This window comes from Sceloporus occidentalis, unplaced genomic scaffold, assembly GCF_023333645.1.
Source record: "Sceloporus occidentalis isolate IW3139 unplaced genomic scaffold, rSceOcc1.0.p SCAF_1, whole genome shotgun sequence".
NCBI lineage: Eukaryota > Metazoa > Chordata > Lepidosauria > Squamata > Phrynosomatidae > Sceloporus > Sceloporus occidentalis.
The window spans coordinates 223,148,597-223,220,685 of NW_028316981.1; the positions used below are offsets into that span (position 1 = coordinate 223,148,597).

General features: G+C 42.4%; 1 protein-coding gene across 1 annotated transcript; it reads left to right on the forward strand.

Moving 5' to 3' along the window:
* Positions 1–17,159: 17,159 nt before the first annotated feature.
* Positions 17,160–46,726, forward strand: GABARAPL1 (GABA type A receptor associated protein like 1). Its single transcript, XM_089489161.1, has 4 exons — positions 17,160–17,447; positions 36,183–36,261; positions 38,961–39,079; positions 44,264–46,726. The coding sequence occupies exons 1-4, from the start codon at positions 17,358–17,360 to the stop codon at positions 44,327–44,329; spliced, it is 354 nt and encodes a 117-aa protein (XP_089345287.1). The 5' UTR covers positions 17,160–17,357; the 3' UTR covers positions 44,330–46,726.
* Positions 46,727–72,089: the final 25,363 nt, after the last annotated feature.

A 72,089-nucleotide genomic window follows, 5' to 3' on the forward strand; every position in this document is an offset into this window, starting at 1 on the left:
AGTGGTTTGAGTCTAATATAGTGGTTTGAGTATTGGACTGTGGTATAGTGGTTCAGTATAGTGGTTTGAGCCTTGTAGAGTGGTTTGAGTGTTGGACTGTGGTATAGTGGTTTAGTATAGTGGTTTGAGCCTGGTAGAGTGGTTTGAGGGTTGGACTGTGACTCTAGAGACCAGGATTTGAATCCCTGCTGAACCATGTAACCTCCTGGGAGACCTTGGGCAAGTTACACATGTCTTCTTGAATTTCAGGGTGTTGGATTAGATGACCCTTGTGGTCTCTTCCAACTCTACAATTCTATAATTCTGTGATCTTGGAAATGTAATCCAAGGCTAAAAACATTTATGTTTCATATGTACCTATATACACGTAGCCTGAAATAAAACTTATACAACATTTTAAAATAATTTTGTGAATGAAAGAAACTTTGTGTACATTGAACCATCAGAAAGCAAAGGTGCCAGTATGGGGCGAAACAGACCACCCTGAAGGAGTGGCCTGCTACCGCCCCTTTGAGTGCTGGATCAGGGCTGTGGCAACATCATGCCATGGCCCCAATCTGGCATTTTTCTGGGCCAATTGTTGTTGTTGTTGTTAATATTATTATTAACCTTTATTTATAAAGCGCTGTAGATTTACACAGCGCTGTACATACAATCTTTTTAATTTGACGGTTCCCTGCCCTCAGGCTTACAATCTAAAAAGACATGACACAAAAGGAGAAGGGAAAGGTGGTGGGGAAAGGGATGAGGTCCAGCAGTTCCTCTCTACCTCCAAGGCCTGGACCAAGGCAGATGGACTGGAGGGAGGGCTTGGCTTCATAATGGATGGTTAATCTTCTTCCAGGGAGGCCTGTTGGAGCTAGCCTGCCACTCTAGTAGGATAATACATATAAAGTACATAGCAATACAGGAAATGGTTCGATAAAACAGGCACCAAAAGAACATCAAATAGCAAGTGACAATTATGCAATGCCTGGGAACGCTTCTCTGAACAGGATGGTCTTCAACTCCGTTTTGAAGCTGGTTAAAGAAGTGATGGCTCTTGCTCGCGGGGGAAGAAGGTTCCAGGAGTAAGGGGCAGCGAGTGAAAAGGGGCGAATCTGAGATGGGGCAGAGGAAATCCTGGGCTGGGACAGCTGACCCTGACTACCAGAACGGAGGGCCCTAGTGGGAAGGTGAGGAGAAAGAAGGTCTGATAAGTAAGGAGGGGCCAGCCCATGGAGGGCTTTAAACGTCGACAGCAGGAGCTTATACTGAATACTGAATTGCACTGCATCTCACTTGTCCTGCAGAAAACCTTGACTCCTCTGGACACATCTCTGGATTGAATTGACTGATTTACTGTTCTTGTAAAATAATCCCCTACTTGGACACTTGCTGGCTGGAGCATAGGAAAATAGGAGAACACTGTTGCTCTTTGGCAGAGAATTCTAGGCCTCCCACCAGAGTACAGATCCCAGGATTATATAGGATGAAGTCTTCTGCAGTCCAATTTTGATGTAAAGACAATGGCGGGATACAAACCACCGCCTTGTGGCGGTCTGCCGCCGCCGCCGGTTAGTTCGCGGGGGAGCCGGAGCCTCCACACGGCGCGGCTCCCGTGCAGACTGAAAAAGAAGCTCCAAAATGGAGCTTCTTTTAGAGTCGCGTTTGTGACGTAGCGAGGCGCCAGGGGCGCACTCACTACATCACAAAGGACGCGACGTGTACGGACGCTCAGCATCCGATACGCAAAGATGGCACCGGCCATGTAGAAGGGCCGGCGCCATCTTGTATGGACAGAGTCCGTATTAGGCCCAGGGGCGTCTAGAAGAGACGCCCCTTTTTTAAAATGGGACGTCCTCCGGACGTCCCAAATGCCGGTTTGTAACCGGCCCATGTGTCACAGTGCTAGGTCTGAATCTATCCCAAAGCAGAGATAATTGCCATTGGCACGATTGACTAAGATGGGCAAGGCACCTTGGCCATGGTCTGCTATATGGTTATTCAGGAACCAAGCAAAGTCTGGTTTGTGATCTTTATCTTAAGAGAATACCCACGTTGTCCCATCTTGGACAGACTGAAATGCTTTATCTGGAGAAGTTCGTGCACAATCAAGAACATTTGTATTGGTTAATCTTTATATTTAAGCTCTTGTTTGTTAAACCCCATCCATCTTATTATTGGTTAAGGCATCAACACCTTCTCTACAATCAGATGGATCAACAGAGTTGTGTTTCACCTGAACACTGATGTCCAGTGCACCTCAAATCTCCATGTTCAGATGTTTCATAGGATATTAAAGAGCATAGGAGACAAAAATGGAACCTAGTGGGATGTGACAGGCCAAAGGGCCAAGGTCTAAATAGCTCCATATTTTGAAATTGACTTTGCAAGAATGATTAAAATCATCTCTAAACAGTGCCTTTGCTGAATTTTGACAGGTATAAATGTAAATGACAGTAAACTCCACTGAGAAGTCCAAAGGACCAACAGGAATGTATCCTTGGAGTTGCCTTGAATCCCATTTTAGAAGAAAGGCAGGGCATAAGTTGAACAAACAAACAAACAAACAAACAAACAAACAGTCCTATCATGTTCCTGATGTAGGTGGTCTATCAGAATGATCAAAGTAATTTCCATCCTAAATGCAGACCTAAAAGCACTTTGAAACAAATCCAGATAATCCATTTTACTGAAGAATCTGTGAACCTAGAATAACAGTAGAGGCTTGGCCAAAAGTAACTTGCCTAAAAAGGGAATGTATGGTGCAAGATTTCTTTCTTTTCTTTTATGTATTAACTCTCTGACAAGCACCAAAGGCAGCTTACAATTTCAAATGGCAGTTTCTCAGTTGCCATTCCTGTACCATTCCTATCAATAAAGGTGTTTGTCACCCTTCTTTTATTTAATCTCTATATTAATGATATAATTTTTTCTCTATTAGATGCAATGTTTTTCTCCCATTATTTGAAGGATAAAGATACGTATCCCCATCTTATTATATACTAATGATGCCATCCTTCTTTCCTGTGCACAGGTGGACTTGCATAGGCTTTTGAGGGCTCTAGGAGAACATTACGAAAAAGAATTTCTAGAGGTTAATGATTAAAAAAAACTAAAACCATGGTGTTTGGAAGGAGAAGGCAGAAATATCAATGGCAAGTTAGTCATTATAAATACCTAGGTTAACATTTAAGGACTCTGTATGCTGGTCAATGCACTTGTAGCCGCAGCTGATATAACAGCTAATGCTATTTTTCAGTACACAGCACATTCTGCTGGTTGCTATGCCTTGAGCTCTAGAACAGCAAACAATTGCCCCAGTTGTTATATAGAGCTGCAGTGTGGATCCTCTCGGATGTGTCAGTTTTTGACTCAATACAACATAAATTTCTAACAAGAGTTCTGGGCACCCCCAAATCTTTTTATAATGATTTCACCATTTATCCCAGAAGACTGCCCTCTTATTTAGCCTTTTCTTTTCCTTAAGGCCCATACTGCCTTAAGACCCTTTTAACTATGTGCAGATTAAATACTTTGCACCTAATGTTAAAGGGTGATATGATGGCATACCAAACTCCAATAGACAGTGTGCATATGGCTGTGTCATTTTTTTAATGGAATGTTCTTCATATTTCAACTTGGGAGCTTAATACCTTGACTTGATTGGTCAATTGCAATCTGCATCTAAGCAAGTGCATCCCTAACACTGAAAATCCAATGTGATGGAGAGGTTTATTTCACCAACATTTCAATTCAGAATGTAAAACATAAACAAAGCGATGTCACTCAGGTTGGCATCACCCAGTGAGGTAACTCATGGTGCTGACCTCCTCGCATGCCACACCATTGAGAATCCTTAGGAATGCTTTTTGTACTAATGCTACTCATAAATCAGTTTGGAGAAGGAGAATGCAGAAGGCAGATGGCAGAAAGCCCTGGCGATGCAGTGGTTATATGCTGGTGCTGCAGCCATAACGTTGTGAGTTCGACCCCAGGGCTCCAAGATTGACTCGGTCTTCGATCCTTTCATTGGTCAGTAAAATGAGTACCAAGTTTGTTTGGGCCAGTTTGCTTACAAATTGTAAACTGCTTAGAGAGTGCTGAGTTCACTATGAAGTGGTATAGAAATGTAAATGCTATTATTGTTTCTATTGCTATAAACCATAATTCCCATATATCACTGGAATGGCAATTGTTGTGGTATAAACAATTAACAAAATTAAAATGATATCTTAAAATGGCAGTATCATATACACAGCCTAAATGTGTAAATAGTTCCATGTGGTTAAAGTCAAAATTTGGTAAGAAGAGATGTTTTTAAAGAAACCTTTAAAAGAATAAATTAAAAAAATTATATTAAAATAAAATAAGCCTGGGGGGGTCTCTCCTCCCCCCCCCCATGGAGCCTCTCCCCACTCACTCACTCATTCAATCCATCTCTTCAGACTTTTAAAGGGACATAGGCAAATGGCACAGCCCAATGCTGCCCAAAACCAGAGGAGAAGTGGTGTCAGCCCCATTTAGGGTGTCACCTGGTGCAGCCTTGTGATGATATTGCATAAACTACCAGGCAGACATGATCAAGATTTCTAATATATAAGCCCTAATATATAAGCTAGTTGGCACAGAAAGCCATGTTGTCCCAGAATCCATGCAACAGCAGGTAATAGCAGTGTGCTTAACAGATCAGCGAAAAAGGCAAAGGAGACAAGAAGTAGTTTTTTTATCAATAAATTTATTTTTTCTTTTATTAGCTCTTCTTTCTGTTTATGTTGGATTTAGTATTTTTATTATCTTTAGCATGACTTTTTAAAATGGATTTAAATGTGCCAACTAACCTGGCAAGTGACTCCTGCTCAGTGCCCAGGGGAAGGCGAAAAACCTCCAGGATCTCAGGCCAATCCGCCCTGGAGGAAAATTCCTTCCCGACTCCAAAAGTGGCAGTCAGCGCTAGCCTGGGCATGCCATGAGCAAGAGCCATGCGCATGCGCCCCACTGCTATTCCCTCTTCCCTCCTTCCGTTTCTCCCATTGTTGTACTGTAGCGCAAAGGCCAGCCCTGCAGGCTCTCTTGTTCTCTTCCACAGAAAGAAACAACTTAAATGCATGAAGAACATTCCTTATTCATAAACTTGTGTTTGCTGATGCTATTTCTTCTTTCTCAGCTAGGGACTGAGCTGATTTCCTGAACAAACATGAGCACTGACTCCTTGAAGATCCAGATAATTTCTTCATAACCAGCCATTAGTAAGGAAGGATCCTTTACATTTTTTTAATCTTTTGGGCTGTTTCTTCACCAGTCATGGCTGATTCTGCTTTCCTTTCTTTGTGATCCATTTGGAGTTTTATCTTCTGCATTCATCACTATCTGACATTTTTACTCCATTTCTCAAATTGCTAAGGAGTTCCAGATTAACATTAAAAGTAACATGCATGCTCCTTTCTTTTGAAAAAACATATGCCATTGAGTTTAGGGCATTTCTAAAGTGACTTTCCCTCTTGCTTAACACAGTATGCTATAACCTACACATTTAGTAAGCAGACTAAGAGATGGATTGCCTAGAGGAATTAATTCCTTACCACTCATCTGTCTCCAGTTTGTCTCGCTTCGGATGGCCTCTGTAATCAAAATAAACGTACTGTTAAATTCCTAAATATACTTTCCCCAGTTTGTTTCAATATAAAGCTGGATTGATTTTTCTGGATTCTATTCAACTTCTCTTTTCCGCTCAGACTAGAAGCAGAGTAACTCATACTGAATGCAGAATGAATGGAGTACATTTCACTTTAATTTCCCAAATTCCTTTCAAATTTGCAAAAGAAATCAGAAGTCAACCAAGGACTTACCTTTTAAGTATCTACTATGATGCTTGTGTTGTTTTTTGCACTGAAGTTGGTGGCCTTCTTGGCCCATCATTAAATATGAATTTTAAAGATTTTCTAGCCAGTTCCTACAGAGAAGGTTATGTGCAAAGTTCCTTTAATTTTCAATATGCCTTTCTAACCTGCTGAAAGGGGGAAAATCTAAATAACATTATTGAAAAGAGCAAGGAGAAAAACCTCCAGGAAAAGTAAGGAAAACTTTGGTTTTGGCGATCAAACAATGCTTTTTAATTTATTCTCTTTGAAGAAGCAGCAATATGAGAAGTAATATTTCTTACCTCATGAGACTTTTTGTTATGATTTGCTTTCTTGATCTTGCCAAATGATTAATGTAATGATTCTTGTCACCCATCTTCAAGGAATGGGTCAACTGCAGATCTCTTCACAAGGTTAATCCCTTTCAAATCTGCAAAGAGGTCACTAAAGAAGTATCAGAAAAATGTTGGAAACCATCTGAGGACCTACCTTGACATTGCTGATGTTTACCTGTGACATTTTCACACTTCTTTCTTCTTGAATCATTACAACTGTTATTCTTTACATCACATGAGATTTTTTTCCCCTTATTATTCATTGTTTACTTTTTAAAATCTTGTTAAAATCCAACTCATTTTCAACTCACTTGCTTTAAGGAACTTAACTTGTAAAAAAAAATTCAAAGCTGGAAAGAAGTTCACATATGATCAAACAAATGTTAAACGTCAAAGTTTGAAGAGAACATGTAGCTGAAAAAGAACAATGACCAATTATCTGCTTTCTTTCTACTAAATGACTTATTGAATGGATGTTAATTTTTTTTAAAATGACAACCTAACCTTTACTTTTCCAGGCTACTCCTAAAGTAATATTGCTTCAATTTGTCTCCTTCTTTCCTGCACCAAAGTGTTAGCTTGCTGAACGGGGAAATAATAGTTTAACTGCTGCAGTCAGTACTGACAAAATATGGTTGAGAGAGCCAGACAAAGAAATAAAATGACAGACCTTAGCGATTGGAAGTAATAAAGAGTTTACCTCAGCTCCTGTTTCCTTTCTTCCAGTCTTCCTGAAAATGTACAACTGTGATAGTTAGTAAACCAGGCAAAGTAAGGAATAGATTTTGGTCACCATGAAATCTGTCAACTGCTGGGTTGCTTTCTTCCACTCACTGTCACAATGTACAAAATGGATCAATTTACCCCTACCAAAATGGATTGATTGAGAGTTCTTTTAAAACGGGAAACTTCCCTTTCAAGTGTGCAAAAAGATTATATACAAAATTAAGAAATAAACCTTTAACTGTATTTAACCATCTTAGATATTTTTGAGAATATGATTTTTCCCCTTTCAGAAACGTACCCCTTACAGGTTTACCATCATGTTGATGAAGTTCAGCTGAGAGGCTTTTCACTTTGCTCTTCTTGAAGCATGTCTTGTTCTTTACCTTATATCAGAATTTTATTACATGTTTGCTGGGTTTTGAAGCTGGCCAGAGGCTTGAAATCTAGGCAAAGTTGGGGATAGATTTTGGGAACTAGAAATACCGAAATACCTCATGTCATCTGCTGAACTGCTATGTTCCCATCTCTTTTCAGACTGTCCATCTCACTGTTCTAGAATGGAAGGCTGTTTCTTACCTTTCAATTGCCAACCTTACCATATATTTTGTGTGTAGAGGGGATGGAGTACTAATTATTTACTGGTATTCCATATATCCGTCACATAATTTATCCCAAGTTCTTTGCTTGGTGTGAGTGGCAGGGCCATCCAAACTTAGGCCACACTTTTCTATCCTTTTCTCTAAAATGAAGTAAATAAATGAGAAATATGGGAAGCTTGCCTAGAAAGCTGAAGTTTTGAAGTCTTAGCAGGAAAATACGCTTTTTGCTATATGTTTTTAGATTACATATTATTATACCATGTACCTTATTTATCTTTTCTTCTTTCCCATGTTGTACATTCAGTTTTTTCTTCCATCAGAGGAACTAAACTATGAAATTCCTCTCCCTCTCTGACCCCTGAGTTTGACCCACCACTAAAAGAATCATTAGCGCATCATAGTAGAACCATCACAGGTTGCATCACAATCAGATCCAAGTGAGGTGAATAAGTGAGGGGGAGGAAACTGGGTTTCATTATAATCTTCACACTGAAGTGGTGTAGGGTTGCCATAATTGTCCACTATTACCAGGGACAACATGTGGAACAAATTCGAGACCAAACTGTAGGACAACTGCAGGACAAAACTCAGCCCAAAATGTAGGCCATTTAAGAAAAATGAAGAACCTTAAATGGCCTACATTTTGGGCTGAGTTTTGTCCTGCAGTTGTCCTACAGTTTGGTCTTGAATTTGTCCTACATTTTGTCCCTGGATAATTATGGCAACCCGGGGCAAACTAGGTTCCCTCATATTCACCACATCCACATAGCAGGGAGTGAGGTGGGGGTATGGAGGACAATGCATCATTAGGAAAGGCAGTATGCCAAAACCTAATAGGATCTTTCCAGCCTGTTAATATAAACCAAATTTACACTGGTCTAGTTTTGAGAGTGTTTCTTTCATAAGCGAGTGGATTGTTTGAGTGGGTTGAATTTTTTTACTTTGGACAAGGACTGAGGACATTATAACACAAGCCACACTCTCACACTAATTGCAACATACAAGTTGCAGAGCAGCCAGTATCTCATGTCTTTGCAAATGCGTGAGGAGGGCTGCCACCACCATCAAACTCTCTTCCTGACTCCCCCATAATAGCATTTCACTGCCTCCCTCCCTACCCAGCATGCCTGGTTATTTTATTTTTATTTTAATTGTTTCATGCAGTTCCAGAGCTCTGCTACTACAATTGAAGTTTAATTAAAAATACAGCAAATAAATAAAGGCAGTCAGCCTCCTTGGGAATAGTGAAGCAGAGGGAGTGGAAGGGACCCTGAACCCACATGACTGCCAATATCACAACTGTCCTGGCACTGAGTACATCTCATTTTGTACCCAGGGACTAGTGTGACTGGGAGATCATTGACAGATTTCCCTGTCAATGAAAAGAGATTCACTCACTGCGTTTCAGGAATATAGCAGCTATGGGTCAGAGGCATCGTGTGATAAGTAAAATCAAAGCCACTATTTTCCTGGCTGTAATCATGATTTAGAAGCCCCATGTAATAATCTTGTTAGTCTTTAACAATCAAACCAGATGTATGTGCAATCATACATGGGGGAGCATACTCCAATCCTCTCTTCTCTCTCTTCTACTCATGACTAGTCCTTTTTCAGCTGGTTTCTGTAGTGCAAATCGGACAGTGAAGTAAGGAAACCAATAGAAAGGGTTTAAAGAAGGGACATGCATCAGGATAAGTTGGTGAGGGTTTGGCTTCCCTCCCACTTGCCCTCCTCTTTGTAGCAGATGTTAACATGCATCCTCCCTGTACAGAATGGGTGCAGTTGTAAATATATACATGTTTGGTTTAAAGAGCTAGACCAAGAGCTTTTTCCGCCAGAGAGGAATGACAGAAAAGTGTCTCCTCTCCTTCCAGACACAAAAGTCAACTAGACTGGCAGTTGGACCTTATCTTCTCAGTGGTGATGATACTATCTACCACACCTGGAGTAAACAGGTTAGCAAAACTGTACTCGTTGTCTGTACAGCTTTCCTTTTGACACCCTTTAGCCTCCCTCCAGTCTTCTCCCACATGAAACAACCATCTCTGAATAATAGTAGGTAGGGCTGCCCTTACTGTATCCATACTGTACCATTCTACCAGTATGAAATCTGTTCAAATGAGATGGCTCCACCCTTCAATATCCTGACGTCTGTCGTTTGGTGAGGTACTTGGACATCTTTTGTGAAGTTCAAGGCTGTCATTGCTGTATACAGTTTTCCAGGAATCTGCTGCTCCTAATAATGAAGGTCCCAGGAGCCAGAGGCTGAAGTAGTAGGGGTTTCTGCTCCCCAGCAGGAAGTGACAGTGGCTGAAGGTGCTGAAGGACACCCCTGTCCTTTGCTGAGTGATGAACAAACACCAATCTCAGTGGCTGTTAAGTGGGAGACTGATTAATTCGGCACCGGGTGTTGTTGAGGGTGCTGCCCATAATTCTCCCAGTGTCTATGGCCTTGTTCCCACTGTGGTTTAAACTGGATCAAGATTTTAAATGATCCGGTTCAAACCACCATGGTTCCCACTCAGTTCGAATCACTGAAGTGATTTGAAAAGGGGGAGGGCATAGTTTTTACCCATTTTTACCCATTTAACCCCCATGAAAAAGACACTGGTAAAATGGGTTGTTTTTTGAGCTGAATTGATTTATTTGGGAAATAAATCAATTCAGCCCAGTGGGAACCATGCGGATTCGAATCTGAACCCCGGCGCAAGTGAGAACCATCATGGTAGATTTGAATCCATTTGGCTGTGACAGCTGGGGGCAGCTGCAAGGGCCCCAGCCATGTCCCCTGTCACTGGCCTCCCTGGCCTCTCCTTACCTGGGCCACCAGCTTCTCCTTGGCCTTGTGCATCCCCTGTCGGCTTCCCTGTGCACTTCTTCTGCTCGGCGACCTGCTTCCCAAGCTTCCCGGCTCGATGACCTTCTTCCTCCATTTTTGGTCTCCCCTCAGCCAAGGAAGCTGGGAAAGAGGCCTCAGGGAAGCCAGGGACACCATCCTCCATTTCTACATTCTCTCCAGCAGGGATTCCCAAAGATCCTCCATCCTCACCATGATTAAGTTTCCAAAACCCACTGCAAAAATCATAATCCAGTTTGAGATGCTAGGGAATTCAGGGAGCTGCAATTTTGTGATACATTTAGAGAACTCTGGTGCCACAAAAAACTACAATCCCCAGGATTCCCTAGCACTGAGCCAGGGCAGTTAAAGCAACCCTAAACTGAATAATTTCCGCAGTGTGTTTAGGAGCTAAGAGGCACGCATTTATATTTATGAGTATTTTGAGCTTTTCTTTGGTCATGTCCTCCATTTTTCTGAAAGATCCTGTATTTTGCAGGGCCTTGTCCTCTTCTGGGGTTATGACATATGGTATATGGTCACCCAGAGCAAGGGGAAGGAGTCAGGAACAACTCTGAGAAAAAGAAATAATGCTATTCTAACATCAGCCCCTCAAAACTCTCAAGGTCACCCTGAGCTGGGAGGCCATGGGGTCACTTCAGGTAGTCCACCTTTTGGGGGGGGGGGTGTATGTCTGTGTATACAGTCAGCCCTCCATATCACTGGATTTTTTTTTAATCTACTGATTTGAGTATCCATGGTTTGAAAATATTTTTGAAATATAAAAATTCTCAAAAGCAAACCTTATTTTTACCATTTTATGCAAGGGACACCACCTTACTGCACCATTATATTTAATGGGATTTGGGTATCCACGGATTTTGGTATCCATGGGAGGTCCTGGAACCAAACCCAAGTGGATACCAAGGGCCCACTGCATATATACTATATTCCATATATTGCTAAAGCCCATTTCTTCCTAAAGGCAAGGGATACCCATCCCTTCCCTCACTTCTTTTATCCTTCGCACAAAAACAACCTTCTGGAGTACGTTATGCATGGGGTAGTGGTTTACATGCTGGACTGTGACTCTGGAGACCAGGATTCGATTCTACACTCAGCCATATAAACCCACTGGGCAAATCACACTCTCTCAGCCTCATGGGAAGGCTAAGGCAAACCTCCCCTGAACAAATCTTGTCAAGGAAGTCCCATGATAGGTTTGCCTTAGGCGGGTTACAGACCCTCCCCTTTCCCCGGTGTATCGGGGCCTCAGTTGCTAGAATGGCAGCTGCTGAGGCCCCGATCCGCCGCTTTTCAGGCTGCGGGGAAGCGGCAAAAGGCCCCTTCCCCGCAGCCTGGAAAGGGGTGTCCTTGGGGCTTCAAGCCCCAAGGACACCCCGTGGCGGCGGGGAGGAGGAGCCTTTCTCCCTTGCTTCGCTGGGTGCAGCCGTCTGAAGGCTGCGCCCAGTGACGCAAAGCGGTGCCGCAAACCAGGAAGGAGCTCCGAAACGGAGCTCCTTCCTGGTCCGCGCAAAGGGCGCACTAAGCACCCTGGCGTGGACCAACGACGTCACGTCCACGCCGCCCCGTATAGAGGCGGCGCGGTCGTGATGTCATCATGGCGGCCCCCATGCGGAAGGTGAGCCGCCATTTTGTACAGACTCAGTCTGTACTATGGTTAGGGGGGTGCGGAAGCACCGCACCTTCCTAACCCTAGTACGGACTGACTCCGTACTTTAATGGCAGTCTGTAACCTGCCTTAGGGTCACCATAAGTCAGAAACAACCACAACAACCTCCCTCTTGCAAAGCACTATCCTTGAATAATAGTGGCTTCCTGGGAGAGTTCAGACTTGATCTGTTCTAGAGCCCAATGGTTTGTCTTTTTGACCACCCACAGTATCCTCCTCACACTTCTCCAGTACCACAACTCAAATGAACTGATTTTCTTTCTGTCTTTCTTTCCTGTCTGTCTCTTGCATCCATACATAGTGATGCTTGGACGATTCTAAGTTTGGTGCTCAGCCTTTAAGATCTGCTCTAGCTCTTTCATGGCTACCCTTCACATTCCTAGTCTTCTTCTTATCTCTTGACTGCAGTCTCCATTCTGGGCAATATTTGATCCCAGTTACAAGAAATCTTTTACTATTTTGATTTCCTCATTGTTCAGGTTGAATTTATGTAGGTCCTCCCTGGTCATTATTTTTGTTTTCTTTATGTTGAGCAATAAGCCTGCCTTTGCACTAACTTCCTTGACCTTCCGTAGTAATTGTTCCTAGTCACTGTTTTCAGCTGGTGGTATGGTGTCACCTGCATATCTTAGATTGTTGATATTCCTTCCTCCTTTATCTTCACCCCTTCTTCTCCTGAATCTGCTCTTTGTGTGATATTTTCTGCATATGGGTCAGATAGGGGGAAAAGGATGCAGCCTTTCCTGATCACTCTGCCAATTGGGAACCATTCTGTTTCTCCATATTTTTTTCTGACAGCTGTCTCTTGTCCTGAGTTCAGATTTCTCATCACAACCATGAAATGTATTGGCACTCCCATGTCCTTAGAAGCATGCCATAGCCTTTCATGACCAATTCAGGCCCCATTCTCACTCACTTATTTGCCCTGGATGGAACTGGGCAGATTCGGATCCCCCCCCCTGCTCCCGAAGCTCTCCGGAAGCAAGTGCTCGCTAAAAATTTACCTTTAATCAGGGTAATTTAACCCTGAATGCCACTGCAGCTCTTGCAGAGAGTTCACATTTGCAGAACTGGTTTAAAATGAAGGCACCTTTGCTGTCAATCAAATTCAGTTCCGCTTTTGTCAAGGTGACGTTTCCTACAGCAATTGGGCAACCGGAAGTGTGCTTTCCCTCCTTTTTAAAAACTGGCGGCAGTGTGCACATATTTTGTCAAATTAAAGAACCTCCAGGTGTGTGTGTGTTGTCTGTGTTGTGTGTATTTGGGTCACTACAGATTATGGATTTACCCCTGCCTCCGTTTTCAACCCCAAAATGCAATCTAATGTCATCTCTGCATCCTCCCTCCTTGCGACCCCAGAATGCCTCATACACATACAATAATAATCATCTCAAATGGCATCTCTGCATCCTCTTGCTTTCCCTCAGCCACCCCAGAATTCCTTACAGACACATACAGTAGCAAAAGCATTCGGTATCAATTTGCCAAATTGAAAGAGAAACATTTGTAACATTCACATTGTAGCATTAGAAAAAAAGCCTCTTGCAAAGTGCGTGCTGGGTGCAAGCAAATGAAAGGGAGATATAGCACAAGCAGCCACATTCTATCTATGTATGTATCTACCGGTAGCAAAAAGCATGCACATAGTCTGTCAAAAATAAATAAAAAGAGAGAGAGAAAGCTGCCTGGTGCAAGAGGGAGGCTTGTTCCGTTCTCTGTCCTCCCTCTGACCATCTCTTCCCTGAACTTGACCCTTCCTCCAGCTCCTTCCTTCTCCTCCTCCTGCTCCGTTACCCTGATTGCCCTTGGCACCCTTTCTCCAAGGCTCCTTCCTTCTCCTCCTGCTCCTCCTCCGTCACCCCGATTCTCTTGGCACCCTTTCTCCAGTTCTGCCCTTTGCCCTCCCTCTGACCTAAATCCCTCCCCTGAACTTGACCTGATCCTGATCGGGGCCAAGTTCATATTTGCTGGACCCGTTTCCCCCCCAAAAGTTACAGCTTTTACTCTGCTTTCAAAAGACCCGCACTAAGGGGCATTTGCCCCTGAATGGGTGTGAAAGCCTCAATTTCACTTGTGAAAGGATCTGGGCCAATATGAACTTCCTGTGGTTAATTTGGGTTCTGATCTGGGCTAAAAGGTAGTCTGGATAGCCCCTCAGTCAAAGGCTTTTTCCTATAGTCTGTAAAGTACATGTCGATTTCCCTTTGGATACTTAAAGATACTTAAAATGGATATTTAAAGAACCACAAACACATACACACATCCTGTATATCTATTGCAAAAAATATTAATAATAATTGCTATTTTGGAGGGTTCTTTTTCTCCTTGGTTGCTTCCCTCCCTTATTCCCATTGAAAACAACAATCTTGGAAGAGCATGGATATTTAAACAACCACAACTACACACACACATCCTCTATATCTATTTCAAAGAGGGGAAAAACACACACAAAAACAACCACACTGCTATTTCAGGGTTTTTCTTCCTGGTTGCTTCTCTTCCTTCTTCCCATTGAACACAACAATGTTGGAAGGGCATGAGTATTTAAGCAACCACAACCACACACACACACACACACACACACACACACACCCTCTATAACTATTGCAAAGAAAAGAAATAACCACACTGTTATTTTCATTCCCTTGTTCCCACTGAACACAACAATGTTGGAATGGCATAGATACTTGAACAACCACAAACACACACATATCCTATATACCTATTGCAAAATAAAAAAAACGACAACACTGCTATTTCAGGTATGTTTTTGTGCTGGTTGCTTCTCTCCCTTCTTCCCATTGAACACAACAATCTTGGGCCTCATTCTCACTTCCTTTTAAATGGGATCACACTTCGGTTTGAACTGATCCAAATACCCTGGTTCCCACTTAAATCAATTCACTGAAGCAATTCAGTGAGGGTAGCCATGTATCAGACCCATTTAACCCATGTCTTTTTGACGCTGATATTTTTCTGCGTCTTTTTCACCAAATCGATTCAATGCAAGTGTGAACCAGAAGCGGATCGGAATCGATTCAAATTTGCCCTTCAGCTGGCTGGAGCCAAATCATTTTGAATCGATTAATTTGTGAAAGTGAATCCCAAGTGGGTTACTTTGATGCCATAAAAAGACAGAAAATGCGATCGGGACAAGTGTAGTGTAAACAATAATCTGATGTCGAATCTATCCATCGATTCGGATCACGCACCGATTTATCTGTAAGTGGGAATGAGGCCTTGGATGGGCATGGATACTTAAACAACCACAACCACACACATCATCATCTCTTTTTGTCTTCCAAATGGAACTTAAAAAAATCTTTATTTCTTGGAGTTCCCCCAGAAGGAAGAGAGGCCCACTTGCATGAATATCCCTCCACAACACCCGAACTGAGAACAGCCACATCTTGAGACTAATATTGTGATATTATAATAATAATAATAATAATAATAATAATAAATGCATTTATGTAGATGGTAGATTTGAATTGCAATTTTACTTATGCTCAGGAGTTGAAAAATCATAGTGCTGAAATGTACTGAGAGCAAAGACTGATGTTTCAAGTCATGTCAAATCCTTGGCTTTGGAATACAAATAAATCGGTTCCTGCTTTCAGCTATTATTTAAAACAAAAGGATATAACACAGGACAGTTGGAGACAGTGAAAGAAAATCATACAGATAACAGTTTGATTGATGCATATACCCCACAAGGGATAGAGACGTATGTTCGGTGTAATATTAGAGTATCCAATGAATATACCGGGATGTAAATGTTTAATTCAAATGCAATCAATGCAATCAATGAAATGTAATTTGTAGTTTTCTCTTGTTCAAAATACTATAAAAGCTTGGTTCGCATTGGAATTGGGGTCCCGGTAATTTGGATGTATTTCCTTCTGGGATCACTCCAGCTAATAAACTACGGGCCCGAACAAACAGGCCAAAATAAAGCTACTTTGGGTCTCTTTGGAGGTATGCTGTTTAAATGATGCATGCACCCTAAAAATCTGGAAGCTGCACCAAAGCTGCCCTCCAGTGCTTAGGAATGGAGTGTGGCTTTGGTGCGACCTCCGGACTCTTAGGACCCATGCATCGTTTAAATAGCATACCTCCAAAGAGACCCGAAGCAGCTTTATTTTGGCAGTCTGTAACAAGCCTATGTTTCCTTTCCAATCAGCTATGGGTCTCCCTGCTACTTCTGGTTAACATTCTGGTTTTAAATTATTCTGTAATGTTTATACCCTGTCTCTCCGATTAGATTGAGGTAGCTTACAACAATATTATTTTTTCCTTCTGCATTTTTTAAAAGAACTCCTTTGCTTGACGAAGAAGCCAGTGGTGCTGGCAAAACTTGTGCCATGTGTTTGGTACATTTGGGGTGGCCTAGTAAAGGTTTCCCTGTTTGCCCGGCTCAGCCATGGAAACCCACTGAGTGATCTTGGGCGAGTCACACACTCTCAGCCTCAAGGGCAAGGCCATGGCAAACGTCCTCTGGACAAAGAAAACTCCATGATAGGAATGCCTTAGGGTTGCCCTAAGTCAGAAACGACTTGAAGGCCTGCAGCAACAACAACATGCTATGTAAACCCTCTGGGTGATTTTGGGCGAGTCACACTCTCTCAGCCACAGAGGATGGCCAGTGCAAACCCTTTCTGAAGAAACTTTAATTAATTTAATTAATTTCTTTCTGGGGATTTTGACTGAATAATAATAATAAATATTGGGGAATTCCAGGGATATTAGATTTTGATAAAACATTCTGGGGAATATCTTCGAAGCTGGTTGGCAACACTGTTGAAGGCCCACAACAACAGCAACAATAACCTCCCTCTTGCAAAGCACTGCCCTTGAATAATAACAGGGTTGTTCCATGGATCACTTGAAGGGGGGGATATATAGAAAAAAAGATGCCACTTTTTATTATTGTTTTTTTTAACTGTCAGCCCACAGTATCCCAACAGTGTGACAGTATGGCTTTGGTCGCTGTCCCAGACCCGGGAAAATTTAATTTTTAAATTAAATTTATTAATTGTCTTCCCCCCCCCCCCATAGCTCTGGAATGGTTTAGTCCAGAATGAGAGAGGGCGGGGGAAGCTGCTGAGGAGCAGCCGGGCCCCGTGACGTCACAATGCCCAGCTGGTCAGACCCTGGAAAAGGGTTCGTTGCAAAAGCTTGCAATCAGCTGATCGCGCCATCAGCCGCAGTGAAGAAACAAGGCAGAGAAGGTTTGGGGGTCCATCCGTTCGGGAGAAAAAGGAGGACTTGGAGGACTGCAGCTTCAGCTGGAGGACGATCCAGTCGCCCTTGCCCAGGAGAGCCATGAAATTCCAATACAAGGAAGACCATCCTTTCGAGTACAGGAAAAAGGAGGGGGAGAAGATCCGAAAGAAATATCCAGATCGAGTGCCTGTGAGTGGGGTTTGGGGGGGCTGCTTGGAGGGCCTGTAACCTCTGCTTCCATTGCTCCCCCCAAGGCATCCGCACTGCAGCCTTAATGCGGTCCCATACCCCCTTTGACTCCATGCTGAGGCATTCTGGGATTGTTGTGGCCCAGAGCTTTGCTGTCTATTGCTTTCCCCCTTTCTGGCTTGGCTGGGGGGGGAGGGGTGCTGCTTGGAGGGGGCTGCAACCTCTGCTTTCATTACATAATTAATTAATAATTTATATTACAATAGATTTCAATAATATACAAATATACAAATCCCCAGTGGCTGACCCGGTGCATCCGCAGTACTGAGTTAATTCGGTATGAACCCCCCCCCCCGACTTCCAGGGATCCATGCTAAGGCATTCTGGGATTTGTAGATTGTTGTGGCACAAAAAAGGCTCCCCCCCTTCTGTCCCTGTGTGTTCACACTGCAAAATTAATCCGGTTTGACACCACTTTTTGACTACCAGGAGTCTGTGTTATGGATTTCTGGGCATGGCAGTTTGGGGGGGGGGGGGCGGCAGCAGAGTTTTGCTGTGAATTGGTTCCCCTTTCCTGACCCTTTGTGTCCACACTACAAAATTAATCCGGTTTGACACCGCTTTGACTGCCCTGGCTCCATGACATGGAAATCTGGGATTTGTAGGTTGCTGTGGCACTGGAGCTTCGCTCTGTATTGCTTCCCCTCTCTTGACCCTTTGTGTCCACACTGCAAAAATTAATCCGGTTTGATACCACCATGACTCCATGCCCCCACAAACTGCCATCAGCACAGCTAGGATGCCTATTGAATTGAGCTCTGGTGACAATTGCTGACAAGTCTTTGAGCATTAGTTATGATTAGTTCTGCCAAAGCAGTATCAAACTGGATTAACCATGCAATAGTGTGGATGCATCTCCATTTCCCTCCATTAATGTCTGGAAGCATCTGGGAGCTGGAGGGGTTCACTTGTGTCCTCCATGTTGTGTCCATGGATGCTAGGAAGACAATGGCCGGGGACCCAAGTGACTACCTTCAGAGCAAGGTCCCAAAGCCTGCTTCCAACCTGATCCTCCAAAAGGAGGTCCTGGGTTGAGAGGACCCTGTCCTGCCCACTAGATCTGTCTCCTCTGTGGGTCTTTGGAGAGATTCCCTGGCCTTGCTTGCATAGGCCAAGCAAGAGGGGAGGGACTACACACACAAAAATGCCCAGTCATGCTCCTTCCCATGCTGCACATCTCCAGGGTAATTGTTGCGCATCCTCCTTTTCTAGGACATGTCCTCCATTGCAGCCTTCTATCCAGGAGGAATTGCAAAAGGTCCTCCATTTGTCTAAGAAACATGGATTTATATTTCTAGGGCAGTTTTGAGCTTTGATGTGGTCGCATGCTCCATTTTGTCTTCAATGCCCTACATTGTGAGGAGCCCTGTCCTCCTTAGCGGTTAGGAGGACATCTGGTCACCCTGACTGAAAAGTCTCTCTTTAATCTAAAATCAGGATGACTGGACATCCTCCCTTTCCAGGACATGTCCTCCATTTCAGCCTTCTGACCAGGAGGATTGCCAAACTGCCCTCCATTCTGAGCATGACTAAGAAGCATGTGTTTCCATTCCTTCCCATGCGCCACATCTCCAGGGCAACCAGGCGTCATCCTTTTCCATGAATTTATATTTCTAGGAGTGTATTTGACCTTTGGTTGGGTCGTTTCCTCCATTTTTCTCGAATGGCCTACATTTTGCGGTGCCTTGTCTTCCTTTGCGGTTTATGATATCAGCTACTTCTGGGGCAGCTCCCATGATCATGATGAGCAGGGGTCCTTCTTTTTTTAGGACATGTCCTCCATTTCATCCTTTCAATTCCAACATGTCTTCCATTTTGACCATGACTCAGAAGGATGCATTGATATGAGTGCTTTGAGCTTTTATTTTGTACTGTCCTGGATTTTTCTTGAATGGCTTGCATTTTGCAGTGAGTTGTCCTCCTTTGGGGTGAGGACATCTGGTCACCCTGCACATCTCCCTTCCCACATCTTTGGGTGGGTTCTTTTGTGGGGTGAGTGTGGTTCACCCTGGCTAGTGTGGCGAATATGAGAGAGCCAGCGTAATGTAGTGGTTTGAGCGTTGGACTATGACTTTGGAGAGCGGGGTTTGATTCCCAGTTCAGCCGTGAAGCCCATTGGGTGACCTTGAGAAAGTCACACTCTCTCAGCCTCAGGGGAAGGCAATGGCAAAGCTCCTCTGAACAAATCTTGCCAAGAGTTGCCATAAGTTGGAAACAACTTGAAGGCACAAAACAACAATAATCGTGTTCATTAATGTTGCCATATTTCCAATATACAAAAGATGCCTTTGCACAAGAAGGAGAGATTTAAGCATATAAATTATCCTGAGCATGATGACTTCAAGCAGATGTATAGGACCACAGCCTCTATCTCTATTGCATACTCTACTCATAGCTGTTGTTGTTGTGTGGCTCCAAGTTGTTTCTGGCTTCTGGCAACCCTAAGGAGAAACTATCATGGGGTTTTCCTGGCAAGGTTTGTTCAGAAGGGATTTGCCCTTGCCTTCCCTTCAGGCTGAGAGAGTGTGACATGCCCAAGGTCACCCAGTGGGCTTCATGGCTGAGCTGGGAATCAAACCCTGGTGTCCTAGTCCAATGCTCAAACCACTAAGCCATTCTGGCTCTTGTACTCTTAGCTACTGGGTTGCAATGTTGCCCTTTCTTTGTTTTTAGCAGGTTTGAAATGATTCCTTATCATGTGTATAAGCTAAAAAGAAGGGCCTCTTAACCGAACTTTAACAACATTTTTTGGTTTTTGTTCATCAAGTAATAATCTGAGGGCAGGCTGTTCTCCTTATTCATCCTTCTTGTTGTTGTGTGTCTTCAAGTCATTTCTGATTTATAATCTAATGAATTGTGGATAAAAATTGGGTTCTTGGCTTCGTTGTCTTCTGGATTTTTGTGTATCACCCACATTGTGTTTTCCTGAAAAACTACTTTCTCAACATTGCCAGTGTTCCCCTACAACATGCAGCCACATCAGATGTTCAAGAATTAATTATCTCCTCTATCTTGAGGACTGTGTGGTCTCAATATACTTCACCTGTACTCCTTGAAAATGGAGCACTGACAATTAATAGCAAGGCAGTTTTTCTCTCTCCAACCATCACCAACAATCAGAAACCTCAGCTATGTGAGATGATGATGTGATATGTATACAGGGGTTCCTCAATGTAATAAATCCATGGAGAGAAATTCTGTGAAGGACGAAGGTTGAAAAATTGCTTCCTTGGTGTATTGCTGTTGAACTCGGGTAGAATTAGTCTCCTTATGTGATGGAAATTGGGAACTTTTCAGATTATAAAAAAATGACAATAGTGAAAAGATCAATGGGCTCAAACTACAAGAAAAGAGATTCCACTTAAACACTAGGAAGAACGTCCTGACAGTAAAAGCTGTTCCACAGTGGAAGATGCTCCCTTGGAGAGTGATGGAGTCTCCTTCTTTGCAGGTTTTTAAACAGAGACTGGATGGCCATCTGTTGGGAGTGCTTTAATTGTGAGTCCCTGCATGTCAGGGGGTTGGACTGGATGGCCCTTGTGGTCTCTTCCAACTCTATGATTCTATGACTGGGCATAGAATCATAGAGTTCGAAGAGACCACAAGGGCCATCCAGTCCAACCTCCTGCCATGCAGGAAATCTAAATCAAAGAATCCCCGAAAGATTTCCATCCAGCCTCTTTTTAAAGACCACTACATTCTGAGGGAGTGTGTTCCACTGGCGAACAGCCCTTACTGTCAGGAAGTTCCTCCTAATATTGAGGTGGAATCTCTTTTCCTGGAGCTTGCATCTATTGCTCCAGGTCCTAGTCTCTGGAGCAGCAGAAAACAAGCTTGCTCCCTCCTCAATATGACATCCCTTCAAGTATTTAAACAGGGCTAACATATCACTTCTTGACCTTCTCTTCTCCAGGCTAAACATCCCCAGCTCCCTAAGTCGTTCCTCATAGGACATGGTTTCCAGACCCTTCACCATTTTAGTCGCCCTCCTTTGGACACGCTCCAGTTTCTCAATGTCCTTCTTGAATTGTGGTGCCCAGAACTGGACACAATATTCCAGGTGGGGCCTGACCAAAGCAGAATACAGTGGCACTATTACTTCTCTTGATCTAGACACTATACTTCTATTGATGCAGCCTAAAATCGCATTGACCTTGTCAGCTGCCACATCGCACTGTTGACTCATGTTCAGTTTATGGTCTACTTGGACTCCTAGATCCCTTTCACGCGTAGTTTTATTCAGCCAGGTGTCCCACATCCTATATCTGTGCATTTCATTTTTCCGCCCTAAGTGCAGTACCTTACATTTCTCCGTGTTGAAATTCATTTTGTTAGCCTTGGCCCAGCTTTCCAGTCTATCAAGGTCATTTTGAATCTTGATCCTGTCCTCTGGGGTTTTAGCTACTCCTCCTAATTTGGTGTCATCTGCAAATTTGATGAGTATGCCCCTGATTCTGTCATCCAAGTCATTGATAAAGATGTTGAATAGCACTGGCCCCAGGACAGAGCCCTGTGGGACCCCACTGGTCACTTCTCTCCAGGATGAAAAGGAGCCATTGTTGAGCACCCTTTGGGTTCGGCCGGTCAACCAATTACAGATCCATTTAACAGTTCCTTTGTCTAGCCCACATTTTACAAGCTTGTTTGCAAGAATGTCATGGGAAACCTTGTCAAAGGCCTTACTGAAATCATAATATACTATATCCACAGCATTCCCTTCATCTAACAAGCTGGTAATTTTATCAAAAAAAGAGATTAGATTTGTCTGGCATGACTTGTTTCTCTGAAACCCGTGTTGACTTTTTGTTATTATGGAATTAACTTCTAGATTTTCACAGACTCTCTGTTTAATGATCTGTTGTAGAATCTTTCCTGTTATTGATGTCAGACTAACTGGACGATAATTGTTGGGATCCTCTTTCTTCCCCTTTTTGAAGATGGGGACAACGTTTGCCCTCCTCCAGTCTGCTGGGATCTCTCCTGTTCTCCAGGAGTTCTCAAAGATTATTGCCATTGGCTCTGATATTACATTTGCCAGTTCTTTTAATACCCTTGGATGTAGTTCATCTGGTCCTGGAGACTTAAATTCATTTAGGTTAACCAGGTATTCATGTACTATCTCTTTACTTATTCTGTACTGAAATTCCCCTATTCTGTCCTCTGCTCCATTATCCTCAGATTGAGCACCCTTTGCCTTTTCTGAGAAGACTGAGGCAAAGAAGGTGTTGAATAATTCTGCCTTTTCTCTGTCTCCTGTTAGTATTTTGCCATCTTCTCCACGGAGTGGCCCTACCATTTCCTTCTTCTTCCTTTTGCTGCGGACATATCCATAAAAGCCCTTTTTATTGTTTTTAGCCTCTCTAGCAAGCCTGAGTTCATTCTGCGCTTTAGCTTTTCTGACTTTACCCCTACATGGGCTTGTTATTTGTTTGAATTCCTCTTTGGTGATTTCCCCCCTTTTTCCATTTCTTATACATGCTCCGTTTAAAACTTAGATCAGTTGAAAGTTCCTTAGTCATCCATCCTGGTTTCTTGAGACATCTCAATGGAACTGTTTGAAATTGTGCCTTCAGTATCTCCCTTTTAAGAAACTCCTATCTGTCTTGAACTCCCTTCTTTTTTAGTATTCCTGACCATGGAATCACCCCCAGTATTTCTCTAAGTTTACTAAAATCAACTTTCCTAAAGTCTAGAATGTGTGTCTGACTATGCCTGGCTTCTCCTTTCCACTGTATAACAAACTCCAGGAGAACATGGTCACTTCCACCTAAGGATCCCACCACTTGCACTCCATTAACCAAGTCATCCCTGTTCGTTAGGATCAGATCTAAAATAGCTGATCCCCTTGCTGCCTCTTCCACCTTTTGGACAATGAAATTGTCTTCGAGGCAAGTGAGGAATTTGCAAGACCTTAAGGATTTGGCTGAGTTTGACTTCCAGCAAATATCAGGATAGTTGAAGTCACCCATCACTACTACATCTCTCCTTTCTGAGTGTGTGGTCATCTGTTCTAGAAAGGCATCATCCAATTCCTCCATCTGACTTGGGGGTCTGTAGTAACCTCCCACAATAACATCCTTGTTGTTTCCCTCCCCTTTAATTTTTATCCAGATGCTCTCCACCTGGCTTCCAGGATTGATGTCCTGGATCTCTTCACTGGTGTAAATGCCCCTGACATATAATGCTATTCCTCGTCCTTCCTGTTTGGCCTGTTTCTCTTAAAAAGGTTATACCCCTCTATTTCTACATTCCAATCATGAGACTTATTCCACCAGGTATCAGTGATGCCTATTATATCATATTTGTTTTGCTGTGCTAGGAGTTCACGTTCATCTTGCTTATTTCCCATGCTCTGTGCATTAGTGTAGAGACATCTTAGGTCATGGGTCCCCTTGACTTGCTGCCTGTGTAAGTTTTTTTGTCTCCCACTTTTGGGTCCTTGCACTGTTTGCCTTCTTCCCTCTATGACAGTTTGACTATTTTCTCCAGCCCTTTTGCCTTCAAGAATACTGTCTCCCTCCCTCACATAACTCAGTTTAAAGCCCTCCTGATCAAATTATTGAGACTGTTGGCAAAAACGTTTTTGCCAACTGGCATGAGATGCAACCCATCCCTTGCCAGAAGTCCCTCCTCATGGAACCTCAGTCCATGATCCAAGAATCCAAACAGTTTTTGGCGGCACCATCTGCGGAGCCAGTTATTCACCTCTGCTATTTTCCTCTCCCTTCCTGGACCATGCCCTTCGACTGGGAGAAGAGATGAGATGACAACCTGTGCATCCACCTCTTTCAACTTCCTACCCAGAGCCTCCTAATCCCTTATGATATTCTGAAGGCTGTGCCTTGCAGTATCATTGGTTCCCACATGAACCAAAAGAAAGGAGTAACTGTCAGTAAGATCAGGCAAGAATTTATTAGAAACTACGAATCCCAAATATGCTTCCACTTCACAAAGAGCCTTTTCAACAAGGGCTTTGAGATTGTAGAACAGCCTTCCTGAGGACATCCGATTTTCACCCTCATTAGAGATATTCTGGAAAGCAGTGAAAACCGAACTATTCCGTCAAGCATATCCAGATATGTTATAAGATAATGACTGACATGGCCCTGAATCAGGTGCTGCTGATTTGCCGATTGTATTGTATTGTGTGGTTATTTTTAACCATTAGTTAATATGCTGGATCTAATCGTCATATTCATTAGAGAATTTTAATTATATGTACGGTGAGTTTTTAGCCTGTAACCCCGCTTCGATCCAGTTGGGAGAGGCGGGGAAACACAAATAAATATTTTATTAGTAGTAGTAGTAGTAGTAGTAGTAGGCTTGACAAGTCTTGTCAGCCTCTCTGTCAAATCACAGATCTTTGCCCCAGGGAGACAACACATCTCCCAAGACATCTTGTCAGGCCCACAAATGTTCAGTGCCTCTCAGCAAGGAGTCACCCACAACCACCACTCGCCTCCTCCGAGGCTTAGCAGCGGCTGTTCCCTTTGGTAGAACTCTCTGGGCCCCCTGCTTTGTCCCTGAAGTCTGTCCCTGCTGCTGTTCCTCATCATCCTTGATAGTAGAGAGAGATTGAAATCTGTTCTGCAGCTGCAAGCTCACAGAACGTTCCCCGGTTTCCTTACTTCTGTGTGTGACTGTAACAACAACACTCCTTCACCTTATGGCAGTCCTGTGGGGTTTTCTAATCTCACCCCGCTGCCACCAACTTATGTAATGAACCCCCTTTCTTATGTGGCAGGTGCTTGGGACTTTTATTATCTCATTTCCGCCACCAAATATGTAACGACCCTTTATGCTCTACCACCAAATACAATTGATGATAGCACCCTGTTTAAAACTCAGGTTCGCAGTATTATATAATATAGTAGAGTGGATATAATATATATGGTAGACAAGCCTTTAGGTAAAACAAAATATGAACTTTATTGAACAAAGGGTTTGAACAGATATTACTTGACCTAAATGGCATAAAACAGCTGTTAGTTCAGGCATGAGTTACTTCGTTACATTGGAACTCTTTACTTCGTTACTGTTATTCCTCTTTCTCCAGATATTCTTTAACCACCTCAGGACTTCCCTGTCCCTCTTTGGGCAATTCTTTTTGCTAACTCAGCCACCAAGGCTATAATATCTCTCCGGAAATTATGTAACCGAAACCCCTCCTTCTGAGTCTGGCTACACTGAGTCTCCCATCTCTAGACTCCCAAACTAATACTGTCCCTCTCTGGACCTATCAGACCCTTTCTTGGTGGGATAGATGATCAACACCCCACTCTAACAAAATGTTGTTCCCTCAGGGACTTCTGGAACCCAGTCCTCTCTTGGACTCTGCTGTTCTCCAGCTGAACACCAGCTTCATCCCTCTAGATTCCAAACCCTAACTGACTAAAACCAACTGCCAAGCGGAATCTTCAAACTCCTCAGCCAGCACCTGATTGGCTTAGGGCCTCTGGCTTCTGATTGGCTGTTTGAGTCAGTTCATCACACACCTCCCCACTTTAATAGGTTCATTGACACACATAACCAAACGGTTATATGGGCCAATGAACTCTCAGTTATAAATTATACTTACCCATTATATAATATTGTATCTATAACATTATATAAACATCATGTAAACACCATCACTATATACACCTATATATATCATTTATATATACCATTACATTGATCCGTTATCACCACTTACCATGATACACACACACACACACACACACACACACACATACACACACACATGTTTAGCATATTATACTCTACCCCATATCACTTGTTGTGTTTTAACACTTTAATAACACTTAAATAACCTTTTCTTCTATCTTCAGATCCTTTGTATGTTCCATTTAAATGTTTTTATCAAACATATTCAATCTCCTAACCCCTCTCTCTTACTGGATTAAAGATTGATGGAACATTATCTCTAACCACTTTTCCCCGTTCCCAGTATGGCTTTGAAAATATTTCATCTTCCCTTATACTAATGACAAACAACAATATATTGTTTTTTCAGGTCTATCAACTCATTTATATCATTGTCTTTTCCAGGAGTTTTTTTCTGGATCATTTCTTGTATCCGACAACGTGTTTCTTTTTATCAGCTGTGGACTTAACACCTCAGCTGATAAAAAGTCTTTGTTTCTTCCTGTTTCACTGGACCAGATTCTTTGAGTGCGTTGAACAATCTTTACATCTTCTTCTGTAGACTTTAAAGCATCCCTTATCAAAGTCATCATGTTTTCTATATAGGTCATCACAATCTCTGGTTTTTCTTTCTCTGTTGAATCTCCTTTCCCAGTTGGTTGATGGCTTTTCAGGTCCCACCAACGATGGTCTGTCATCTGGTCATCACCAGTATGTTCGACAGTGACGTTTATAGATGTTTGCATGTTCTGTATACACACATCTATTTTTTTAAGCTTTACTTTTTGAAGATTCTTGCAATCTCTTTGAATTAGACCACTCCCTTGGGTTATATCACTCATTTGCCAAACTACACATTCTTCAACACTGTCCCATTTAATATATAGCTTCCAGATATATGTCAGATCTGAAAGTATAGAAAGTTCATCTACCTGGGATCTATGAAGTTTGTCCTCTATTTCTATAACAGGTGGATTATAAATGAATTTTATCATTATTATTAAAAACTTGTTGACAGTATGATGTTGTGTCCTTTTGACTTAGTAAGGATGCTTTTCCTTTAACTTGGATGTTTTCTCCTCATCTGATTTTACCAGAGGTTTTAAACTTTTAGGACTCTTTTCTTTTTCCTGGCTAAATTCTTTTTTTCTTTTTAGATCCTATAATCACAGGCGGGTTACACTTTCCCCGGTGTATCGGGGTCTCAGTGGCCAGAACGGCAGCCGCTGAGGCCACGATCCGCCACTTTTCAGGCTGCAGGGAAGCAGCAAAACGCCGCTTCCCTGCAGCCTAAAAAGGGGTGTCCCTGGGGCTTCAAGCCCCAAGGACACCCCGCGGCGGCGGGGAGGAGGAGAAAGGGGCCACTTGGCCCCTTTCTCCTTTGGTCCGCTGGGCGCAGCCGTGTGAAGGCTGCGCCCAGTGAACCAAACCAGGAAGGAGCTCCGAAACGGAGCTCCTTCCTGCTCCGCGCTAAGGGCGCACTAGGTGCCCTGGCGCGGAGCGAGGACGTCACTTCCGCGCCGCCCCGTATAGAGGCGGCGCGGTCGTGACGTCCTCATGGCGGCGGCCGTGTGAAACGGCCGCCGCCATTTTGTGCGTGCAGAGCACGCACTAGGGTTAGGGGGTGCGGAAGCACCGCCCCTTTCTAACCCTAGTGCGCGCTCCGCACGCACAAAACGGCCCGTTTGTAACGGGCCTCAGCCCCTTTTCCATCAGGCTCATTAGACCTATTAATTTCATTGTCCTTGACTGCTACTTTTTTCTCTTTATTTATTACGTCTACTTGTTATTGTAAGGCTTTTTCTTCTTGTGTAATCTCTATTTTTTTCTTTTTGTCTGTGACTCAGTTTTTATACCGAAAAGCTCAAGTTGGAGAGTATTGTATTTTGCTTTTACGTGGTATTGGCTTTATGGCAACTTTCCAAAAGAGTTTGAACTTCTCTGTCTTTAGAGTTTATCCTTTTTTCCAGTCTGGCAATCTCTGTGAACAGATCTTCAGTTTTTAACTTTATGTTATCAAGCTCATTTTCACCTTCATTGACTTTTTGATGCAGAATCTCCTTTTCTTGTTTTAAATCATAAAGTTGTTCTTGTAACTTTTTATTTTCTTGTACTAAAGCCTCTTTTTCTCTCTCTTTTTGACTAAATCTCTCATTTGTTTCATCTAGCAAACCCTGAGGTCTGTGAATATCTTTTTCATATTTATGTAGGGTTTCATTAGCACTTTTTGAGGAACGTTTCATATCAGAAATGATATATTCTAACTCCGAAACAATCTTTTCTTTATTGTCCAAACTTGTTTTTAGAGAAACAATCTCCTCTGTTTTTCCTTCTATAAGACCTTGTAATGTCTGGTTTTCGGATCCCAGATTAGCTATTTGTTCTTTAAGTGTATTAATTTTATCCTGGTTTTTAAACTTCTCTTTAAAACCATCCAGTTTTTCTGCTAACTTTTTCTCATATTTTCCTTCTAATATATCTTTGTTATGCTTTAGTTCTCTCAACTGTTTTTGAAACTCCATCTCTCTTTGCTGTGCCTCATATTCTTTTCTTTTTATTTCCCTCTCATGTTGCCATCCTTTTTCTTTCATTTCTCTCAAATATTTCAGTTCTCTTAACTCTCCTTCATATTATTTTTCTTTTAATTCTTTTCTGTGTTTTAATTCCTTTAACTTAAGCCTAATCAAATCACACTCCTTGTCTGATATCCCCATATCATCACAAGCTTTTTCACAATTAGCTTTATATAAGTCAAAGCTACATCCCGTAACATATATAGGAATTTTTTTGTATCATATAGAGGGAACCCATTAATGTTATTCTTGACAATATGAGTAACTCTAGATTCTAAACTGATCATTAAGCCCCATGTCCTCATCTTTATGTCATTTATTTCTCTCACATGAGCCATCTCATTCTCCGGTTTTTTCATTTTTAGATCATGCATTTCTCTGTCATGAGCCATTTTAATGTCTTTCTCTTTTTCTTTTCTGGCCATTTCAAGTTTGAATTCCCATATTTCTAAACTTTCTTGAGGTTTAGAAACGTCCATGTCACCACTAACTACCATCTCTTTTTCAACCGCCTCTTTCTCCACCATTTCTGTCATTGTTGGAGGTTTGACTTTGTTAGGAGGCATGTTTTAAGCATTTCTCTACAAATACCTAAAACTTTTACCTCAGGAAATACTCAAATGTGACTGTGTTTCCACTTAATAACACAGATCCACTTGAATCTTATAGTTAGGTCAGTGATTCGTTACTTTACCACTGACTTTTACCTCATGAATCACTATGTGTGCTTTTTTTTCTTTGTCAACTAGTCTCTTACAATTACCCAGTATGTTTACCTCAGAGAGTAGCCAATTTCTGGTGTGGTCAGTGTCCAAGCAATCTCCTACAATTTCCCTTGTATGAATACCTCAGAGATCGCTTTACTGACACCAATGCCTAGATTTTAAAATACTGAACTTCTTATTTTCATGTTCACATATAATATTGGGTGTCTGGTAATTCGCACTCAGATCCCTATAACCAAAGCACACTTCTGGCTACCGGATTTTTCGGATCCTGGCACTCTAAAACTGTAAGTTCTCTTTCTTCCAGTCCCCTACAATTTACCTCAGCAAATTACCTCAGGGACTGGTATTACCCCTCTTATCCAGCCTGGTCAGTCTCTAGGTAATCTCTTACACAGTATCCTTGACTATTACCTCAGAGATTCCCCTCACTGACTTATGCCTCCTCATTTGAACTGTTGAACTTTTTACTTTTCAAGTTCAAATCAAATCTCGGGTTTCTGGTAACTTGAACTCAGAAGCCAGTAACACCAATTGTCTCTAGCACACTTTTCTTCAAATTTCCAGCCACTGGATTTTACGTATCCCGATGCTACTCACCAATTTATGTAACGACAACACTCCTTCACCTTATGGCAGTCCTATGGGGGTTTCTAATCCCACCCCGCTGCCACCAACTTATGTAACAAACCCCTTTCTTATGTGGCAGGTGCTTGGGACTTTTATTATCTCATCTCTGCCACTAAATATGTAACAACCCTTTATGCTCTACCACCAAATACAACTGATGACAGCACCCTGTTTAAAACTCAGGTTTGCAGTATTATATAATATAGTAGCATGGAGGGCCCGCGCTAAGGCCTGTTACAGACGGGCACGAAAGTACGCACGGAGCGTGTACTAGGGTTAGAAAGGAGCAGTGCTTCCGCACCCCCTAACCCTAGTGCATGCTCTGCGCGCACAAAATGGCAGCGGCCATTCCGCACGGCTGCCACCATGAGGACATCACGACCGCGCCGCCTCTATACGGGGCGGCGCGGACGTGACGTCCTCGCTCCGCGCCAGGGCGCATAATGCGCCCTTTCCACGGAGCAAGAAGGAGCTCAGTTTCGGAGCTCCTTCCTGGTTTGGTCCACTGGGCGCAGCCTTCACACAGCTGCGCTCAGTGGACCAAAGGAGAAAGGGGCCAAGCGCCCCCTTTCTCCTCCTCCCCACCGCAGCGGGGTGTCATTGGGGCTTGAAGCCCCAGGGACACCCCTTTTCAGGCTGTGGGGAAGCGGCCTTTTGCCACTTCTCCGCAGCCTGAAAACCAGCGGATCGGGGCCTCAGCAGCTGCCGCTCTGGACGCTGAGGCCCCAATACACCGGGGAAAGGGGCGGGTGCAGCCCGCCCCAAAGAGGCAGTCTGTAACCCCCCCTAAGCCTCTAAATTATCTAGTCCGTGAGCTGCTTTTTGCTGACAATGCTGCCCTCATTGCCCATATGGAAGCAGCTCTGCAGCGCCTACCATCTTGTTTTGCAACAGCTGCAGAGCTCTTTGGGCTGGAAGTCAGCCTGAAGAAAACGGAAGTTCTCTACCAGCCGGCACCTCGGGAAGAACACTACCATCCCCACATCACTGTAGGCACATCTGTGCTCAAGTCTGTTCAGCACTTCACCTACCTGGGAAGCATCATCTCCTCAGATGCCAAGATTGATAAAGAGATTGATCACAGACTAGCAAAGGCATATACAGTTGGCCCTCGTCTTACACGGGGATCCGTTCCGGATCCCTCCGTGTAAGGTGAATTCCACCTATGCTCAAGCCCCATTGGAAACAATGGGGCTCGTGCACGGCGGCATGGAAGTGCGGCAGTGTGCGGGGCGCAATGGGCACGTGCGCCCATTCAATTGAATGGGATGCGCTGCCCCTTCCACCCCGCGCGCGCCCCACGGCTTGAGCGTGTAAGCTCAAGTCCACGTAAAGCACGCCCGCGTATGACGCGGGCGTGCTGTAGTGCATCCAGAAGTCTTCACAAAAGAGTCTGGAGTAACAAACACTTGAGGCGAAGCACAAAAATCAGTGTGTATAGAGCCATTTTACTGTCTATTCTCCTCTACGGGTCTGAAACATGGGTCACCTATTGCCAACACCTACGACTCCTCGAATGCTTTCATCAGTGCTGTTTATGCACAATTCTAAATATACACTGGACTGACTATTTGAGGAATGTTGCTGTACTCGAGCAAGCAGGGATCACCAGCATTGAGGCCATGCTATTGAGGACGCAGCTGTGCTGGGCAGGACACGTGTCTAGGATGAAGAACCACCGCCTCCCCAAAATAGTGTTCTATGGTGAACTCGCCACGGGTCAGCGTAAGAGGGGCTCCCCAATGAAGAGATACAAGGACTCCCTAAAACAACATCTCAGGCGTGGCCAAATATCTCACCAACAATGGTCTGCCCTGGCCTTGCACCGGGAGGCATGGAGACGCACTATCCACAATGCTGCAGCCTTCTTTGAAAGCTCATGCCGAACGAGTCTCGAAAAGAAACGACAACTCAGAAAGAACCGCAACCTGGAAACATCACCCAAGAAGACTTTCCACTGTGCTTTCTGCAACCAGACCTGTTTATCCCGGATTGGCCTTTTTAGTCACCAACGCTCTTGTACAAAGCGCGGGATGAGTCCTCCCTGAATCTTCGTTCGCGAAGCAAAGCCAGAGAGAGCTTGGATATAATATATATGGTAGCCAAGCCTTTAGGTAAAACAAAATATGAACTTTATTGAACAAAGGGTTTGAACAAATATTACTTGACCTAAATGGCATAAAACAGCTGTTAGTTCAGGCATGAGTTACTTCGTTACATTGGAACTCTTTACTTCGTTACTGTTATTCCTCTTTCTCCAGATATTCTTTAACCACCTCAGGACTTCCCTGTCCCACTTTGGGCAATTCTTTTTGCTAACTCAGCCACCAAGGCTATAATATCTCTCCGGAAATTATGTAACCGAAACCCCTCCTTCTGAGTCTGGCTACACTGAGTCTCTCATCTCTAGACTCCCAAACTAATACTGTCCTTCTCTGGACCTATCAGACCCTTTCTTGGTCTATGATCAACACCCCCTCTAACAAAATACTGTTCCCTCAGGAACTATCACAACACAGTCCTCTCTTGGACTCCACTGTTCCCCAACTCTCCCTCTGTCAATATTCCAACCTCATCTCTCAACATTCTAAACCCTAACTGACTAAAACCAACTGCCAAACGGAATGTTCAAACTCTTCAGCCAGCACCTGATTGGCTTAGGGCCTCTGGCTTCTGATTGGCTGTTTGAGTCAGTTCACCACAGTGACCTTCCTCCAACTATTTACTTCTGTTGTGTGTTAAGTGACCTCCTCCTCCCCAGCAACTTCCTCTGTGTGTTTCCCGTTCAGGACCATCTGGTCCGTTCTGGTCAGGAAAACCTCTTGCTCCCTATGATGCTGAAGTGTAGCTACCAGGGCCTCTAGCTGCTGTACTTTCTCTTCTAAGAGAGCCACCAACTTGCACTTAGTGCAGGTGAAGTTCCCCACATCTGTAGGCAAGAAGGCAAACATCCCACAAGTGTTGCAGGTGACTGCAGCAGGGCCTTCAGTGTCCATACGGAAAAGTCTTAAGGAGGCACTGAACAAGACTGTGGGCTTCCCCTGTTAAACACCAGAGTAAAGAACCCCTGGGGGCCTCGCCTTTGTCCCCAAACTCTGTTAGCGAGCTCAATCAACTGGGACTCTAGTTACGTAGAGAGCTCCTGGCTACTAGCTCCTTCCAGAGGCCAGTCTCTGACTCACTTCCTCTGAGCAAGTCCCCACAAGCCCCTTAAAGGAGTTGTGAACAGAAAGTGTAAAATTGAAGGAGATGTCTTCCAGCACTGTGCCCAGGTGACCTTCTCCTCTGTACGCCAAACCCTCCTTGACTATAAGAAACAAAAATGAATAAAAGAAAAATTGAATGTGAAAAGAAAATTTTGCGCACCATTAGGCGTGCGCCTTTACCAGCAGTTTCTGTAGAATGGGCTTCTAGCTCCTCCTCCTCCTCCTCCCAGTGACCAAAAGAAATAGCTCACACTTTTAAAATTTTAAGCTATTACTAAGCAAAGTGAACACAGAAAAACCAGGCTCCCTTTTGCAAGGTATGTCCCAGAATTCCTCTATCGCTAAAGCACTCCCCCGCCCTCCAAGGCACTCTGTTCCACTTTCAAACAGATCTTACAGTAATGTTCTTCCTAATGTTTGGGGGAAATCTTTTTTCTTATAATTTGAAGTTAATGGTTCATTCTCTAGTCTCCGGAGCAGCAGAAAACAAGCTTGTTCCATCTTCTACATCGTATCTTTTTCAAATATTTAATAATGGTTATCATATTGCCTCACTAGGTATGTTTATCCAAGCCAAACATAGCTAGCTTCCTAATCTGTTCTTCATAGGGACTGGTTTATAGACCTTTTATCTACAATGCCCTCTTCCGGACACATTCTTGCATGTCAATGGAGATTATCGCACCAGTTTTTATTCCCATGCTAGGTATGGCATGTAAACACACAGTGACGGATTCTATCATACAGCTCCGTCCCCAGTCAACCCAGGTTGGGTATGGGATGCGTACTTCCCAGGGATGGAGCTGTGTGATAGAACCCTTCCATGTGCATTTAATCCTATGTCTAGTGCAGGAATAATAGGCAGTGCAATAATCTAATATCCTCCTTGCAATGTGGTGCTCAGAATTGGACATCGCATTCTAGGTGATGTCTGACCAAAGCAGAATAGAATGGTACTGTTATTTCCTCTGATTTGAATAGTAAGCCTATGAGGAATGACCTAGTAAGAGCATGTATGCACAGGGTGTAGTGGTTTGAGGACTGAATCATGACACGCTATCAGTCCTAGAAAAACCCACAAAAGCCTTAGGGTTGCCATTAGTCAGAAACAACTTGAAGGCACACCACAACATGGGAAGAGAGAAGGTAGATGTAGAGTTTCATTTAATCTACCCCGCCCTGTGAATGAATGCTGATGAGTCAATAAAGGGCTATACAGATTGCCCCTAAGGGGCGGCATGCGGCTGCCCCTTTCTTGACTGGATCGGGGCTGCGGCAGCCTCATGCTGTGGCCCCAATTCAGCCTCGGGAGAGCACAAAAAGGAGCCGTAAAAAGCAGCTCCTTTTTGTACCCTCCAAGGGGTGCCATAGCCATAGCCATGGCACTGCAGCTTTATGACGCCCCTTATGTGGATGTAGCACCAGAGGTGCATCATGATGGTGTGTGCCATGTGGACTGGTGCATGCCAAAATGGTGCCATGGGGCGGAGTTAAGGTGTCCAGTGTCAGGCCGGCGCTTTCTGCCAGTCTGTATAGGGCCTAAGTTTTCCTTAAGGGACTCTGTGAGCAATACTTACCTGACCCCATTGGAAACTGAAAACTTCAATCTGAAGGCCCAAACAATTTTTTTGGTCATGATTGAATGTATTCATTAAGCGCTGAACATTTAAAATATACTCAGTATAATGGTAAAACAACAAAGTTCTAACAATTGATTTAATATCTTAACAATTGTGCAGCAGTGGTTAAAATCTGGAAGACAGTTATTATGCTGGAATACTAATATCAAACCTTTCTAGATGCACTGAGGTCATGCGACCTAAAGGGATGGTTTTAAATATGTTTTAACCTGACTTTTTTTTAAAATACTGTACCTTTTATACTATATCTTTTTATCTGTGCTGGTCTATGACCATAATAAAGAAATTAATTCATACCTTAACCCAGGGATTGGCAGCTCTGGAGAGGATGGGGGCTGCACAAGTCCTCGTGTCACGTCTGTTTGCATTTTCAGATAATTTGGGAGTATTTTATTTTTATAGTTTATTTTTATATTTACGTATTTTAACAAGGGGGCTTAGTATGGGTGCAAAATGAAGGTTCTGATGTACTTGTTGCCATCTTTCACCTATGCTAAAAATCACCCCACAAATGAATTGGAGGGCATCTGGGGGTATGGAGAGTTTCATGGGCCTTCATGCCTTAGAAGGATGGAATACAGATGGAGCCAGCGTTAATGGTCCCCCACATCTGAGGAAAACTTGCTAGCTGAAAAATGAAGCATGTCAGCCACCAAACAAATTCTAAAACACATTTGCTTATGGAAGAAGTGTGTAGGTGGGTTTTTTCATTTCTAAACAGACAGAGGCACTCTCATGTACAAGAGTCTCAGAAGATTGTGGGGAGGAATAAAAAATCTGTTGTCCAAATCAGAAAGTTCTCTTGTGGCTAGGTTTAGGTGATTTCTTGTGTTTAGGAAAGAAGATGAGAAAACTGTTTTATTAAACCCAGGATTGTCACATATATGTGTTGTTGTTCTGTACCTTCATTTCCAACTGGCAACCCTAAGGCGAACCTATCATGGGGGTTTCTTGGCAAGTTTCTTGAGAGGGGGGTTTGCCGTTGCCATCCTCTGAGGCTGGGAGAGTGTGACTTGCTCATAGCTACCCAACTGATTTTTATGGCCAAGTGAGGATTTGAACCCTGATCTCCTGAGTCATAGTTGAGCCTTCAAACCATACTGGCTCCCATGTGTGTTTTACATTCCTTCAGTTCTGTCATTCTTTTAGTTTCAACTTTGTGAAGTTTGCAAAGAAGTGGGAGTGAGAAATCGGACAACATGGCCTTTTCCAGGGATATGTGCTATAATTGCCTTATTTTTCCTCTTTTGTTCAGGTTATTGTGGAAAAGGCACCGAAAGCAAGAGTACCTGATCTTGACAAGAGGAAGTACCTTGTTCCTTCTGACCTGACAGGTAAACCAGCTCAGTTCCATCATTTCTAACACTGTTGCTCTTCAAGGAATGCTTTCTACAAACAATCTCTAAAAACAGGAGCAAGAAATTCTTCTGCAGCCATCTAAGAGATGACTCTATGTCACTTTTTCTTTGCTGCACAGAAAGAGAGAAAGTGGTTCGACTTGACATTGGTTTGTAACAGTTTGGATGAATGAACTATGTCAAGGCCTACTATCCTTTCTTGAAACCCATGTTATACTTTGCCAGCATTCTGATTCCTCAGCTGCTGGAGGCTGCAGCCTCTCTATTTGTTCATCCCACAAGAGAACCAAGAGAATAAATAGGCAGCTGGTCCTGTGTCAATATCTTTGAAGGGTTTTTTAAAAATGTTTTAAAAACAGAAGTTTGTGGATTCATATGAAACTTCAAGTTTGAATGAATACTTTGCTTATTATGGCATCTGTAACTCTTCCAAACTATATTGCCTAAGTATGCAGGGATAGCTGTGTTGGCCATTTAGCAAATTCAAACAAAAACCCACCAAACAGTGATACCTTTATTGGAACAACCAAATGCAATACATACATACATACAGGTTTGAATGCTTTTGAGGGTCCACTACTTCTTCATCACACAGAGATGTTAAAAATTATACAGGAGGAAGAAAAAATTGAGAAGATCTTTGTCCCAAGCCTGCATTTTGTCAAGACATGGCAGTTGTCAGTTCAGATGGTTCTGGAGGGAAATTCATGCAGGCGGGCCCTTCCTCCCTCTGTCTATGTGGAAATAAAGAATTTTAAAGTTTCATTCGTAAGACTTCTTTAGAAATTCAGTACTCTCTGCCTAACAAAGGAGCCTGTGGCATCACAAAGGATGAGAGGAAACTTGGATCTCAAAAGGAACATCTCTTTTTGTCTTGCGAATAGAACTTAAACATTCTTTATTTCCTGGATATTTGGTAGATTTTTGGATGTTACTGTACTTTGCTAACATGGCTACCCCTGGATAGGTATACTAGTCAGTTTACTTGCCTTTCTGCAGTTTCTACACCATCTCACTACACAATTTAGAAGGATTTTAAATAGGTATCTTGGTAGGTCTCTGGCAGAAATGGCTGGTGGAACAAGAATAGTATCCCTGGACTGGTTCATATAACCAACGCACTCCTCCCTCCAAACTACTTGGGGGCATGTGTAGGATTCCTGAGAGGCTTATGGTTGGAAGATGCTGAGATGGAGTTGGAGGCAATTCCTGTGTGAATCAGTGTAAGCCAGAGGATGATCTACATGGGTGTTTTGATGCACATGATCATGGCAGACAGAGGGGAAGAAAAGGCTAACAGAAATGATGATGTTGATGCAGTTTCCTCATACGGAGATCAGTCAATGCAAAGAGTGGTTCAGTGCCATTTTGACTGAGCTGTGATTTTACAGCAGCCCTATGAGGGAGGTGCTGTCATGTCCAGCTGAATACCAACATTCCGAAACTCAGGTAGTAAAAATACCCAGATAGCTTTATTAAGAATACTTATAGATCCAGTCTGGTGACTTCCATTGTCAGCACTGATCAGCAATTATTACAACCACATAGTTAAAATGCATACAATCCAAACATCAAGCAGGCTTAAATCTAATTAATTGAAATTAAGAAATTTCGCTTGCTTATTTCATACCACCCCTTTACTTTGTTGTTACAGCCAGATGCTCTCTCACTCAAATGATCTTGGACATGCTTGCCTCTTTTCCTGGCTTATCTCACCACCTGGACTGAGCTAACAGTACTAAAACGCAGTTATCCAGCATTCCTAAAACATGCTATAGCTACTACATATCCTATTATTACATTATGGCAGGACAAAAGCATATGCTGACAGGTGCTTGTGAGAGAGTTGCCAGGTGTATGCTACATGCCAGGATAGAGAGATATTGGCAAAGACATCCATAGCAAACATAGCTCTGGAGTGCAGGGTAACATTCAGATGTGTTAACAGAGCAGAAGATTAGTGTCTCTTGCCTTAGATATTTATTTTATTCAGTAGACTTGGCTCTTAACTTTTGGCAATGCTGCCAGTCAGTGAACAATAAAACATTTCAAAAATAACAACTTATTTTTTAAAAAATAATCCCAAGAATTACATAAAACAAAATATCAGCAATAGAGTGACATTAAAATTGTCGAACTCAAGTCACTTCAATAACTTGACTTGGCAAAAATGACAGACTGACTTGACTTAAGACTAGTATATTTTTAGTGACCGACTTGCTGGTGCCATTACCTTTGAGCAGCAGGCAAGACCTATTGCCAAAGTGTAGGACTCATTTCTTGGAAGGGAACAGCAAATGCATTAGGCAATGGGCTTGAGGCAGAAGGATCCTCCAATGTGGCTTTTCCAATGTACAGCAGGGACAAGCTGCCAAGCAGACCTCAGCCCTCACCTCAAGCCCATTGCCTAAGATGTTTGCTGTTCCTCTCTGAGAAGTGTACCCCATGTTAAAAGTTGGCTCCCAGATTTGAGAGTCGACTTGAGACTTGACTTGAAAGTATCTTGCAAGGACCTGAGACTTGAAGGTAGAGACTTGAGAGCTGACTTGAGACTTCAATTAAAAGGCTCAGATACATCACTGTTAAAATATCTAAGGACAATAATCACATATGATTCTGAAGCTTGAAATAACTTTTTTAAAAAACCTGCTTTCTTCCTTCCCTGTTAATTCTAGTTGGCCAATTCTACTTCTTGATCCGAAAGCGAATCCACTTGAGGCCAGAGGACGCCCTGTTCTTCTTTGTCAACAACACCATTCCTCCCACCAGTGCTACAATGGGCCAGCTGTATGAGGTAAATGAAGGCTCCTTTTCCTTTCCAGAGGTGGAATTATTAGAACTGTTCACATGGTCATCAGCACCATGAGACCTGGTCAGGGTGGCAGCATTTTCAGGTCACTGTCAATCTTCCTTTCCTGTCTCTCCTGTCTACATTCAAGCGTAAATGTGGAATGCACTAGCAGATCCTTTTTGTGCCAAACAGGCCCATATTTCCATCCCTGCATGCCTTATACTCTCTTCTCGATGCCCTCCATAAATGTTGATGCTCCATCTTTTGATGGGCCTGAGAAAGAATTATGATATCCAGAATAAAAATGGGCTCTCAGATTGACCTAAGATTGAAACTCATGCTTAATTCTGAAGTAATGGATTGTTCCCTCTTTGATATTTCAAAATGTTCCATCTTTTCCCCATGGATGTTATTGACGTACTGCATTTGGTTCCCCTAAGAGCTTTGCAATTTATGGTTTCATGTTGCTAAAAATAAAGGATTGGAAACCAGGTCTCTAAAATGCTAGTTCAATGCTGCAAGGCAACAGGGACATCAAGAAATCCAAATTAGCAATATATTGAATCTCAAGACCCCTCACTTTCCTTAAATAAAGGTAGTAGAGGCTGTGGTGTCTTAATTTTGAAAACTGGGCTTCATTTTACTCATTAGTTGAGAATATCTGAGAATGTGCTCCAGCCAGCTACTGCTTTGCTCCCTAGTAGTCATACTGCGTATAGAGCAAGCTTTTTTTTCTGCTGCTCCAGAGAACAGGACATGGATCAAGCTACAGGAAGAGATTCTACCTCACCATTAGGTTTTTAAACAGGATGGCCATCTGTCGGGGGTTGCACTGGATGGCCCTTGAGGTCTCTTCCAACTTTATTCTTTTATTGTAGTTCATGAAGGAGGTTGTCTGCAGTTTTATCCATCTGCCTTCATGCTTCTGAACATATAATCAGAGCTCAGGATCACCTAGTGAAACTAATTGGTTTTACCAGTGGCATCACTAGGTTTGGTGTCACCCCAGTGTAGTAACTCATGCTGTCACTCCCAGGGAGCCTGTCCCCTGCCACCAGGCCAATGGCCTCAAGAAGTAGATCTAAACACTATGGAAGAGAGAGGCTCTGGTCTACTTGCCATGGATCGCTAGTCAACCATCCATGTCTCAGGCCATTCTGATCTATCTGCCTTGTTCACAACTTCCAAATGTGTCCAGACACTATTCCACAAAGGGACTGACCTCCGGGTTTTCAGTGTGGCATGCTGACAGTGTCCCATCTATCTTCATTCCTGCATGAGGGCAGGTGGAATGGGTCCTCCCCAGGACCTTCAGTCTAGGTCTACTGGTCTACTCATAGTCTACTCATGGAGAGGTACAACAGACCATACCAGAAAGTGGTTCTTTCCCACAAACACACCAGGAGTCACCCCCTCTGAAGTGTCATCTGATGTAGTCTGCATCTCTTGCACCCGCCTAGAAACCAGGGTGACCAAACATCCTCCTTTCCTAGGACATGTCTTTCATTTCAGCGTTCTGTCCAGAAGAAATTCCAAAATGTCCTCAACTGGACATTTATATACGAGTGTTTTTATTTGGTAATGCCCTCCATTTCTCTTCAATGTTCTTCATTTTGTGGTGCTTTGTCCTCCTTTGCGGTTATGACATCTGGTTACTCCGCTAGAAACACACCAAGGTGTTACTAGTAGTAATTGCTCGTAGAATCAAGAAAGGCAAAAGAAGTGATTTATTTTCACAGTATGTAGGTATCTTACAGATTGTCTACTACAGATGTAGTGATAGCTAGTAGTCTAGGTGGCTGTAAAGAAGAGATTACCAACTTGCATTTGGCAAATTGAAGCACACATCCTCCCACAAGTACTATAACTCAAAATAATAGATGCTGGAGGTCAAACAAGAGGAAAGTGCCTTCCACATATATGCTTCATTTTCTGAGATTGCCAGAAACATCCAACTGTTCCGAAAATGCTTGGTTTGACCCAACAAGACTCTCCTTATGTAATGTCTTGTGGTGGCATGAGAGAAATACAAGCATGTAAATCAGATGTTATCCTTAAATGTTGACAGGAAACAGTGGACACCATGCAGTTTCTGGAATCCATTTCATTTGTGGGACTATGTGGTAGTGGTGATGAGGAGGAAAATAAAAGGTTATTAAAGGATAACAAAAATAATTAACATTTAAACTTTTGCAGCAGAGATGGCAAACATATTGCCCATATCAGGTTTCTACTGATTTTTTTCTCTCTCATTCTTTCTTTTTTGCCCCAAAGAGGAATTGCTGCTATTGAAAGCTTTCTTTAAATCAAGCAACACCCCCTCATTGTGCCTTGTTTTCCTCTTTAAAAAACCCCATAAACGTGGGTTTACAAAACTGACAATTTGTAGATGTAGGTGTGGTTTGAGGTGGGTCCCCAGGGTAGAAATTTACCCTTTTAAGCTGGCCCACACTTTCTCTATAGTGTTTTGTCCCCTTCAAAATCTCTGTCATAAAATCTATAAGTGAGGCTAGAAAAACTAGCACAATTTTGCACTTGAGACCAGTGGCACCCGGTGCAGTAATTCATGGCATCAGCCCTCCATTGACTTCCTCCCATACATAATCCTTAGTCATGTTTTTTGTACTAAAGTTACTCATAAAACATAATGTAGTGGTAATTGCTGTGATATAACCAACTAGCAAAATTAAAATTATACCTTCAAATTGCAATAGCATATGCACAGCCTAAATGTATTTACATGAAAATTTGGTAAGATCTGATGTTTTTAAAGAAAAAAAATAAAAATAATTTTGTTATTATTTTTAATTTTTAAGGAAATCCTCTCATTGAGCCTCACCTCACCCACCCCATCTATTCAGTGTTTTAAAGGGATGCAGACAAACATGACATGCCATTTCTCCCCAAAGTCAGATTTTTTGGGAGCAGTGGTGTCACCCTTTCTTAGGGTGTCACCTGGTGCAGTCCGCATCCCTTGCAGCCCCTAGTGACGCCACTGAGAGATGTGCTAAATCTACTTCCTATATTTATGGAGAAGGCAAGATTTAAACTTGGGGCCTTGGTGTTTTTTTTTTGGGGGGGGGGGGAGATTGTTTTTGTCTTTTTAGCCACCAAACCCATTCTTTGGATGTATATGTAGATTAAAAGGAAGCAGTTTGCTCTCTGTGATTACCTTCAGTGTCCTAATAGGCTGAAAGCAATCTGTAAAATAATTCATATAAGGATGGAGATGCCTTTGAACCAGGTTATTTAAGAGATAATGCAGTGAACATTCATTTGAGAGAAATTTCTATTCCCAAAGTGACTACACTGGTTCTGAAGGAGGATAGTCTAGGAAGCCTAGTTACTAATTATCTCTTTTTCCTTCCTAAGGAGGGATGTTTTCTATTATTATCCAAACAAGGTGTCATCCTGCAGGGCAAGATATTAAGGTCACTTCCTAGAGATGCTTAGAATCAACTCCTGAAATTAAGTCCTTGGCTTGATGGTAGATAAGCACAGTTAATAGACTGGCTCACTCAAAGTCTTCTTCCAAACCAGGTTAATCATGTTTGAAATGTGGAGCTATGCTGACCTTTTCCAAAAATAATGTCAGTAGTTTTTTGTGGGGTTTTGGGGCTATGTGGCCATGTTCTAGAGGAGATTCTTCCTGACATTTCATTCTCTGAAGATGCCAGCCATAGATGCTGGCGAAATGTCAGGAAGAATCTCCTCTAGAACATGGCCACATAGCCCCCAAAACCCACAAAAAACGATGGATGCCAGCCATGAAAGCCTTCGACTTCATAATGTCAGTAGGTTGTAATGTAAAATGTAATACAAAATCAGAAAAGGAGCACCTTTGTCAATTTCAGAGAATTCAAGGGGAAGCGTTCTATGTATTAATAGCCTTTTATTCTGTAATAGTTCCCAGATAAGCAGGTTCTGAAATAACTGGAAACTGTAATATTTCATGGAAGTTCTGTGGGAATGAAACTTTTTTGAAATGAAAATAAAAGTATTTGTTGTGGAGTGTATTGAATAGTAATATTCTAGAGAGCCAGCATGGTGTAGTGGTTTGAGCACTGGACTATGACTCTGGAGGCAATGGTTCAGTTGCCAACTCAGCCATAAGACCCACTGGGTGGTGACCTTGGACAAGTCACATTCTCTCAACCCCAGAGGCTGGCAATGACAAACCTCTTCTGAACAAACTTGCCAAGAAAAACACATGATAGGTTCACTTTAGGGTTGCCATTAGTTGGAAATAACTTGAAAGCACATAACAAGGCAAAAATACGAAGGCAGAACTCCACACATGGTACATGAATACAACACAGCTTCATCTGCACTGCAGAAATAATGCAGTTCGACACTATTTTAATGGCCATGGCTCAGTGCTATAGAATCCTAGGATTTGTAGTTTGTTGTGGCAGAGGAGGCTAAAATTTCATAAAAATACAAATGCAAAAGCCCAGAATGCCATAGCATTGAAACATAACAATTAAAGCGGAGTCAAACTGCATTATTTCTGCAATGTAGGTGCAGCCCAAGTCAGAGCAAGGATGTTATTTGACATATTATGGTTGGAATGGGATTAATTCGGATATTTTCCCCATCAGATTTACTAGTTTATCCACTTTTAATCTATGATGATTACGATGATGATGATGTTGAGCCTCCTCCCTAGGTACAGTCAGCCCTCTATATCCACAGATTCTTTATCCATGGGTGCAACAATCCATGGCTTGGGAATATTCAGAAAATCTATAAATTCCAAAAAGCAAACCTTGATTTTGCTATTTTATATAAGTGATTCCATTTTGCCATGCCATTGTATTTAATGGAATATGAGCATCCACAGATGTTGGTATTCACGGGGGTCTTAGAACCAAACCCCATTGGATACCAAGGGCCCACTATACATGCTGTTGTTGTGTAGAGAGCTTCACTTAAATCAGTCTTTATATATGTGTGTGTATTTTTATTAGTATTATTTTAAAAATAATTATAAACATTTATACAAAAATATACTCATTTTGCAAACACTGACAACAATAACATCATTCGGTACTTACTTTTGTCATTTCCAGTCTTTCTGTAAAAAGCTATCTCAGTCCTTTTACTTAACAGTCCACTGTGGTGATTGTGACTTGATGACATCTCTGCTTTGGTTCCCTCCCTGGTCCCTGCATTCTTCTTTTCCAGGATAATCATGAGGAAGATTATTTTCTCTATGTGGCTTACAGTGATGAAAGTGTATACGGAAAGTGAGCCAGCCGGCTTCATCGATGGGACGGACAGAAAAGACTGTTGTGGGAAGAATTATGCATCAGATGGAAGCAAGAAGAGAGAAAGAGAAAGAACTGGATCACCCTCCTCCCACCTATTTCCACACCACCATTTCTTGCACCCTTATTATTAATTAGTTATTACGATTGTTTCATTTAATCATTATTTGAAGAGGTGATTGGTGCTTTTTGAGAGGGAGATCTGTTTACCACCTTCCCTTCAACCAACTGGCACTTCAGTGTGCCCAGGGAAGGACAAGAAAGAAGAGGTGAATAGGGAACAGGATTGCCAAAGGGAATTAATAGCAAAACATCCAACATCCAGCCCCTTAACTGGCTCTTTCCATCTGCATTTTAATTTACCCAGTTATAAAATGGTAACATTTTCCTCCCTAGCTGAAGAAGGCCGAACACAGACCCCTATTTTCTGGAGTTATTTCTGTTTTTCCTTGGACCTTCTCTCTGATCCTGTCATCCGTAGCATTTATGCCATACTCCTTCTTCCTTCTTCATGTGTAGCATCTTGGATGAGTCCATATATTACGTTAGCAGTCTAATAGCTACTAGGAATTGATGTCACTACATGTGATGGGAACAGACTAGAGTAGCTTCTCACTAGGCTTAGCCAACTTAAAAACACAGCAAAACAAAAACTGCACCCAAGAGTACATGGTATTCTCTCAGGGTGTAAATCAGGCCTTGAGCACCTCATATGTGATATGTTCTCATTACTTGCATGAGTGTTTTGTGATATGTGTCTTTGTCAGTAAAAGACTGTTCACCCCTAGGACTGCATCCGTACTGCAGAAATAATCCAGTTTGATACCACTTTTAACTGCCACATCTCAATGCTATGGAATTCTGGGACTTGTAGTTTGTTGTGGCACCAGAGCTGTGGCGGTTAAAAGTGGTGTCAAGCTGGATTACATCTGTACTATGGATGCAGCCAGACTTCGGCAGTACAGATGATCTATCGCCATCCCACCCTTTAACCTTGTGTTGTGTTCTCTATCGCTATCAATGCAATGGTGGGGTGGAAAACACGGAGTTAATTTACCTATGTTCTTGCCATAAAGGCTCGTTCTTTTTTCTGAAGAATTGCCCTTCATGCCTTCCTCTGTTCCATCCCTACCCTGATAAACGCTTAACTGTTAAGCATGTGAAGACGATCTGTCACAAAGCAGGCCTTTACATAGCAATGCCAAAGCAGCTTTTTCTTTTCCCCAAGTGCAACAGTGATCATTTCCCTCCCTCTCTCCTTATATCTTTTGTTCTAAATGGGGGAATTATGACAAAAATGGGGACACTTCATGCTGAGGCTTCTAGTGAATTAATGACTGTGCTAGATTTTTTCCCCATTTTTATAGCCTCATTGAGGGTGTGTAGAAGAGAGACTATAAATCAGCAGAAGTATATAATCTGCAACCCCTAGGAAAAGATATATGCTAGATGGGGGTGCATGGAACTGCTTTCTTTGAGAAACCTGAACTTTTGAGTAGTATTTAATCTTTAGAATATTTGTGGAGTTAAAGAAACTGACAATAACTTAGCCTCTGCTTCTTTGAATTTCATGTTCATAGCTTGAAGTGTCATTCCTCTAAATAAACATTAAGATAGCAAGGGATCCAGGGGGACAGGACTATTAAGTGGCATCTGAAGAGCTCATGTTATGAAGGGATATTCAGGAACTGAAAATGAGCAGCATTTGCAGAAGTAAAAGGCCTTCTGGATAAGAAAATTAGGAGGAGCCCTACCAGCAATGAGTAAGTGGCATAGAGTAATAGCAGGCAACGAAGGCCAAATGAAGGAGGCTTGAATATCTGCTTGTTTGTTTGTGCGCTGAATCTAGTTTTACTGCTTAGTTCTGGCTTGAATATACCTTTCAGGGCAACTGGTTTTACTTAGGATTCCAAATTCCTTCCATTACCAATTGCAATTTGCTTTTGCTTGCTTAGTCTTTCTGTTTTCTGGTTACCTTTTAAGAGGCACATTGCAAATCCAGAACCAAGCATGTCATTCAAGATATGTCTGGGGTCACAGTGCACATTAGTATATATCACCTGTATATCCTCTCACCTGTCCTCAGGGGTGAAGCAGTGGATGCTGAAAGAGAACTTGAGTTACAACCTCCCACCCAGGCTGCTACTGATATTTAAGCAATGTTAATGGGATTTCAGCACTTGGTACATAATGAAATATTACTTTCAAAGGATTTAACTGGATTGTGGATTTTTTTTCCATTGTTGTTCAGCTCCAGTTTGTAAAAGGTGATGTTGATTATTCTTTCTATGTCATTAATTTTAGGCAGCTTCAAGTTCTTATAAAAAGGTCATGCTATATCAGCTCAATCAATAAAGACACACTTGAAAATGTGAGATACGGAGTGGAATGGCATTTTTTAATGACATATTGGATGGAGGCTGGAACATCTTATTTACTTCCTATCCATAGGTGTTATATTTGGAATACTGAAAGAGAAATTATTCCTATACAGTATTTGTATCTGTTTATTACATTTGTGTCCTACCATTTCAGGGTGATGGATATTAGACTGTAGAGAGATCTTGTGGCACCTTTGAGACTAACTGAAAGAAAGAACTAAAAGAATGAGCTTTTGTAGACTCAGATGGCATCTGAGGACGTCGAAAGCTCATGCTGCCAAACTTCTTTCTTTCAGTTAGTCTCAAAGGTGCTACAAGATCTCTCTACATAGTGATTCTACATACTGATTCTACAGCTATATCTTTCAATTCTACCATGTATATTGGACTGTTTTACTTCATTCTCACATGCAAAACATGCATCTGAGGAAGTAGGCTAAAGTCTATGAAACCTCATGCTACCAACTTCTTTCTCTTAGTTACTCTCAAAGGAACTGGAAGATCCCTTTGCATACTCATTAATTTTCACAGTAATTGTGTTAAGTTGAGGCTCATCTACTTTGGGCAGAATACTCTGGGCTGCTCCTGGAGTATTCAACTCATTTGAGATGTGCTGCTGGAGAAGAGGGATGAGGATACTGTGGATGGTTAAAAAGACAAACAGATCAAGCCTGAAATCTTCTTGGAAGCCAAGATGATCAAATTGAGGCTGCCATACTTGGGCCACACCATGAGAAGACACGACTCATTGGAAATGATTCAGGACCAATTTGAGGGCGACAGCAAAGCCAAGAAGGTGAAGCACCTGTTAGGCCACCAAAATCCTATCTAGGTGCTTCCAAGGAACAGTTTCCATAATAGGTAGCTTTTTGTTTTCTGTCAAGTATTTCAAAATTCTGTTATTCAACCTCTTCTATCCTACTCTTGTTGTTGTTAATTGCCCTCAAGTTGGTCCCAACTCATGGCCCTATGAATGACACATTTCCAAGCCTCCCTATTCTCCACTCTCTGCTCAGGTCCTGCAAGTTCAGGCCCATGACCTCCTTGATTGAGTCCATCCATCTGGCATGTGGTCTTTCTCTATTTCTACTTCCCTTCATCTTTCCTAGCCTTATCTAGGCTTTCTCATGATGTGGCCAAAGTATGACAGCCTCAGTTTGATCATCTTGGCTTCCAAGGAGGTTTCAAACTTAATCTGATCAAAGGACCATTTGTTTGTGTTTTTATCCATCCATGGTATTCCCAGCACTCTTCTCCAGGACCACATCTCACATGAATTTACAGTATTTTCTTCTTATCTGCTTTCTTCACTATCCAGCTCTTGTACAATTCAAAGATATAGCCATGTTAGTCTGTAGAATCAGTACGTAGAGAGATCTTGTAGCACCTTTGAGACTAACTGAAAGAAAGAAATTGGCAGCATGAGCTTTTGTAGACTTCAGTCTACTTCCAAATGGATCTGAGGAAGTAGACTGAAGTCTACAAAAGCTCATGCTGCCAATTTCTTTCTTTCAGTTAGTTCAAAGATGCTAAAAGATCTCTCTACGTACCAGCTTGTTTACCTGTACATGATGATGGGGAATACAATGGCTTGGACTATTCCAACTTTAGTGCTTAGTTGTATGTCTTTGGTCTTTAGGATTTAGGATCTGCTCTCTTATTCCTACCTTACAGAAAACATGCAGGGATAGCTGTGTTGGCCATTTAACAAATGCAAACAAAATCCATCAATGATATCTTTATTTGGCCAACTGACTTTAAATTTCCTGGACTTTGAAAATCTCTCTATTGTCACATGGCCAGAAAGAGGAGCCTGCCTGCACAAAATATATCCTCCCCAATATATCATGAGTGAACAGTGCGATGCGGCAGCTAAAAAGGCCAATGCAATTTTAGGCTGCATCAATAAAAGTATAGTGTCTAGATCAAGAGAAGTAATAGTCCCACTATATTCTGCTTTGGTCAGGTCTCACCTGGAATACTGTGTCCAGTTCTGGGCACCACAATTCAAAAAGGACATTGAGAAACTGGAGCGTGTCCAAAGGAAGGCGACTAAAATGGTGAAAGGTCTGGAAACCATGTCCTATGAGGAACGACTCAGGGAGCTGGGGATGTTTAGCCTGGAGAAGAGAAGGTTAAGAGGTGATATGATAGCCCTGTTTAAATATTTGAAAGGATGTCATATTGAGGAGGGAGCAAGCTTGTTTTCTGCTGCTCCAGAGAACAGGACCTGGAACAATGGATGCAAGCTGCAGGAAAAGAGATTCCACCTCAACATTAGGAAGAACTTCCTGAGAGTAAGGGCTGTTCGACAGTGGAATGCACTCCCTCAGAGTGTAGTGGAGTCTCCTTCCTTGGAGGTCTTTAAGCAGAGGTTAGATGGCCATCTGTTGGGGATGCTTTGATTTGGATTTCCTGCATGGCAGGGGGTTGGACTGGATGGCTCTTCGGTCTCTTCCAACTCTATGATTCTATGATCTTTACTAAGGACTGAAACAACATGCAGGTATCTGACTAGCATCTCAAATTGTTTTCCCCCATCCTGTTTGGTTTGTAACATTTTGCCTGATGAAGAAGCCCATGGAGCTTTGAAAACTTGCAACAAGTATATTGTGCATTTCGGTTGGCCAATAAAGGTATCACTGATGGATTTTTGTTTGCATTTATTCTTACCTTGTTATTTTTCTTATGGACCCATTCTGGTTATAGCAGATTTTTAAAAAAGAAATGGGTTTATATATAATAGAACAGTTGCCTTTTTTAAAAAAAATAAATAAAAATACTGTGAACTAGTCAAAAATTGAGATAAAAATTAAGGAAGGGTTAAGTTGATGGGCACCCTAAATTGATTGATTGCTCCTCAACCTGGTATAGGTATCTTTTTCACTAGTTTATATCAGGGAATGACAATTTCCTTGATATAAAGTGGTTAAAAAGTACTGACTGCATCTCCCATGATCCCTCACCATTTGTTACACTGACTGGGGCAGATAAGAACTGCAGCCCATAGAGGGCTGCAGTTTGTCCACTTATTCTGTATAAATGCTTATTGGTACACTCTATGAAGTGGTAAGATCTCCATGTTAAGGACTAACATCTCATAAGCAGCTCCCTACATACACACACTCACACAGAGTAACTAGAACTCTCTGAAGGATACAATGCAATCCTAGGTACACAATTAAATTCCACTGTGTTAATTGAGGGTTACTTCCTAATTACATGTGTTCAGGATTGCAGCCAAAACCACTGAAGCAATGTATTCCACAGATAATAGCACTGCTTGGATTAGTACTCAGCAGCTGAGAAGTATAAATAAAGCTACAACCTACTTAGACTTTTGCAATAGGGTTGCCAGGCTTCAGGCTTGGCACTTCCCCAGGCTTCAGGGGTTTGGGGAATTTTGCATGGAATTTTAATATGTAAGCTGTCTCGATTATTTTTGATAGAGAGGTGGGATACAAATAAAAAAAAATTATTATTTATTTTTATTTAAGGAGAAGGAATCTCAGGGCAAGAGAAGTGTCTTGAAAGCTGTGTATCTTCCTCATTTGTTAGACTTGGGGTTTTGGGTTTATCTTGTTTTTCTTGAATGGTGTGTTCTGTGCAGCTGTCATTAAACTCTGACCATATCATGCTTAGGGGCATCACAATTGTCTGCTGTGGAAATATTCACTTGTTCTACCACTATCAACACTTGTGATAACCCTGTTTTTATTAACTGCTGCCACCTTCTGTAAATACTCTTGCAACAATCACCATTTTGACATTTTTTGTGGATTCCTTTTCTAAACCACTACTAGCCACCAAAACTATACATCTACTGCCATCAGACACCATTGTGTCTGACCTTATCAATAACTTAATCTCATTCTAATAATCCCAGAAAGCATGTGTGTATGAACAAATTATTTTTTAACAGACGATAATGAAACTGTTCACAATTACTTGTTTAAATGCATATGGTTACAATACAGTAACCTAGTTGTTACATCTACGTATATGATTATATGCTAGTAGTAGTGGTAATTAACTTCCTCAACCACATCCCACAAATTCCACTCTATAGTAGTCAGCTGAACTCCTGAGTGTACCAATTTACCTGCTTCCTCTAATTCCTTTCTCACAGATTCATCTGCTGAACTAAACAACAAAGAATATATCTTACTCAAATTGTGAGCATGAGGACAGGTTAAACACAGCCATATATTTTCTGTCTTTTTATGTTAATACATAACAACAACAACAATCTGTTTCCTGCTTCGGCTCAAGATGGGGTACAGCATGTTAAAATACAAAACACAACTGTAATACATAACCCCCCAGTTAAAATCCTATATTGTAAAACGATTAAAATACGCTCATAAGAGTTCACATACAGATAAAGAGCCATGATTTAAAATTTACTGAGTAGGCCTGTCAGAAGAGATATGTCTTCAATGCTGTTTTAAATGCAGTTAGTGTTTTCAGCTGTCGTATCCCCGCTGGCAGGTTGTTCCCTAGTCTGGGGGCAGCAGACGAAAAAATCCTCTGGAAAACCATTGCCCGTCTAGTCCTGGCTGGTTGGAGCAAACATTTCCCAGAGGACCTAAGTTTACCGAGTGGATTGTATGGGAGAAGGCAATCCTGTAGGTAACTTGGACCCAAACCACGTAGGGCTTTAAAGGTAATAACCAACGTGTTGTACTTTGCCTGGAAACTAATTGGCAGCCAGTGGAGTGATTTTAAGATCGGCATGGTGAGCTCACTCTTGGATGTCTATCTACCAGTTGGAGTTTCCAGACTTGGTACAAAGGCGGGATACATACCGCCATTTAGTACGTATAGAATACGTACTAGGGTTAGGAAGGGGCGGTGCTTCCGCACCCCCCTAACCCTAGTACGTATCCTATACGTACAAGATGGCGGCGCCCCTTCCACATGGGCGCCGCCATCTTTGCGTATCGGACGCTGAGCGTCTGTACGCGTCGCGCCGCTTGTGACGTAGCGAGCGCGCCCCTGGCGCCTCGCTACGTCACAAACACGACGGTAAAAGAAGCTCCATTTTGGAGCTTCTTTTTCGGTCCGCGCGTGAGTCGGGCCGTCTGAAGGCTCCGGCTCCCCCGCGGACCTACTGGCGGCGGCGGCAGACCGCCGCAAAGCGGAGGTCTGTACCCCGCCAAAGGTAGCCCAATGTAGAGTGCATTGCAGACGTCCAGCCTTAAGGTTACCAGCGTGTGCACTATCATCTTTAGGTCCCCCAGTTCTAGAAAGAGGCGCAGTTGTCATTTCAGCTGAAGCTGATAACAGACACTCCTGATCATCACATCTATCTGAACTGACATTTGGAGGGATGGATCCAGGAGCACTTCCAAACTGCAAACACAGTGGGGAGTGTGACCCCATCAAGAACTGGATGACACGCCTCCAGCCTCAGATTAGGACCCTTAATAGTAGGCACCTCTGTCTTGTCTGGATTCAGTTTCAATTTGTTTTTCTTCATCCAGCCCATTACTTCCTTCAGGCATTCATTCCAAGGAGACACACTATTCTTAGCTGTTTTTGAAGGCATGGAGAAGTGTATTTGGGTGTCATCAAACTACTGATAGCACCCCACCCAATTTCTGTGGATGATCTCTCTCAGCAGTTTCATGTAGATGTTGAATAGCATTGGGGATAGGATGGTACCTTGTGGTACGCCATATAACAGCTCCTTTTTTGAGGAGTAGCATATCCCCAAGCACCACCTTCTGGAACCTGCCTGAGAATTAGGACCACAACTAAAGCAACACAGTGCCTTCGATTCCCAGCCCCCTCAGTGGTCAGTGGTATCGAATGCTGAGGAGAGGTCCAAGAGCACCAACAGAGACACACTCTCCCTGCCAATGCTCACGTGAAGATCATCCACTAAGGTGACCATAGCAGACTCAACTCCATATCTTGTTCTAAACTTATGTAGTCATTGACTTTGCCAGTTCAGAACTGTAGCTGCTTGAAGTCTGACCTTACAGTCTTCCTTGCCATTTTGCCTTCTGGCACTTCTGTATCAGAAATCCTGTAGCTCAGGTGGGTAACTGAGATGGGTTGGGAGGCCACACTACCCTCTGATGGGAACTTCATGTTTTTCTTGTGTAGTTTTCACTGGAGAACATTTTGACCAAAAATCTATGACCAAAATGCTTACCTAGTTATTTTTACCATATTATTAGCTCCTTCAGGCCATTTTAGGTGCTTTACTAATGGTTTCCATTTGGCTCTCTGGCTTGTCTTTTATCCCCCTGGGATTCCTAATCTTGCAGCGCTGTGTAAATTTACAGTGCTTTATAAATAAAGGTTAATAATAATAATAATAATAATAATAATAATAATAATAATTGTGTTGGCTTGGTTAGGTGGGGGGGAGAAAATGATTGGAAAATACAAGCACAAGGAGAGGCAGAAATCTGAGAGAGGGAGGCAGGGATGTAAAAAGGCACTTTTGAAAAACACATACACACATATGTGAAGTCAAAGGCTTTCATGGCCAGCATCCATAGTTTTTTGTGGTTTTTTCAGGCTATGTGGCTGCATTCTGGAAGAGTTCACTCCTGACGTTTCGCCAGCATCTGTAGCTGGCATCTTCAGAGAATACACACATACTTTTCTCCCCAACCTTTTCTAGACAATGCAGCCTCTGGGCAAATGGTAATCCCTCCCTTTTGAAATTCAAGATGGTCCAGGAAGAAGATGGACATCAGCGATGCTGGACTGATAATCAAGGACAAAATCTGCTGATCTGCTTTGCATGCCTGATATGTGGCAGTACAGTTAACTGGTGGTACCGTGTTTTACATGTTTGTTTAACTTTTTCTTTCTTAGGTCACAGGACAAAATCGCAGCTAGTGCGGTTCCAGCTTCCAGCTATTCCCCAACCAAGGGCTTTATCACACCAGCCCCTTTCATGTTGTAGTCCTGAAAATAATAAAATGCTGGTATAGGAGCAGCCACCACTGCACTTCCTCCTTTAGCTCAACTGGGGCTGTTGCTAGCATTGCACACTATTCCCATCCTCCCCCTTAATCCCTCCCTTCTCCTCTTATAGCAATAGCAATAGCAGCTTCATTTCATTCTCCTATGCCTAGCCTTGCATGCCTTTTGGGTTTTTTTTGTTTTTTTTTTAAAATCCAACTTTTTTCACGCTACTTTGAAGCTCTCCATCCCCAATCCAATGAAGTTTTGAAACTTTGGGGCTCTGGAGCTCCAAAATAGCATGGAAAAGGTTGGGCTTTTTTTTAAAAAAAGGGACAAGAGGAGGGAAAGGGGGGAGAAGGGGACAGTGAAACCAAGTGACTGCCAGTTGTGCTACTGCCACATGATGGGGGCTGTAATAAAGGAGTTCCCCCTTTTCTCAGAGCCTTCTCCCTTGATAACAAAAGGTTAAATGTGGGAGGGGGTGCTGTTGCATTGTGAGGAGAGTTTACATCTCTGGTGGTGAGATAGCAACTGTCCAGTGGCATGGGCAGCTGGAAAGAAGGGAGAATCTTCTAGGATGGTGCTGAGGGAGAAGGTAGAGAGAAGGCCTGGAGGAGCAGCAAGGCTTCAGCGCATTGGCCTGTCTGCCTGGTCTCTGGCCTGAGAGACCATGAGGGGGCTTCTAACTAGCAGAACTATAAAGAGGAGTAAGATTAGGAACAAATACTAGTCAGTGATGTCAGGTTTGGATTTATTTTACTGGTTTTACTGAAAAGACTCTACTCTGCAACTTATGCTTTAAGTTTGTGCCTGGAAGACAAGCTGGTCCTTCAGGTAGAGTTATTCTCTTTCTATAGAATTCCTTTAGTTAGAAAAAGTAACTAAAAGTACTCTGCTTCTTTGTATTCCTGTTAACATACTTTAGTTTGGTTAGTTCCTAACTGGGTTTGCAAATACCAATGGAATTCCCCAGTAACATCCCAGTGCATTGTTAAGGTGTAATACATAGAATCATAGAATCGTAGAGTTGGAAGAGACCGTAAGGGCCATCCAGTCCAACCCCCAGCCATGCAGGAAATCTAAATCAAAGCATCCCTGACAGATGGCCATCCAGCCTCTGTTTGAAGACATCTAAGGAAGGAGACTCCATCACATTCCGAGGAAGTTTGTCCCACTGCCAAAAAGCCCTTACTGTCAGGAAGTTCCTCCTAATGTTGAGGTGGAATCACTTTTCCTGTAGCTTGCATCCATTGTTCCAGTTCCTAGTCTCTGGAGCAGCAGAAAACAAGCTTCTCCCTCCTCAACTTGACATCCCTTCAAATATTTAAACAGGGCTATCATATCACCTCTTACCCTTCTCTTCTCCAGGCTAAACATCCCCAGCTCCCTAAGTTGTATTAATCATTGGGTGATAGCAGTGAGTTCTTTAGGTAAAAGGGTGTCTCAAGGGGTCTGATCCAGTTCAGCAGGAGTGGAGGGGGGCACATATTGAACTATCACAGGCTGCAACTTTCTTTTCTCAATATTGTGATGTTTAGCTATCATCATCATGGTTCAAGATGGCTGCGATGGGGCCAATTCTCAAACCTTACGTTACCTTTACCTCTTATCCACACAAGGCCTGTAGTTACTAACACTTGCTCTGCATTTACTTTATGCATGCTATTTTGACATGTAGTAGGTCCAAGGACCCAAGTGTCCCACAAACCAGTTCAATGTTTAGGTAGCATGCTTGCCTTTATATATAGTTTATAGAAAAAGAAAAGGAAAGGGAAAAAAACAGTAACTATTAAATAATACTAAGGAAATTATTGCACACCTCTTTTTGTCTGATCTGGGCACAGGATGGGGTCCCAGAAGTCCCATGCTCCCCAGAAGTCCCATTCCCGGCACCAGGTAACACCCAGTGCCCAAACTTGGTCCCTAAAAGGTTCGCCATCACTGACCAATTCACTGCAAACACAATTTCCATACAGCCAGAAAGAAGGCTATACACATGCAGATCATCAGATGGCCAACACAAAAATCAAATAGATTATATAATAACAAGTAAAAGATGGCAAAGCTCCATCCTGGTGGCCAAAACTAGACCAGGCACCAACTGTGGCACAGATAATGAATTACTCATATCAAAAATAAGAATAAAACAAAGATAACAAAACCAGTCATCATACCAAAATATGATCTAAACAACATTTCAACAAAATTCATTGACAATATAAGGAACAGATTTGCACTACTAAGCATAATAGACCAAGATCCAGAAGAACTATGGACTGAAGCCAGGGACATAATAAATGAAGAATGCACACAGACACTTTCAATAGACAAAAAGAAAGTGAAAAAATCATGGTTGACCAATAAGGAAAGAAGAAAAGAAAAACAAAAGGGAGATAGGAACAAATTCAGAACCATGAATGCAACAGTACAACAGCTAGTGCGAAAAGATAAAGAAAACTATAATGACCAAGGCAGAGAAATAGAAGACAACAACAAAAACAGAAGTATGCCCAGTGCAGACAGGCAAAAAGCACCAGCTTTGGGCTGTGTTGGGGGCAGGGTGTGCAGATGACATACACCCAAAAGTGGCTGAAAGCTGCATGGAGAGCACACCAAGTCCGTGACAACTCAGCACACCAAATGGAGGAGCAAAAAGCAACTCCTGCTGGTGGCTGGGTTTTGGACCATGGCAGTGGCCCACTTTCTGAGTGGGCCATCCTGGCACTGCTGTCCCATGCTGATCAGGGGTTGACTGGGAATGGAGTGGCCAAAGCTCCCCAACTGCTTCATCTATTCTACCAAATCCAGGAAATCAAAAGAAAGTTCAAACCAAGGGCTGGAATGCTGTATAACAATAGGGAAAAAAACATAATTCAAGAAATAAAAAGAAGTTGGATACAAATACATAGACGAATTATATAAAAGAGATGATAAAATAAAGGACACATGGAACAAAGAGCTATATGAAGATGAACCCCAAATTCTAAAAAGCAAGGTGGAGGCTGCAATAAGAGAAATGGCAAAAAACTAAACGCCAGAAACAGATGATATTCTTAGGGGCCATTCAGACTACAAAAAAACCTGGGTTTGAAAGTGATTCTTGCATGTGAAGTTCATATTGGATCCGAATCCATCACAATCCATGTCGGGGCTTGCACAAGGAAATGCCCCTTACACCGAAGTATCCAGATTCAGGCTAAAATCTGTCTTTTCCCAAAAGACTCGGGTTGCGTGAAATTTGAACTTGCCCTTGATCATGATTGGGGCAAATTAGGGAGGGATTAGGGGCGGGGGCGGGCAGAGGTCAGAGCATTCCCTCCCATCATCAGAAGGGAGGGGGGAGGAGGAGGAGGAGGAGGAAAAAGCCGAAAAAAAGGAAATCGCTGGATGCAAAGGGTGACAGGAGAAAGGGGGAAATCAGGGGTGACTTTTGGGATGCAGAAGGCTGTCAGAGAGAGGTGGGGGGTGGAGAAAGTGATGAAGGAGGAGGAGGAAGAGGAGGAGGAGGAGAAAGGGGCCGTGGGAGGAAGGGAGCCATGGAGGGGATCCTAAAACGGAGCAGGAGGAGGAGGAGGAGGATGAAGGAGCTGGGGGAAAGGGTCAGTGGGCATCCCTGAGGAAGGAGAGGGTCTGAAGGAAGGAGGAGGAGGAGGAGGAGGAGGATTTCCAGGGGGAATTGGGTGGCAGGGCTACGCTGGGGCATGTAGGGAAATCAGGCTGCTTGTTCTACTTTCATCTTGCTCCTGGATTATTGTCAGAGGGAGGTGGGGTGGTGGTGGAGAAAGCTCAAAGGGAGGTGAAGGTCAGAAGGAAGGAGGATTGCCCAGGGAAGTAGGGCTGTGGGTCCAATCTGGGGCATGTAGGGAAATCAGCCTCTTTTGACAATTTATGTGCATTATTTTTTGGGTGCTTGCTTGTTCTACATTCCTGTTGCTCCTGGATTATTATTATTATTATTATTATTATTATTATTATTATTTGTGTTATATGAGGATGCTACAGGAATACCTGCGCTGCATTTCCATTTTATTCCCAATTCATTCCATGGGTCTACTTTTGTTGGAACTGACAGGTCACACTCTCTCAGCCTCACTGGAAGGCAATGGCAAAGCTCCTCTAGCAGGAGGAAAAGGGTCAGGTCAGGTCGGGTCAAAGGCAGGACACCAACGGAGCTCACATCAGGCACCCCCCCCCCTTTTCATATTTTTTAAAAATTATTTTTGACCAAATATGCGCATGATTTGTTTTCTTGAGGCAGATAGAGCAGGGCTAGCAGCTTGTGCACTTTCTCTTTCATCCGCTCACTTCCAGCAAAGGGGAATGTTACAAATGTTGCAAAAGGCTAGACTTACAATCAATGTTACATTTTTTTGCTCTTGTCAATTAGACAAAATGATACATGCTTTTGCTACTGAATTCAGAGGCAGCCCTGAATTGCTTTTAAAAGCAAAAAAAAAAAAAAAAAAAAAAAAAAAAAAAGAATGCATGGCAATTGCGTCCTTTTCTGGCATTTCCAAAGTGAGGAATTTATTATTATTATTATTATCATTATTATTATTTCATGTGTAAGAGGCATTCTGGGGGGCAAGGAGTGGGGGATGCATTAGCTTGCATGGGATTGAAAATGGGGATGGGGCAGATCTGACCCAAATGCCCAAATATACACACAACACACAAAATGAGGTTTTTAAAAAATTGACACTTGGGGCATTTTGTGCATGGCTCTTTAAAAAAAAGGAGAGGGGAGGACACTCCGATGACCCTGCAAAACGTCACCATGACGATCGCTTGATTGACAGCAGGCACCTTTGGCAGCAGGCACAGAATGCATTCGATTTAAAATGCCTCTCTCTTTGTAGTGGGCACTTGCCAATGGAGAGATTCAGGGGAGGGGCATCCGAATCAGCCCAGTTCCTTCCAGATCTTTGATGCCAGTCTGCATGAGGCCTTAGCGAACTGCTGCAGTCCACATTGACAGAGTTAACTCTAGTGCTAACCAACATATGTCAACAGACATGGAAAACAAATTGATGGCCAACAGATTGGGAACAATCAATATACATCCCCAGCCACAAAAACAGAGACACAAAAGTCCGCAGCAACTATATGACCATAACACTAATCTCCCATGCAAACAAAATCATGCTCAAAATTCTGTAACATAGACTCCAACCATACATGGAGAGAGAAATTCCAGAGATCCAAGGTGGGTTCAGGAAAGGAAGAGGCACTATGGACCTTGCATACAAACTAGTGGAGCACACCAAGGAATTCCAAAAGAAAATCAGCATGTGTTTTATAGACTATAGCACAGTCTTTGACTGCATAGATCATGAAAAGCTATGGAATGCCCTTAAAGACATGGAAGTACCAACATATCTGATAGTCCTGATGAAGAATCTGTACTCAGGACAAGAGGCAACTGTCAGAACTAAACATGGAGAAACAGAATGGTTCCCAACTGGCAAAGGGGTCAGACAAGGCTGCATCTTATCACCCTACCTGTTTAACTGATATGCAGAACATACTGTAAGAAGAGCAGGTTTGGACACAGAAGAAGGAGGAGTGAAAATAGAAGGAAGGAATATCAACAATCTATCATATGCAGATGATAACATTATACTAGCAGCAAAACTCAAAGACCTGGAACAACTCCTAAGGAAGATCAAGGAAGAATATGCAAAGGCAGGCCTACTGTTGAACATAAAAAACCAAAAACCAATGACAATGGAGAATCTAGATACAGTAAATTCAATCTAGACAAAAAAAAGTAATAGATGTAGTAAAAGAGTTCTTATTCCTGGAATCAAACATTGATAGAAGTGGAGACTACAGTCAGGAAATCAGAAGAAGATTAAGAATGGGGAGGGCAGCTATGAAAGAAGTAGAAAAGATCCTAAAATGCAAAGACATACAACTAAAAACAAAAGTCAGAATCATACAAGCCATTGTTTTCTCTATTACCATGTATGGATGTTAGAGCTGGACAGTTAAGAAAGTGGATAAGAAGAAAATCAATTCATCTGAGATGTGGTGCTGGAGCAGCATGCTGAGGATGCTATGGCTAGCCAAAAAGACAAACAAATGTTTGTCTAGAGCAGATCAAGCCAGAAATCTCCCTGGAAGCCAATATGACAAAACTGAATTAACAGCAACGAAAGATGTCACTCCACTCATGCATGAGCCTTCCTGTTGTTACTCCATGCTAGTGGCTTCCTACATTTGTACTGCTTCTTCCTGCTATGACTGTGCCACTGCATTGTGTTCTGGACTTCATGGAGTGAGAAGTGGGTTGAGGTGGGCTTATTTCTGTATAGATGTCTGTGACTTTTGAGGAAGAGCTAGGCTTGAGGGGCATCACTTCTGGCACTATATTGAAAAGTTTGGTCCTTTCGGGGGGGGGGGGGAATTACAAAAGCAGGCCAGATTCATCTTTGTCTAGTCAGTGAGCTATCCTAACATGGATATAAGCCTGAAATATTTTCTCCCTTCCAGTCAAGAAGCAAATGGTGAGAGGTGGTCAAGTGAGTCTTGCCAAGACCTCCTCTTCTAAAGCAGCAGCGGCATCTACTCAGCCAGTCATCTTTCCTCTCTGCTTTTCCCCTGTGAGGTTACAGAGGTTTTCTCAACAATACTGGTAGGCAGATGAAAATTATCATACTTGGTGCTTGAAGGCCTTTGGTCTAACTGACAGAGGGGAAAGGAGCAGTAGTGCATTTATTGGCTTACTTCTCTTACCTGTTACTTTATTCTTAATATATATTTAATATATCGATATACCAGTCTCTGTAACATCATCATATTTTTTCCTCTTGTATGATTTTTAATATCTTTGCCTTCAAAAGCTTGCAAGATGTATGTTGTGCATTTTGGCTGGTCCAATAAAGGTATCGCTGTTTTGTGAATTTGGGATGTTATTGTACTTGGCTACATGGCCAACACACCTACCCCTTAATCATAGTGTTTAAGGGCAAATTACTTCTCCCATCTATTATCCTTCAACCATCCTTTAAATATCCAGGCTCTTACAAGCACAATGTGTACATAGAAGTCTTCTCCATCTTTTCAGTGTAACTCACTTCCAAATAAGTGTGCATATGACAGACTGTATGCAACCTTTGGTATTCCTGGGTGGATTCAACTACAACAGCTATCTTAATCATGTGTGTGTTTGTTTTTGACCATTTAGTACACATCTGCTTGATAGTTCCTAATGGGATTCAGCAATATAGTAGTCTTGATGGTCCAATTTTGTCTGTGATTTCAGCACCCACAGTCCCAGGGATGAATCATCTCAATGCCTTCTTCTCCAGGGTCCATGAATGCCCTCCAGAGAGTTTGACAGGTTCCAAATGCCCTACTCTGTTGAATTCTGTGCTGGCAGCATCCAGCCAATCTCCCTGGGCGCCCCATCCCCAGAAGGACCCTACAAAGCCAGAAACTGGAGATCTGCCCTATTCTGGGGATGAGACCTCCTTGGAGCAGGAGCAACAGGGAAAGAAGGAGAGGCAGCACAGTTCATTACTCCTGGCATTTTCCCATCTGTGATGGGCAGCTCAATCTGCCTGTTGCATAGGATGTCCTGGAGAAAAGACAGAGAAGGAATGCTGGCGGTTAGAGGTGCTCTAATGAGCTTTATGTTTCCAAGGGTCCTTCTTGGGAGCGTCAGGAAAAATTTTAACATAAAAAAATATGAGTGTATCAGTGAGGATGTAATTTAGACTGCATCTGCACTACAGAAATAATCCAGGCTAACACCACTTTTTAACTGCTATATCTTAATGCTATGGATTTCTGGGAAATGTAGTTTTGCAAGTTATTTAGAACTCCCTGTCAGAGAGCGCTGTTGCCACAACAAACTACAATTCACAGACTTCTATAGCATTGAGCTATGACAGTTAAAGTGGTGTCAACATGGATTGTTTCTGCAGTGCAGATGCAGTCCAGGTCATCATCTAAAAGAGAAAATTAACCCCCTCCCCAAAGTGGACAAAAAGAAGGCTCTGACTGAGTTGCATATTTTTTTCATAAACTAATTCATATATGAAGATGTGAATTTAGAAATAACTGTTATGATTTAGACAGAAATACATCTCATCCTAGTTGGGGAAGTCTGTAACCAGATGGCCTACATGCCTGCTCCATCTGCTGCCCTATTGCTAAATAAAGATGAGCAATCTCTAGGTCTCAGCTGTCCCATCATACTGTTTTGTATTTTTAAAATCAAATAGAAGGTGGCTTTGAATAGATGATGTGTTGAAATGAGGACTGTCCTCCATAATTGAGGCCAGAAGGCCACCCTATAAACAAACTGCCCAGATAAAAAAAACTCAGGCTACACTCAGTTGCAAGTCTTGAGGTAAGTTTCTGAAAGATATATATAGAAGAGGATTTTCCATAATTTTCTATTTCAATATTAAGAAAATTAGATCATTTTAATTTTGCTGTGTAAATACTGTACTAAATTTTCCACCATTTTCTGACATGGGAGAGTGGAGACAGGTCTAAGCAGCTAGTCAGGTGGATGGTACTGTATAAGCTGCCCAGCATTATTGCAACTCCCTTCCCACCCCAGCTAACAAGTATGTACCATTAATGTTGTGAAAATGTAGCACAAATGTAACTAGATTTGACCTCTTATTTATTTATTTAATTAATTAATTTTAATATTTAATTTTATATGGTACAGTATTTATACCCTGCCCTTCAGCCCTAAAGCCAGAGCAGCTTATAATTATTATTTTTAATTACACGGTTCCCTGCCCTCAGGCTTACAATCTAAAAAGACTCAACACAAAAGGAGAAGGGGATGGTGGTGGGGAAGGGAATCAGGTCCAGCAGTTCTTCTCTCCCTCTGAGGCCTGGACCAAGGCAGATGGACTGCAGGGAGGGCTCTTCTTCTTAAGGATCTACTAAGAAAGTTTGGATCCACTGGAAAGTTTGGTGACTTAAACATTACATTTACAAGCAGCATGTGAACATGTCTCTGATTCACATCAGTCTTAACACCTTAACACCCTAGGCTTGAATGATGAGAGAGCAGCATCACTCCCTGCTAGGAATGATGCATAGAATGATGGAATTATAGAACTGAAATTGAACCCAACATCCATCGACTACAACCCTCTGCCAGAAAACATCCAGAGGTAGCTGTATTGGCCATTTAGCAAATCCAATCAAAAATCCACCAAATTGATACCTTTATTGGCCAACCAAAATGCACAATATACATTTTGCAAGCTTTCTAAGCTCCACTGGCTTCTTCATCAGACAAGGTGTTACAAACCAAACAGGAGACAAAAATTGAAGATGTTAGTCATAGGCCTGCATTTTGCTGTTATTGTTCTCAGTTCAGATGGTATGGAGGGGCATATCTTGCAGGCTGGTACCTCCTCCTTCTGGCCACGTGGAAGGTTCTCAAAGTCCAGGATATTTAACATGCATTTGCTTTGCAACAAAGACACTTCCTTTGCAATCCAATATGCCTCCGTTGAGGTTAGGACATCTGACCACCTTGTGTCAAGGTCTGAGGCGTAGGTAGCCTGGATTCCAAGCCTGTGCCAGGATGGTGGATGATGAACTTAGGGACTCTAATGGGCCAGGGACAGGAGGGAAGGTCAGGAAACACAGCAAGGCTAAATTCCAGGAGTTCAATGGGCTAGAAATCCTATTTGGTTAGAATTTGCATTATATCCTTTGACTGCTTTTACTTCATCTCTCCTCGCGATAAATGCCACCCCATTTGTTCTTAGATTTTCATTTCCTGAGTAAAACACGGTAATTTTCTGACTCACAATGTCCCATTCCAGTCTACTTTAGCTCCCTCACCCCAAATATTGCAATTTATACATTCCATTTCTTGTTCTACAATGTCTAGCTTCCCGTGATTCGTGCTTTTCAAATTCTACAATCCTGGGCACATCAATAGCTGAGGGCTTTTTAGCTTGAGTCCATTTGTGTCATTAACCACAGTACTACTCATCTTCATCCTCTCCTCTTCCTCAATAGCTTATTGAGTGCCTTCCAACCTGGGAATCTCATCTTCTGGCACGATCCAAATGTAAAAGCTCTAATTTTAAAAATTCAGACATAACTAAGGCGCGATACAGATCATCAAAAAGCAGTGTACCAGTGCCGTATTCGGGTTAGGGACTGCGCACCATTACACGCTCTATAACCCTAGTACATGCCAGTGGCGGCATAATGGTGGTGCCCTGTGTACATGGGCACCGCCATTATGATGTCACAGCCATGCCGCATTCAAATGCCGCAATGTGGGCGGGACGTGTTCGCGCCGCCCCAGGCTGCTTGTGGTGGCCTAATAGCACACCTCGTTCCTGCAGCCACCAAACAGCTGCGGGAATGGCGCCAAGGAGAAAGGGGCTGAGTGGCCCCTTTCTCCTCTGGCTGCGGCTGTCAGGGTGTCCTGGGGCATGAAGCCCCAAGGACATCCCTTTTCCAGGCCACAGGGAAGCGGCATTTTGCTGCTTTTCTGTGGCCTGGAAAAGCGCAGGATTGGAGCCACAGGGGCTGCCGATGAGGCTGCCCTGCCTCCAACCCGGCAGGAAAAGGGGTGGCTGCGGACCGCCCCCTTTCCGCTGTCTGTACCTCGCCATAGTCTGCTATACAAGGAAGGAAAGCCATTGAGAAGGTTGGTGTTATTTTTGTTCTTAATAATCCAGCATGGTATGTATTTATGAAAAACTTTCTTGAAATGGCAACTTCTTTTCAGTGTAATACATGATTCTATTGATTTTTCAGTAATTCTACATGATGAAAAGTTTCATTTCATTCCCTGCTGCAAACACTGCCCCAATATACTCACAAGATGGCAGTATTGCCACAGTCTGAAAATAGCAATCATTTGGGATAAATTTTATTTCTACCAGTTCACAAAAGTTTACATATTTAGAATGCTATCCAGTATTTGAGTTCCACTGATTGAAGGGGTGCCGTATGTGGTGGAAGCCTCAGTGTACTGGTAAAACATGATGGGCAGCACTGCCAGAGTAAAAACTCGAGAGGGCTTCTGTACTTTTAATGTACGTCAGCATGGCATAGTGGTTTTGAGTGTTGGACTGCAACTCTGGAGACCAGGGTTCAATTCTCAGCTCAGCCATGAAATCAACTGGGTGGCCTTGAGTAAGTCACAGCCTCAGAGGAAGGCAATGGCAAACCTGCTCTGAACAAATCTTGCCAAGAAAACCCCATGATAGATTCACCTTCAGGTCACACACACACACACACACACACAGAGAGAGAGAGAGAGAGAGAGAGAGAGAGGAGTTTGAGCAGGTGTTGCTTGTTACCTAGTTGTGTGAAAAGCATCATCTGCTGAAAACCATTCTTCTACACAACTAATTATCTCTCCAGCATGTTGCCTAGATGTTGCCGCTGCCACAACAGGTAAACTGGCAAAAACATTTTACTGAACTTTGCAGACATAAAATCTGTTACATGAAATAGAGTTGTGCTTTAAAGTCATGAAAGCTGTCACATTCCCTTGAGCAGACATGTATAATACCGAGCTATTGAGAAATGTCCAAATTGTTAAGAATTACATCTGGTCATGTCCATTTTGATTTTATTTTGGTTTCTTAGAATTAAAAGTAGAAGCTGCAAGAAACCAAAAGTGACAGATTTATCTTGGCAAGTAGTTGGTTGGTCATTTATCAATTCTTCGATTAGCAAAAAACCAAAAAGGCAGCAGTCCTTTGCTATTTGACCCTCCCGATAGAATGAATCGATTCTGATCTGGTGTTCCCACTTATTGGACACACATTAGAATCGATTCTTCCAAAAAGAACAGCCAAAAATGTGCTATCGGAAAACCCTGTTTTTTCCCTTGCTTTATCACAACAGAATTCAATCAAATAAGGATCAAAATCGATTCCCAATAGGAATGAAGGTCGTATAACCCGATTTGCGATTCGTTTTGAATTGTAGTGGCAATGACCAAACTACATAAAATACATGATGAATGCTTTTGAAGTTCATCAGGCAAAGGTGTTAAAATCACATAGTATATTTTTTAAAAATAAAATGACAATCTTTATAAAAATTATAAAATATTGGAAGGCCTGCATTTTCTCAAGGTGATGTTGGTGTGTTTTCTTTGGAGGGGTATCTGTGCAAGCCAGTCCCTCCTCTTTCTACCCATGGGGCACTGGGAGCAAAGCCTTTCAATGTCCAGGAGATAAAATCCAAATTCAATGAGCAATGCAAAAAGGTACTTCTTTTGAGATCCCAGATGTCTCCATTGTTTGTGAGGTCACAGCCCCTTTTGTTAGGCAGAGAACAATGGAATGTCTCAAGAGAAGCCCTCATGCTTTTGCATTAGGAAAATCTTAAGTGCTGTTTTGGTAAAATATGCTAAATGTAGTCCCAATTTTTAAAAAAATAAACATGTTTTACCTTTCTTGGAGGTAGAAATCCCAAATAGTAAAGCCTCAGTCCATTGGCTCGCTCTTTAGTATCCTTTGTAGTGGCTAAAATGTGGTATCTTCACATCCAGTAAAATATTTAGGGGTAACACAGCAACAACACCTTGAGAAAATTGTGACTAACATTGTCATTTTATTTTATTTTATACTTTTTCATATATTCATCTTTGTCTGAAGAAAAAGCCAGTGGAGCCTCAACAGCTTGCCCCATGTATTTTATGCAGTTTGGTTGTCAGAATAAAGGTATCACTGGCCCAGTCCAGATGGGCCAAAAAGGATGCCCTCGTTACATGTGAGGGGTGTCTCGGGGCGGCACTTCTAGACACCCCTCACACATGACAAGGGCGTCAAAATGGCAGCACCCTGTACAGATCGGCACCACCATTATGATGTGCTGGACACATAGCGTCTGCAGGTCACGGCGCCATTATGATGTCGTGAGTGCGCCATTGGTGCACTGCGACGTCAAAATGGTGTCACAAGAAAAACCCACTTTTTGCGGGTTTGTTTTGGTCTACGGGGAAGCCCCACGTTCTGGAGGCTGCGGCTTCCCTGTGGACCAAAACTAGGCGCCGGGAAACCGTCCTTTTTAGACAGTCTGTCCTGCACCACTGTTTTGTAGATTCTGGATGTTATTGTGCTTTGCTACTTGGCCAACACAGCTACCCTTGAATATGCATCCTGAATGTGAAGATACAATTTAGGGGCTCAACAGACTGCCCCTTTCAAGTGGTTTGCAGTTACCCCTTTCCTAGCTGGATTGCAGCCGTGACAACTACATGCCACGGCCCTGATCTGGCCTTTCTACAGCACAAAAAGAATCCACAAAAAGTGGCTTCTTTTTACATCACGGAAAGGGTGCCCTAGCCACAGCATCAGCTTTTCACCGCTTCTTCGGCGCAATGTGTGTAAGCACAGCGCCAAAGATGCATCATGATGCTGCCTGCCATTTGCTGAGGTGGGCAGCGTGAGGGCAGAGTAGGGGCAGAGACAGAGTGTCTGGCATGCAGATGTCACTCCCCCACTTTGACCCAAGGCCAGTGTATAACACCGGTCTGTAGAGGGCCTTACTGTAGGTAATAGTTTATTAATTCCTATGACAGGTGAACTTGATGACCCACTGTCTCTTTGTTTATTCTTACTTCTTCAAGCTCTTTCGCAGGGATGTAGAAATTGAAAGATTTGGGCTCCATTTTAATGTATCTTTCCAAGCACCAGAGATCAGAATGTTGGGGTGGGGGTGAGGATTTAACAGAGTACATTAGACCAAAAATATACCAAAAGTTTTACTTTTTCCATTTATATTGAAAGGGGCACCTTTTAAACAACTAAGAGTTCATCCATTTGGGGTTATTTTGAGCAATTTGTACCAGAACATTTCTTCTTGTCATTGCTTGTTATTTTCTTCCTTTCAGGCCACCTGCTTTACCTGCTCCTCCACAGGAGCAACTTCTTACAACCTAAGCAAGCAACCTTTTGACTATTTCGGAAGACTACTGCAAAGAATTGATTAACTATGAAACAAAGTGCCTCAGAGGGTGATGGGTTCTCCTTTTTCGAATGTCTTTAGGTTGGATGACAATCTGTCATGAGTGTTTTAGCTGTGTATTCCTTGCATGGCATTAAACTAGACAGCACTTGTGGTCAATCCCAGATCTTTGAAAAAAGTGATCACAGCACAAACTTTTATAGACAAGTGTTACTTCATCAGATGGGTGAAATCAGTGTAACTCTTTACCGACCTGCTGAAGTAGACTGGGTCTGCAAAAATCATTTGCTGTAACCAATAGGTTGCTGTTTTTTCTGCAAGGGATTAATGTGGTGTTGTGTGTTGTGTTGTTTCCAATTTAGGACAACCCTAAAATGAGTCTAATAACAATAGCAGCTTCATTTATATACTGCTTCATACCACACTGAGTGGTCTCTAAGTGGTTTACAACTGTAAGCAAATTGCCCCAATCAAGCTGGGTACTCCTTTTAGTAGCCTTGGAAGGATGCAAGGCTGAGTTTACTCTGAGTCCCTGGCTGGAACTGAACTCACAACCTTGTGGTTTGTGAGTGAGTAGCTGCAGTACAGGCATTTAACCACTGCACCACCAGGACTCCTTAAAGTGAGCCTATCATAGAGTTTTCTTAGCAAGATTTGTTCAAAGGAGGTTTGCCATTGCCTTCCCCTGAGGCTGAGAGCATGTGAGTTGTCCAAGGTTACCCAGTGGGTTTCATGGACAAACTGGTAATTGAATTCTGGTTTCCAGAGTCTTAGTCCAGCCCTCAAAGAACTATGTGAAACTGGCTACCCTATGATATATTCTAAGACTGTAAATTACTTGTAGATATTCTTTCATTTGAAGCGGCTACCAATATCTATTTGATAATTAGAATGACATACTATGACATGAATGTGGCCAGAAGATACGGAAATCTCATCAATGGCTCAATTAGGGACAATAGCTTTTTAAAAACAGTGATAATGGCATATGTGTGTTGATCCCATCATGAAATAATTCCTTCTAATAATGCCATTTTGTATTATAAGTACTGCAATCCAGCACTGTATTATTAACATTGTCTGATTAATTTTGAATGTTATGAGCTGTATTATGGGAGAAACTAAACATAAAAATGAGTGTTATCGAGCCCAAATTAAGCATTTTCAAATCTAATTAAAGCTGATTGGAGAGTTAAGGGCATCTTTAAGACTCTCCCACTGGAATCAATATGATGAGAAAAGGCTTAATTTTGGTTGGATCAAGATGTTCCATGAAATTTTACACTAGGCTGTACTCAATCTCTGCAAAATATATAAACACATAAGTATCCCAAGGCACTGAAAAACCTGGGTAGGGTCTATGCGCACAATGCAGAAACTGATGGTTTCCATTCAGTGACAGCTGGTGCTTGCCTGGGCCTGAGCAAGATGGAGAGGAAAAAACAGGTTGAAACCCCACTGTCCACCCAGCCGACTCCCAAGACAAGCCAAACACCCACAGGCAGTCTGTACTATGCAGCGTCAAGCAGCATCTCTTGTTGTTGCTGGTTTTGCCTCCCCACTATGAATGCACATCATTGCATGAACATACCACCTGAGACCAGAATTTCCTTCCTTTTCCTGCCCAGCTGCCATCCCATTGGATTCCCTGTGTGACCAGCCACACAGTTGCACGCGCAATGCACCTCCTAGCCAGTGAATCAATTCACCCAGTGACATATTGACAAAGTATAATCATGGAGGCCTATCCCCCCTTCATCCCATGCTCCCTGTTGGACTGTGTGGTTTGTGCATGTTTTCATTACATCCATTGCATTATTAGTGACCTGCTGCTTTTGTTGTACTTTTGCATCATCGGGTCTGTGACAGCTGGATGGGTTGATGGTGCAGCTGGTCACTCATGCACCTGTATGCTCAAATGGAAAAAAAAAACAAAAACCATATGGTGAGCAGTGGTGCCAGTGGCTGCATCTCACTGGTACCATGGTGCATGCTCCAGACTGCTTCCATACACTGCCTGGGTTTCCTGCATTCCTGCACTCGCATCATGGTGTTTATGCATCAGTGTGATGATGCACACTTTCCTCCTTGGAGCAGAGTATATGGGCTTCTATTTTATCTAGTTTTTAGCCAAGGAGCATGGCTTGGTCCCACTTTCACCCCGTTTCAACCTCGTGCATTGTCTAAACAGCTGAGACTTGAAACGGGGTGAAACTGCTTTATTTTGCCAGTGTGGACAGCTCTCCTCTCCATACAGTGGTGAATTCAGCCTGGGTTCTGGTATGAACCTGAAAGGAGTAATTATCCATTGGGCTGAACTCAGTCTGGCAATAGAGTTCAGACTTTGGGGAAACTCCCCTTACATTTGGGCTAAAATCCAAACCAAATTCATCTTTCCACCAATATGGAAGGCACCAGCTATCACTGCCTCCCTTATAAAACAGTATGAGAAGCCCAGCACCTGAGACTGGAAAATTACTTTTAACAAGTAACTGATTGCCATTACTCATTATGGAGTTTAAGATGCTATTCGTTGCTGTTTGTCACAGAGCTTGGGATCTAACTCATTGGATTCGTCATTATTTTTCCTTTTTTTAAAAAAAACATTTTGGGAGTATTAAGTGTAGCACTCCAAAAATTTTTCTCAAATTGACTCTAAAATAAAATTCTAAAAGTAACTTTTAAAATTAACACAAAAATGTTTCCTCTTACCCACATATTCTGACTTGTAGCATTTCTTTTAAAATAGAGCATGGCACAGTTGTTAGCAAAAGGAAGAAAGAGGTTATTACCTGCTCAGGCATGACCTTGGGCACCCCTTAGAGGGTGGCAATGGCAAACCTTCTCGGAACAAATTTTGCCAATAAAACACCATCGGTTGCCATAAGTTTGGAACAATTTGAAGGCATACACAACAACAACAACAACATGCCATTGCTTGCAAACCATGTCCACTTCCAATAGCAATCTCTCTCCCACAGCCTGCCTCTAAACCAGCACCATTTATAGACAGGTTTTGACCAGAGCATGGTTCATGAGTGCTTTTACAGGATCATGCCAGGGACATTTAGATGCAGGGCTATGGTTAAATGTGAAAAGAATTATGTAAGTAGTTGTTGTTGCATGCCTTCAAGTTGTTTCTGATTTATGGTAACCCTAAAGTGAACCATAGTCACAGTCCAACTCTCAAACCACTATGCCACACTGGTACTCTTAGCTACTGGGTTGCAATGTTGCCCTTTCGTAGTTTTTAGCAGGTTTGAAATGATTCCTTATCCTTATATAAGCCAGAAGAAAGGGTTTCTTAACCATACTTAAACAATAACTTCTTTTTTTGGTTTTTGTTGATCTGAGAGCTGGGTGTCTCCTTATGGATCCTTGGCAAGATTTGCTCAGAGGAGATTTGCCATTGCCTTCGTCTGAGAGTGTGAGTTGCCCAAGGTTTCATGGCTGAGCAGGAAATTGAACCCTGGCCTCCAAAGTCATAGTCCAACATTCGAACCAGTCCATGATGCTGGCAATGCTTATCTTAAATTCAAGAGAGCCTTATAAACCTAACCCAGGAAATATTTTGACATCTCTGGGGGAAAGAGACAAACTATTTATTTCTATAGTTTTTTGTGGTCTTTTTCAGGCTATGTGGCCATGTTCTAGAAGAGTTTCTTCCTGATGTTTCATCAGAGATGCCAGCCACAGATGCTGGGGAAACATCAGGAATAAATCCTTCTAGAACATGGCCACATAGCCTAAAAAACCCACACACAAAAAAAATCCTATGGATGCTGGCCATGAAAGCCTTTGGCTTCATATTTATTTTGATGTTTGTATGACTTGGCTTTGAATGAATTTCCATTTATTTATTTATTTATTTATGCATTTTAATCGAAATTTGGAAAGGCAAAACAATCTGAATTAAATCTCTTGGAACAGCTAATCCAGAATACTGCTCAATTTGTATTCAGGGCACAACATTTTATTTTTGTAAAAAGATCTACTGTTTCCACAGTTCACTGACAGTGAAAGCCTCATCCATCCATCATTCTAAACATTTTCTCAAATGCTAGCATAGGCAACAACATGTTTATGCAACAAATGGTTAGTACCGTAACAAGAGACCCCAAACTCTTTATTTACCAAAAAGATTTCTTTGATACATGCTCTGCTTCTTTTCTCCTCATGCCCTGCTACAAACTGTGGTAGCTTGCTATTTTTGTTAACTTACCCTTAACGTTGCATGGAGGAAGGCAGAAAGTAGATGATCTAAGAAATGAAAGGGATTAAAACATGCCCAAAAAGTCTTGTTAAATAACTTGAAATTCACGTTTGGCATGGCATGTCAATGATTTAGCTCTTTAATGGCCCTGCTGCCAACTGCCCCCATGCTGGAAGAAAGGTGAGATATACAGTCAGCCTTTTGTATCAATGAGTTTTTTATCCATGAATTCAAACATCTAATAAATAATAAATAAATTAGATGTTTGAATTCATGGATAAAAAACT

Coding starts and splice junctions, on each gene's coding strand:
- GABARAPL1 (XM_089489161.1), top strand. CDS start 17,358: ATGAAATTCCAATACAAGGAAGACCATCCTTTCGAGTACAGGAAAAAG. Junction 36,262..38,960: donor TGTTCCTTCTGACCTGACAG/GTAAACCAGCTC, acceptor TGTTAATTCTAG/TTGGCCAATTCTACTTCTTG. Junction 39,080..44,263: donor CAATGGGCCAGCTGTATGAG/GTAAATGAAGGC, acceptor CTTCTTTTCCAG/GATAATCATGAGGAAGATTA.